This window comes from Cornus florida, unplaced genomic scaffold, assembly GCF_030987335.1.
Source record: "Cornus florida cultivar Cherokee Brave unplaced genomic scaffold, ASM3098733v1 CherokeeBrave_3.0.0_Hap2_Chr10, whole genome shotgun sequence".
NCBI lineage: Eukaryota > Viridiplantae > Streptophyta > Magnoliopsida > Cornales > Cornaceae > Cornus > Cornus florida.
The window spans coordinates 90,102,104-90,172,897 of record NW_026775580.1 but is presented as its reverse complement, the minus strand read 5'-3'; the positions used below and the strand labels follow the sequence as shown (position 1 = coordinate 90,172,897).

The 70,794-nt window shown below is 32.9% G+C and overlaps 5 protein-coding genes across 5 annotated transcripts; all 5 read left to right on the top strand.

The window, feature by feature from the left end:
* The first annotated feature begins 14,691 nt into the window (after nt 1-14,691).
* On the top strand, nt 14,692-17,990 carry LOC132280068 (transcription factor bHLH68-like). The gene is made up of 9 exons (XM_059782185.1): nt 14,692-15,262; nt 15,441-15,771; nt 16,016-16,090; nt 16,327-16,392; nt 16,612-16,677; nt 16,813-16,869; nt 17,005-17,049; nt 17,316-17,363; nt 17,490-17,990. The coding sequence occupies exons 1-9, from the start codon at nt 15,018-15,020 to the stop codon at nt 17,622-17,624; spliced, it is 1,068 nt and encodes a 355-aa protein (XP_059638168.1). The 5' UTR covers nt 14,692-15,017; the 3' UTR covers nt 17,625-17,990.
* Nucleotides 17,991-22,591: 4,601 nt separating this feature from the next.
* On the top strand, nt 22,592-25,651 carry LOC132280069 (bark storage protein A-like). Its single transcript, XM_059782186.1, has 5 exons — nt 22,592-23,115; nt 23,679-23,746; nt 23,856-24,011; nt 24,746-24,997; nt 25,118-25,651. Exons 1-5 carry the CDS (start codon nt 22,887-22,889, stop codon nt 25,448-25,450), a joined length of 1,038 nt encoding a protein of 345 aa, XP_059638169.1. The 5' UTR covers nt 22,592-22,886; the 3' UTR covers nt 25,451-25,651.
* A 4,630-nt stretch (nt 25,652-30,281) lies between these two features.
* Nucleotides 30,282-34,353, top strand: LOC132278110 (protein NRT1/ PTR FAMILY 1.1-like). The gene is made up of 4 exons (XM_059779930.1): nt 30,282-30,369; nt 30,585-30,802; nt 31,297-31,847; nt 33,278-34,353. Exons 1-4 carry the CDS (start codon nt 30,282-30,284, stop codon nt 34,185-34,187), a joined length of 1,767 nt encoding a protein of 588 aa, XP_059635913.1. The 3' UTR covers nt 34,188-34,353.
* Nucleotides 34,354-36,773: 2,420 nt separating this feature from the next.
* Nucleotides 36,774-37,974, top strand: LOC132280066 (peroxiredoxin-2-like). Its single transcript, XM_059782180.1, has 3 exons — nt 36,774-37,081; nt 37,298-37,377; nt 37,554-37,974. The coding sequence occupies exons 1-3, from the start codon at nt 36,927-36,929 to the stop codon at nt 37,805-37,807; spliced, it is 489 nt and encodes a 162-aa protein (XP_059638163.1). The 5' UTR covers nt 36,774-36,926; the 3' UTR covers nt 37,808-37,974.
* A 3,393-nt stretch (nt 37,975-41,367) lies between these two features.
* Nucleotides 41,368-45,024, top strand: LOC132280065 (rac-like GTP-binding protein ARAC7). The gene is made up of 8 exons (XM_059782179.1): nt 41,368-41,766; nt 42,010-42,097; nt 42,328-42,437; nt 42,820-42,883; nt 43,012-43,076; nt 43,208-43,273; nt 43,448-43,557; nt 44,596-45,024. The coding sequence occupies exons 1-8, from the start codon at nt 41,668-41,670 to the stop codon at nt 44,627-44,629; spliced, it is 636 nt and encodes a 211-aa protein (XP_059638162.1). The 5' UTR covers nt 41,368-41,667; the 3' UTR covers nt 44,630-45,024.
* The last annotated feature ends 25,770 nt before the right edge of the window (nt 45,025-70,794 follow it).

The window sequence follows — 70,794 nt, the reverse complement described above, 5'->3', positions numbered from 1 at the left end:
TCAACAATTGGAAGGAGCACCGATACATACTTGTAAGTACTTGGGTAAGTCTTGTTCACAAGACAGGAAAAAAAAAATACTGTAAGAGGGAAGAAGAAGCGGAGCCAGAAAATAATGGTGGATCAAGGCTTGCACTCCAAGCGGCCCATGGGTGAGGCCCAAACACATGTCAATAAGAAACCCAAAAAACACATGACATCATATATGACGCCTAAGTGATGTCGTAACACACTTGATAAAAATTATAGATAAATATATAACAAGTAAACCGACAAAAATTTAAAAAACATTTATAAAAAAAGTACTAAAAAAAAAAGAGAGAGAGAAATAATTACAATGTGGGTCCACAGTTGATTTTTTGGAGGGATAATCAGATCCACAGTTGATTTTAGTACAGAGATACAATTATAAAACAGAGGAGAGAGAGAGGAATTGATAGGGTGGGTGTGCAAAAACAATAGGCCATTGGAGGGGGGTAACGTAGTGAGGGTCCATCCACTACTAGCGGAGTCCAAACCCTAAGTCGCTGTCACGTGTGGAAAAGCTAAAGAGAGAGAGTTCTGTTTGGTGTAGTATTTGCTCATACGGACGATCACGGACAAGTTGGCCCCACAAACCGCCCCCTCTTGACTCCTCCTCACTCTTTTTTCTTTTTTTTTTCCGAAATTAACTTTTTAAATATTTAAAGAAAAATTCTTAATAATTTCTTGGTGTATATAAATTATTCATTTTAATCCCTCTCGATATATTTATTATGTTGTTTTTAATTAGTTAATTGATTTAATAAAGAGACAAAAAAAATAAAGTATTAATTAAAAAGGAAATAATACCAATAATTTTATATCTTGATTTGAAAATTGTAATAATATGATAGAGAAAATTAAAAATTGATTAATCAAAGAATCTATAGTCAAATGGTATAAGTTATAACCTCCTCATTTTTTAAGATGGTGGGAGGGGTTCAAATTCATGAGAATAAGAGTGTGCAAGAATTGCAATATATATATATATATATATATTTCTTGCACACTCTTATTCTCATGATATATATATATATATATATATATATAATTTTACAAAAATATAAAAATAAAATGTAAAACAAAAATTTAGTTTGTTATATAAAAGATTTTTCCATCTCGCCTATTTATTTCAATTTTCTCCTGGTGTTTAGATTGAAATAAATTGGTTTCCTTTTTTTTTTTTTTTGGCACATCCCTTTTGATCCAAACTCTGTATAAGATATTTTCCAAAAAATTTTACTTTTAAGGTTGTACCTTTTTTTTGAGTAATTGACCAAAAAAAATGGGCTATAAAAGTCAATGCAAGTTGTAGAGCTGGACAAACGGCAAAACCAATTGAAAAGATGGGGCAAGCAAGTGTTTAGACCTAAGTTGACTCACAAAACACGTCAACCGACTTAAGTTTTAGCTTTTCAATTACAATTTACAAGTCGTGCTTGTATATACAACATGTATGTTTTTTTGTTTAAAAAATAGAAATACATTTTTTATTTTTTTTTTGTGTGCTAAGTTAAAAAAAAATAGAAATACTTCACAAGAAACGATTATGTTGCTCTGTAGTATATATTGCATCAGAATATACTTTTAGCCAGAAGCTTTACAAAATGTTGCTAAGATTGAATTTTTATGTGTTTAGCGAAATTTTCTTTGGTTAAAACATCACATGATTTTACCAATAGAAAAAAAATGGTCATGTAAATTTTGTTTTCTTCCTAGTTTTCAATCTTCAGATGAAGTTTAAAAATGATTAATGATAATACAAGAAAAGCATACTGGCCACACAATGGATAGATATAAGTAGAAAATTAAGTGCACACTACTTTATATTTATATACACAGACACATATTGCTATATACATACGAACTGAAATTTTAATCTTTCTTCTTTTATTTTTCTTTATTGCATGAGCTCTTTTATTTCCGGGTAAATATTGCATGAACTGCTGCTAACTCGATCGCTGGTATTGGATTTTACGCGCCTTTAATATATAAAGACCATATGTCCGTTGTTTGGTATATGAGTCATGACCATTCATTGTTAATGAAAAATTAAAGAAAATTCCATAATAAAAAAATGGTTACTTTTTTTCCAGCAAAATAAAAACAAAAATAGTTGAAACTCAATCCAAGAGTGCGTAAAATTTATACTTACTAAAAAATATGATAAAAAGTATTACAAAAAGAAAAGAATGAAAAGTTTAACGGTGTTTGAATTATAGGAGTTATATATGTAAAAAACAGTTATCAGATCTTTTTATGTGGGGGAGAAATGGATTGAAGTTTTAGGGCTAGCTAGGGTTTGGAGTTTTGTAACATCTCTAGCATCCTTCTTTCAGTTTCGTGAGTGCAAGTTTATTGTTGTGGGGTCGACCACCCATTGCTAACATGGCGCGTTGAAAAATTAACGCAACCTCTATTAGGATTTCGTGGCAAAGTTGAAAAGTCAAAGAAGTACACTAAGTTCTGGCATCGCACCAGGCTCACCAAGCCTTGAGGGCTTAACATTTGAGCATCCCAAGCCCTGGCATCTGGCATCGCACCAGACCATCAAGCCTCAAGAAATCAACCCTTGAGCAACTCAAACCCTAGCAACGCGCCAGGTCAACAACGCATCGAGAAACCAATCCTCGAGCAATCCAAACCCTGGCAGCACACCAGGTCAATAACACCTCGAGGAACCAACCCTCGAGCAATCCAAACCCTGGCAGCACACCAGGTCAACAACGCCTCGAAGAACCAACCCTCTAGCAGCACACCAGGTCAACAACGCCTTGAGGAACCAACCCTCGAGCAATCCAAATCCTGACAGCGCACCAGGTCAACAAAGCCTTAAGAACTCGAACCTCAAGCAATTCAAACCTTGGCATCGCACTAGGTCAATAAAGCCTTGAGAACGCGAGCCTCAAGCAATTCAAACCCTGGCATTGCACCAAGTCAATAAAGCCTTGAGAACCCAAGCCTCGAGCATTACAAACCCTAACAAAAGGGGCGAATCGATAGCCCTCGAAAGCTCAGCATATAGGTTCTTCTAGGCCTATACAATGCCTTAAAACATTAGAGCCCCAAAGAACTTGCCTACAGAACGCCATATACCCATAGGTCCAAGCATAGTACGAAACGAAGGTAGGGCCTTCGCAGCTATGAGAGATCTCAGCTTAGGAAACTTAGAAGGATCTTGGATTAGTGGATGAGAAGTAAAAAAATGTCTTTATTCGCAGTAAGGCCCGATCAACGAGATGATAGGATTATATACATTATGACAGCAAACCTTAAAATCATATTTAATGCTATAACAAGCTTGACCAACCGACGGCCAAGCAAAAACAAAAGCATTTAATGCTCCAAATGGAGGAAACGCAGCATAGTGCATGGCTCGATAAGAGGATTAGACCTCTTAGACTCCTAGGCTCATCAAGACTACCCATGTGATCATGGTTAGAAGCTAGACACACGAGGGACTGCTAGTTAATAACCAGCATAATCCAGGCCTATAAATAGCACTATCGCATGAAAGAATACGAAGCAAGAAAAAGGAGCTGTCATAAGCACTATATATCTGTCCTACCTCCATCTCAATTTTGAAGATTGGTCTTCTTCTCTTTCATCAAGCATCTTCTATGTTTCTTTCACATTTATATCTTTGATATCACTCTTATATTCACTCACTGTATTAATAAAAACAGAACTCCTACAATTGTATATGTGCGTTTCCAGAGATTATGCTTGTTTATTGTTTATGACTATTTATATTGAATTGTTTCAATCTAAAGCATTATTGTGAAGCTTGTGAGAGGAGATTTAACATAATTAGTTAATTTCGGAATATTCGTTGATCACAGTCCAATGAGTGGCTCAGTTAAATTATGTTTCTTCTAGGATTTCAATTGGTGTTTTGTTCCGGGCCTTGTTGGCATTTTGGTTGAGGTACTGTTGTATGGCAAGCTTGTTTGGTGCTGTGAGTTTCTGTTGCAATTTCGTAGAATTTCCTCTCATTTTGAAATTTTATTGTAAAAAACAAAAATAAAATAAAATAATTTTATTTAATTATTTAAGGTTTTCTGTTTTTTTCTTTCCCAAAAATTGAATTATTCTGGGCTTTTACACTAACTTATCTCAGGAACAACGTGAAAAACGTTTGGCACTTAGGCTATGTTTGGTAGGATGGGTTTGAAGGGGGAGGATAACATTAGTTATAAGGGAAAGGGAAGGAAAGGGAAGGGAAGGATAAGTTTAATCCTCAATCGTGTTTGGTTGATTAATGAAGGAAAAGAAAGGGAAGGATAACAATCATGTTTGGGAAAAGAAAGGAAAGGGAAGGATAATAAAAAATTTACTATTATGCCCTTTATATATTTTAACAGATAAATTTTTAGATTTAAATATGCAACAATATTTTTGCCCCAAGATTCGGTTCTAAGGCTCAGTTTGGTAGCAAATGCCACATTCATCTTCTCTTTCCAAATCAATATTTCAAAACTCAACAGCACTTAACTAATTTATGCAGTGGTACTGAGGCAAAGCAGCCCAACTCTGCCATGAGAAAATCTGCTCGTGTGCAGCTGATTAAGAATGGGAAGAAGATCGCTGCATTTGTACCCAATGATGGTTGCTTAAACTATATTGAGGAGAATGTAAAAGTCTTCGACAAAACTAGTGTAGATCTTCTTTAATTGCTTGCTTTGTGTTGTAGGACACAAAGCAAGCTAAATCTTATAAAAGGAGCCGGCTCAAGTAAAAGTGGAAGAGGCTCCAATATGAATGGAGCAGGCTCTACTTTAAGTAGAGGAGGCTCCAATATGAGTAGAGCAGGCTCCCAAAATGGGAGGCGGCTCCTTTCAAGAAAAATTATTTTGGGAACCAATTTTATGTCATGTTAGGTGGCAGAAGTAAAACAAAGAAAAAGAAATGCAATTTTGGTAAAACAAAGAAAAAGAAATGCAATTTACCCAAAAATAAAAAATAAATAAATAAAATGTAACTCACTTTTATTCCTAAAATGAAGTTGAAATAACATTCATACTCAAGAGCACAAATGAATTTCCTATTAAAAGTTTGATTTCCTTCAACAAAAAAGATGATAAAATCAACAAAACAATAATAAAGTCAATGAAATAATCATATTGGTAAGTACTGAAACAATCAACAGATCGCATAGAAAACCCAATTACTAGATCTTCCTTCAAGCAAGTAACAACAGAGAAAAGTAAAAAAATGATCATTAATTTAATCTTTAAATTTGGCTTCTTACTTTTTTGGGTGAGAGGGGTCTGATCACAAATGTAATCAATGATGATCAACAACATAAAACAGTAAGTTAGGTTCTTTCTGACTTTATTTAAATAAAAAAAAACTTAACAACCCAAGGCATGAAGTGGATCGAACATACAGATCCACCAATTTCTTGCAAATAATGACCCCAAATTAGGAAGTGCCGAGATATAATGGGAATAGGACACTTGAAGGGAGCTGGCTCAACTATGATCATGGAGCCGGCTCTTATGGGTTTTTGAGAGGTGCCGAGTGGAGCCAGCTCTTCCTTTTTGTAGAGCCGGCTCCACATTTTTTTTGGAGCCGCCTCAAGTAATTGCTGGAGTCGGCTCTCTTGGGCATTTGAGAAATCCCGAGAGTTGGTGTATGCAGGCCAATAATACAGGCCCTAATATGAAGAGCAAATTTGAGGGTAAAATTGGCTTAACAAATATTTTGTATGCCATTGCCTGCCATTGCTTTCCCTTTCCTTCCTTATCCTCCCAATTTTGGAAGGTTAAAAAATTACTATACGTTGCTTATAAATAACCCTCCAAACCCCTCCCTCTCCTTCCCTTTTCCTCCACTAACTTTACTCAAACACAATTTTTTTATTACCCTCCATCCCCTTCTCTTCCCTTTCCCTTCAAACCCATCCAACCAAACTGACCCTTAAGGAAATTCAACTTTAGAATTGATGTTTCGTGAAGTACTAAATTTAAGTGTCTAATCAATTAATTTTAAGTTATGTTGACTGTTCAAAATATTCTAAAAAAACAAAAATGACGTGTAAAAACTCTCTCTATTTCTCTTCCCACCCTTGTATCTGACGTGTTAAAAATGTAAATTTCAGGGCTTTACTTGGGTGGCACCATGTGGACCGCTGACCAGTTCATTTGCGGTTTGTCTACTAGTGTTTTGGATTCGACCACCGGTATCAACTTTGTAGTTGTAACCCTGTCAGCCACGTGATATGCCCGTGTTACCCAAAACAACATGCTAGTTATACAGAAACTTTAGTTAATACTATTGTTAGCCCAGAGTTAAATTAAATCAAGTGGGTGGGTTAATAAAAATAATTTATATATATATATATATATTTTAACGCAATGAAAAAAAAAAATTATAACACTAAAATGAAGGATGACAAAATTGTATGGATGCCAAATAAATTTTGACTCCATCACTGATTGTTAGTAAATAGTTAGACAGTAAAGTAAAAAATTAAAGTTACCTTTTGCTGCTCTTTTCGATAATTTTCTTTTTATTTTTTTACTTTTAACCCTACTTTTAAGGGTTAAAAGTAACATTATTGTGAAATACAATCACCAGCTATAATTTAGTGTCATCTCCTTAATTTACTTCCCAAATAGCATATGAGAGCTCAGGTTTGTAGAGATAAAATGAGAGTGCGATTCTTGTTACGAAAAACAAAATATAAATAAGTTAGAGTTAAATTAATGACAAAGAATTTTCTCTCTCTTCTAATTTGTTTTACTAATTAAAGCAATCCCATTTCAAAGTTGTGAAAAGCCAGCATATAATTAATTATGGTATATTGATTGATATAAGTTAGAAAAATATATAATATGGTTGAATGAGTGGAGAAAAAACTGGAAAGTGGGAATTTTTATTTCCCATAACATGTATAACAAGACAAAAGTATAAGAGATTAAAATAGAAAAGCATGATCTCTGGGTATCGGGATCCGTAATTAATTTGGATTTTAAAAAGAAAGGGAAAAGTTTTATTATTATTATTATTATTTTTTGTTTTCAACTGAAAAAGATTGATAGGTTTGTTTATATTCTACTAAGATATTGTCTCTTGCTTGTCTGCCAAGCATTTTCCTTTTCCTTCTTATTATAATTTCAATTACTTTAGTTTTATACTTATTTAGCAACAGAGCTGCACTAATAATCAATCCATCACCACATTTATATTCCTATCCTACATTTTTTATCCATTAAAATAAGAAATTGACATTTCAAATAAAGTTATTAGCTTTTCACATGTTGTCATATTCATTCATGCCGTATAAAACACGTGTTATCAAATAAGCATGAATTTGGGTATATATATATATATATATGTAATAATAAAATCAAAGTAGGATTCCTTTTGAATATTTTTTTCTTTCTCCATTTTTTGGTAACTTAAATTCTGGGCCACATATATAGTTTGGTAGTCAAGTGCATTTTGACCACAACTTGTAATTATTACAAATTTTAGTGAGGTAGAAATAACAGTAGCATATAGGTGTTGGACCAAATTTATAACCTACCATACTTATACAAAGTTGTATGAACTTTTATATCGGTATTATTTAGTGACCTTGTTGTTAGCCTATCCAACTCTCCGAAAGAATATGGAGGATATATGATTGTAAGTATTTTTTTGTCAAAGATAGAAAAAAAAAATTAAAAAATTAAAACAAACAAACACATATATACATGCATATATGGTATGTGTGGGTGTGTATATATATATATTTTCTGGTTTGCAGTGGACTACTGCCATTATGTACATGTTAACAGAATTGATGTTCTAAGAATGAAAGTGAAGGAAGGTAAAGTTTAGTAATGATTGGGCAATACGAATCAACAAAAGAATGTGAAGATAAGATTGACAAAATGCATTGAAATGAGTGTACGCAACGCAATTCTAACCATCTTATAATGCCAAAGAGGTCATTTTCTCCTTTGGTGTGTCTTTTTGTGATGCTCTGTGTATTCTTGTAGGTGTTTGTTCTTGTTCTTGTGAGCCTCTCTCTTCTTATTAGATTGGGGCCATTTGAGTTTTTTTCTCTCCTTTATATATATATATATATGACCAATTCTTGAAAAGTAAGAACAGAGTTAGAAATATTTGTTTAAACTAGTATTATGAAATTTAAATATTATAAATTAAATTGGAGTAAATTTTCTTTACAATACATTTCTTAAAATATATTCTTAAAAACTCATTAGAAAATTTTAAATTGTATATTAGGTTATTGTGATCGTCAAATACACGGATCTTTCAGGTTGATTAAATATGGTGCCCAAAGTGCCCACAAAGTATATATTGCCTTTAATGTGTACCATTACCCTTTGCACACGCCTCATTTTGAGGTGACAAGATTATCCGAAAGGTTTAATCACTTGACTTATAGTTGTCTGTCTACTTTAACTTGTTATAATATAATTATAACTATATATGTTTAATTCTAAACACAAATCTAATGCTTGAATTGAATTGATGCTGCATTTCGTACCACAAAATTCATCTTTTGGAGGAAAATTAATTTAAATTTTGAATTAATATGGTCTTCAATTACACTTCCAAATCACAAATTCACATCACAAGAAAATTCAGATTTGTATATTTCTCTATATTTCTTTTATATAATGTTTTCTAAATCTGATATTTTAAAAAGTTATTGCTAGTATACACACGGAAAAACTCAAAAGAAAATATGGATTGTCACATTTAAATCCGATATTTTCTTAATTGCACTATGTTTGGGAGTACAAAATCAATGACTTAAATTTAAAATTAAAAGAAATTTAGTTAAAATTTTAAATTAATTTTTTTTTCATTCCCAAATTCAAACACCAATTTGTTACTGCAACGCTACTTGAATTTGAATTATTTACATTTTGGGCACTCATAGTGGGAATTTTTTATGGTTTGAATTTGGTACAAAGAATCAATTTGTACTTTGTATTCAAGACGTTGTCAGTTAGTTATATATTATCCTACGGAATTGAATTGTTCATCTGAAAGACAATGGTATTTACAAATAGTTGAAGGACTATTGTCTAGCTAATTTACTAATACTCTTTAAATTTAAAATTATCCTTGTAAGTCAAATTAAAATATTTTTTTGATCACTCTTTATGATATTATCATATTAATATATATATATACACATCTTTGGGATCATGAAGAGGAATAAAGGATAACTACAAGGAAAATTCTAGGCATCTTATGAGGAATCCAATGATCAAGCATGGACAAGATGAAACAAAAGAACACATCCTTTGAGGGTTTATTATTCGATTACAAGGAAACGACATAGCAAGTTTCAATATTGTCGATTTCATTAGACAATTGTTAAATAATTTGAACAAATACTATATTGCTCATGACATTGATAGTCATGCTAATTACTTAAATATTCATGCCAATCCAAACATTTGTCTACATCAATAATACTAGGATTTTCACATCACAAAAAACAAACCAGAATATGCTATTATTATTATCTATGGTCCCAATGGATTTAAGCAACACTAACACTCAAGATTATTATGGTAAACGTAATTATGAAGCAATAGATAAAATTAGTGAAGCAAGGTGTGAGACACGAGTTGTTTACGGGATAATGAAATGAATTTTGTTAATAACAATTTACTACAAAATATTGTAAGAAATTAAAAAGTTGACCAGTCAAGTGTCCCACGAAACTGTGAAACTACATCCATCAAACTAGTAAAGTGACGGGACTTGTATCATTGCTTGAACTTTTATTTTTGGATTAATTTTACTAACACCTTTTTAGGTTTGACCAAATATCACCTTAAAACAAATTTTGAAAATTACTATCACTCATGCTACAAACGTTTGTTTCATTTTTCACTCACATCCCAACTGTTATCCAACTGTTATCTTTAAACATCTGACACCATATAAAATGACTTGAATGCCATTTGACTTTGTCAAAATAAATAAATAAATAAATAAAAAATAAACCTAAAGAAATATACTTAAAACTATCTAAATGTTTTGCAAATTTATAATTATATATATATATATATATATATATATAGATAAGTATTATCCAGATCTGCTTGTAATAGGCTCAACCAAGAGCCCTATGAAGGTCTATAATTAGGGCAGAAAAGCAGCATAAAAAAATGTAACGTCGGCTCATACACAGAACCCATTTATGATGAGCACCGGTAATCAGTAATCGACGCATATAGATTCTACATACAATACAGAGTGTGTATGTGTATGTGATGATAAACCCTAGCCGATACCTGTTGATGTTCACAGAGAGAGAGATGCGACAGATCAAAAATTTACAATTATATATATATATATATATATATATATATATATATATATATATGAGTATTATATAGTGTGTGTGTGTGTATATATATATGTATGGCAAAAGTGCCTTGAATTTGTCGCCGTGAATCACGCTGTTGGCAAACAGCTGCTGCCATGAACACACTGTCACCACTGCCGTCGTGCTCTAACCCTGAGAGAAAATGAAAAAATAAAGGGAAAAAACAAGAAACAACCAAGAAAATTGATGAAAAATATCAAACAATTTGGGATTTGAATTTTGAGTTTTACTGTGGGTGTTCAAGGGTTGTGAAGGAACAAAGGATTATGGAGTTTTGGACTGGGGATTTGAGAGATACAGTATATATATATATATATATGTACAGAGTGTTTGAGGGTGTAGTAGAGGAGAAAGGACGCGGCGGCGTGCGGTGAACTTGGCAGTGGCCAAGGAGAAATATCCTTGTTCAAGTTGATTATTTCTCTATCATTCTTGGAGTTTAATCCTACTACTGTTCTTAACTATAAATCTGTAAATTTTGCTTTCAATCTTCTGTCTCTATCATTCTTTTTTATTATGTAGTCTGGTTTTCATTAATGGCCGGATTTCTCTTCTTTTTCTAAAATGTATTTGATTAATCTGTGTGAATTGTTGATTGTTGTATACTTGTTGTGTTGATTTGATTTTTTCTTAACATATTAGATTAGCTGAAAGGTTGACTCATCTGGCAATGGAATATTGGATGTGTGAGTGAGGGTAAGGATGAAGAAGATGGGGGTAATTTCTGTCTTTATAAGTTTTAAAATAAAGGCATTAAAAAAATGAGAATTAAAATGTCATTTCACACCCATTATTAATAACAAAAAAGTAATTTGGAATGTAGGTAATAATATTTTATGAAAGATATTTTAAGATAATATTTGACCAAACTCAAGAGAAATTACCCCTTTATCGTTAAATCATCACACAGAGTTTTCACACATCATCCATCAAAAGCGACCTTTGTTGTCACATAAACATATACATACATATAAACTAATTACAGCACTGCCCTGCATGTATGTACATACAAAATGGAGGGGAATAGAAGGGAGAGAGTAAAGACAATGAGATGGAGTTTGTTTCTTGGTATAAGATGGGTGAGTCTGGACAAGAAAATTTATAAAATATATTAATTAATATAAAAGAATAAAAGAATAAATGGTTGTGTTAAGAAAAAGACAGGGAGCCCCAGACAAAGATTTGAGCAGTACGGACCAGACATCCCATTCCTACCCTTAAAAACTCACACAACCCCAAAAATAATACCCTTATGTCTCAATTCACACAAGCTTGGCTCACGATTTAAGGGTAGGTTTGTTTGGTTGTTGGTATAGTTAAATACTACTAGAATTAGAGGGAATCTAAGTTGTGGAGATTTCATAAAGAATGCTACCCAGAAGAATAATTCTATTATATAATATGTATTTCACTTATTATATTATATGATTAAATTATTGTTCCTGTAATTCTGTTTTACAAAGACAACAATACCCTTTCAAGAATTATATTATGTGTCATGGAGGAGGACAGTTTCGGTTTTGCACATATAAGAGTCAAGCTTTCATAATAAACTAAAGCGAGTTTTTAATTACAAATATACATGTATATATATATGAGGATAAGTAAAACAGTATTATCTTGGTAATTGTAATCATTCTCTTCGCTAGCTAGGGTTAGGGTTTCCAAACCCTAGATTTTGACCCCTAGAAAATTGTGTCTACTGTCATTCCATTCTCTGTACCTTCACGGATTAATCACACATGTTACAAGAAGCTTACAATATTGTAAGTAGTAACATTTTATTATGTTAGCATATGCCAAAAAACTGATTGTTTATGAGGACAACCAAAAATATTAATAAATAAATAAAATAAAAATAATTTTAGAAAAAAAAGTGGACAACCGTTGTCGGTATTTACTTGGAAAAAAAGGGCCATCGTATGATGGATCATCAATATTTCTAAGCCTATATCAATTACTTTATTTATTTCAACTTCATGTTTGTCATTTTAACATATATTTCTGTATATACACGTGTATAGTATTTACACTTGATTATATATCCGGGGAGATTTTTTATGTGAATTTATTGGTAGGTGGGGTAACCTTTATTTGCTTGATTAAAATATTTATATGACCATTAACTTTCTTAACCAGAGCTAACTGTCAATGCCATTGAAATTAGAAAGGAAACGAAATTAAACAAATGTAAATCTCTAACCAAATCTAGAGAGTCAGCATAATGGGTGGTCAGGATTGAAGCATTGGTATGTCAACACAACTCATAGTTAGTAGATAAATTCAAATATGTTTGAAAAAAAAACGAAACAGAGACTTACCAAAAAAAATAAAAACAACGAAACAGAGTAAAGAGTATCACACAATGACAAGTCGGTAAAATGGATGGTTCTTTGAAAAGTCACCAAGTAAAATGACTGTAACTCAAGACCTGTAAACAGCGTATATAGGAAGGAGTATTATATATACTTTTATATATATATATATATTGGGTAACAGAGGGTATGCCCTTTGCACAGCTTTTGTTTTGCACTCTGTAAATACCAAGAATCTGAATTCACAGGTTTTATTTGCATTGTGATTTACTATATCAATGACAAAATTAATGGCATCTTAATTTCTTATCCAAATGTCTTTTATTTTTCAAACAAAATTGTGGTGACTATCTTAGGAATATTATTTATAAACGTGCTATAATTTAGTGATATTTTTTCATCTTTCAAAATTGAAGATCAATAGTCCAAGTTCCCAATAAATAAATAAATAAATAATGATATTTTTCAAAATTTGAATTTGATTTGTGTTTCTTATTCTTTTTTATTATTCGAATTTCATTATTTTGTAAGATTCTAGGATATAAAAAATGCTAAATAATTATATCATATTCTAATTATTACCATTCAACCAGTATACATATTGTCCACTTTACACTTTCTTCTTTTATAATTGACAATGTGGACGTCCCACTAGTTCACCACAATCAAGTCATCCTCTTATGATTATATTTAACTTGCACTCTCAAATTTTATAAAATATATATTTGATGATGTGCCTAAATCTGTACCGTACGGTACAATTGAGTCTTGCATAATACAACAAAAAAACTCTCAAAATGACGATCTTTTCCCATAAAAATATATGGGTGTTTACAATATCGGATTGGATATGAATTCTAACATTAGAGATATGAATTCGAATTTGGATTAACATGAATCTGCTCCAAATTGTTCCCTACTACTCATACCTAGCTAGGAGCTTTGCTAAACATCTCAGTGCCACAAGTAAAAATCCATATCATTACAAAATACAGAAAAAGCAAAGTGAAATAGTTTATCATCATTATGAAACCACTCACATTCCTCCCAAAAATTATAAGGCTTACTGACCAAGAACTTGGTGAGTCTGTCAGTGGTGCAAAGCAACAATATTTCCCTTAATTATATATATATGTTACAAAGTTGTCAGAATTTTGAGTTTCTACCCTGCAATAACAAATCCGGAATCCGGATCATCAACTACGTAATATCTAGGAAGGAAATGTATGTCACCTGATGTCATCAATACGCAAGAAACTACAGAATTTACAATCTCACACACACACACACACACACACACACACACATATATATATATATATTTGTAAGTCTTGACAGTGCATCCCAAAATTGTTGGTGAGAATGTTATTTTCACACACGTAAAACAATCAAATACTTTGAACTTTTAGATGCTGTATCAATTTTTTTTAAGAAATATGTGACGCTCAAATTGTATCAAGTTTTTGTACCTTAGTTACTAAATCAAAGTCCAAAGCTTTGATCAGTTTAATTTAATTTTGAGTTCTTTCTTCTTATTCAATGGATAATGAAGATTCCTTAATTTCGAATCACTTTTAATTGATAACTTAATTTAAACCCTCTCAGCCATTTTTTTTTCTTTCCCGTATGCATGGTTCATGATATATAAGTATATAGCACAAACATATTACACACATATATATATATATACACACACACACGCAATGTTGTAATGGTTTTTGTAGAATGAAGCTGTCTTGCAAGCATGCCACGTAGCATGATGCAAGGAAATATGGTGCACTCATAGTCACTATAGCGAGATCTTTTTTTTTTTTTTTTTTTTTTTTTTTTTTTTTTTTGCGCTTAGCTTTTCAAATTAAAAATGAGAATTGCAAGCACCTTTTTTTTTCTGCCCCCGCTTTGAGAAAAAGTAAAAGCAGGAGAAAAAGCAATGATAGAAAAAGAAAAACATAAATTAAAGAAAAGAAAAAGGGATGATAATAAAGAAAGAAGAGAAAGAAAGACAAAAGGTTCTCAAGCCCCATGATTCAAATTTCTCTCTCTCTCTCTCTCTCTCTCTCTCTCTCTCTCTCTCTCTCACTCTAAAACAAGCTCTACTTAATCAAGAGCAAGAAGACCTCCCAAAGTTTCTACAAAGACCCGTTTGAGAGCTTTCATTCATTAAAGAGAAAAATAGTACAAGAGAAAAGAGAGAGCTAGAGAGAGTACAAAGTGAGTGAAAGTGAAAGAAAAACAAGCTTAGCTAGCTATAGCTAGAGAAAATATCAGATTGTTTTGTTGTGTTGTTTGTTTGGTGAGAAGGAAAAAGAAATGAATAGATCAGGTGTGTTGCAGAGCTCGCCGGTTCAACAAATGATGGTCGGAAGTCCTAACTGGTGGAACATGATCAATAGCATGAGGCCACCTCTACCACAACAACCCCCCCCTTCCAATCTCTTACCACCTCACCTTTACATACCTCCTCCTTCTTCACTTCCTTTGTCATCACCATCCTCTACTTGGTTTGACAGCAATAATCAAGATCAGCTTCCGGAGTCATGGAGCCAACTCCTCTTGTAAATCTCTCTCTATATCTCAATACATGTGTTCCTATACATATATAGCTATTTGTGTCCCGTACGTTATAAGCTATTTTGTTTGAGTGAGGCTATGGCAATGAAAATATAAGATTCATGTAGTAGTTGGAAAAAAGGTCGATTGTTGTTGTTATGTGATTATGATATTGTTTTGTAGGGGTCGATTGGTGAGTGATCAAGAAGAAAAGGGTGGGTTGAGCCATTTTCAAGCTAAGAGGTTGGAGAATTGGGAAGATCAGATATTGCACGGCCAGACGGCTAATATTGTAGATGTAAAGCAAGAGAGCTCAGCTAGCAGCTATGGGTATGGTCATGAACATAGTCAAGTGGAATATCAGGCACCAAAACCTACTTGGTCTCAGATGATTCCAGCTCCAGCTTCATCTCCAAACAAGTCTTGTGTCACAAGTGCTACTTTAAGCACTAACATACTGGATTTTTCAAACAAGGTAGACAGGAAGCATCCACCGCTAGATCGTACCTCGGAGGTAAGAAAATGCTTCAATTTCTAGCGTTTGGAGAATCAATTTTTAAGATGTTCACCATGTGGGCTTAAGTCTAGTGTAAAATTTATTAAACTAATACTAATTTCTATTGAGATATCATTTAACTCCTTTAGATATATCTTAGAAATACTGTTCTTTTGTCTAGTTAGATTTTTTTTTTTTTTTTTTTTCAAAGCCAATAATTAGGGTTCTTGATGATTATCTTCTCCTATTCTTTCTTCTGTAGTGCAACAGCACCCCCACTGGTGGGGCACTTAAGAAAGCTAGGGTTCAACCTTCTTCGACCCAATCTACTTTCAAGGTATTGAACACGTACAGCTCACTATCTCCCTCTCTCTCTCTCCCATGTTTGGAAGATAACTGTTGTCTTTCTTGATTGTCCATTTCTTCAAGTTTATGATTCTTCTATCTCAACCATACAACAAGGGGAAAATAAATCCATCAATAAGATAGAAAGTGAACCAATTATTGCAATCGATCGAGTCCACATCTATCAATCTAATTATTCTTGATTTTGTATTTATAATTTCTAACCAGGTGAGGAAGGAGAAATTAGGTGATAGAATAACAGCTCTTCACCAGCTAGTTTCCCCTTTTGGGAAGGTAAGTCTCATGGCTTAGATTGAGCATATATATAATTGTGAAATAATGCATATATATTAGTACTTGTTTATGAGGGAACCCCACAAAGACTCTCTTTACAAAGATGATAGTTCTCTTTCTTCATTCTTCAAATTTTTATATCTAGGGTTTTCTAATCTCCAAGACATGAAGCATGACTAATTAATTTGGAGGCCTTCTCTCTCTCTCTCTCTCTTGCAGACTGACACAGCTTCTGTGCTGTCAGAAGCTATTGGGTACATTAGATTCCTTCAGAATCAAGTCGAGGTGATGTTTCTTGCTATTCTTTTATTTTGCAAACTAACATAAACCAGTGATGACATGCACATATAGCTATAAAGTTCCATTTGGATCTCCGTCTTCCCTTAAACTTATTCCTTATCTTCTCCCCCTTGAATGCAGGCCCTTAGCTTACCGTACTTGGGCAGTGGATCACCAAACATGAGGCAGCAACAGCCTGTAAGAAACTCTCTCTCTCTCTCTCTCTCACATACACACACACACATCACACATCCATGCATTATGTGTGTGTGTGTGTGTGTCAATTATGTGGCATTAAGTACTGATTAACTACTGTAATTAATTTACTTTTAGGTTCAAGGGGAGAGGAATTGTTTATTTCCTGAAGACCCTGGTCAGGTAAGCTTTATTGGATCCATTACCTCCTCAAAGCCAAGTAGAGAAGCCTGCATTTAAAAACCCCCCATCAATTTACTTCATGTTTCTCTCTTCTGAAAAGAAAACTGTTAAAAGCTCAAATTTTCAGCTTTACAGACTTTAACTAATAATTAAATTTAATAAAAGAATTGTTGGGGACTATTTAAGTTGCATTTGAATCATAAAGGGGACTACAAAGTATTATAATTGCTAATTCTTTTTTCTTTGTAATTGTATTTATCATATAGCTGTTAAATGACAACTGCATGAAGAGAAAAGGAGCTTCTGAGCAGCAGGTATTTTCTTTTAATCTTTTTTCAAAAATTATTAGCTCTTGTAACATTTGTGTACAACAAATTTCTATATTTATTGAAGAAATCAGACTATATTTTATTTTATTTTTTCTTTCTAAAAATTGTTAGGATTTTCATGAAGAACCAAAGGACTTAAGGAGTAGAGGATTGTGCCTAGTTCCATTATCATGCACACTTCAAGTTGGGAGTGACAATGGAGCAGATTACTGGGCTCCTCCTGCTATCGGTGGTGGTTTACGATAGATCCATTGATGAGATATGTTGGCAGGCATGGTCACGGCACGGTTAGAGATTTCATGAAATGATATAACATCATGAGCAGTCACTCTGCTAAAATTCCAAGGCTGATTGCTCATGATGCTATGCTTTCATGGTTGGAACTAAGTGTGCTGTAACTTGGGTTTCTAGTCCTCAAGACTATCTTTAATTTCATGTTAAGCTTATTAATTATCTTTATTCTTCGTTTTATCGGCTAGTACAATGTTTTCATGTATATGCCGCTCTAGTAAGATTGATCATTTTAAGTGCTGCCTAGGCAGTGCTCTTATCTAATTTCTTGTTGAACCAATCTGATTAATTATGATTAGCATCACTATATTCTCTTCTCAACATCATTACCATTTCTTCAAGTTGTTTAGCACTTGGAATTGAGCTTCATGGATTGACGAAGAATTGCATAACAAGAGGATTAATTAATCTAACTTTTGGAATCAATATATTATTAAGAAAAAAAGGTAGCCTTATCTACATAGCTTCTTCAAATTAAAGGGTTTAAAGTAGTACCATTGCTTTTACCATTGGTCCTCTCTTTTTCGAAAAGGTTGGTCAAAGGTTCAAAACCCACCTGAAACAGTATAGTGTGTGGGTGTGTTCGTATTGTGTGAGTTGGATTGGTTATCAGGAAAATTTCCTGAGGATAATCCTATAGGAATTCGAACTCTTAATTCCCGAGGTAAGAGTTTTTGCCCTTAAATTTGAGCTTATCAATACTAGTATTTGAATAATGATACTATCATAAGAAATAAGTTAAGTTGGGTTCAAGTTGGACTCAAGTGACCTACATTTTTATCCTAGCTCAACCCAGATTAAGGTTATATATGTTGAAAATTTCTAACCAACCCAAGTCAACTATGTAATAGATTTTCCCATTTAAGTTGGATCAATTTAGTTTGAATGGTATATTTTCATTAAGTAGGTGTATATATCAATGACGTGGTATAACTGACACCAAATTTCTACTCCTCTCAAAGATACTCGCACACCTTACGTACGTTCAGAGCAAAGGGTCAAATCCCTAACCTCCCTTTCAAAAGTAGGAATATGATATCGCTAAATCAAGGTCTCATTGGTTGAATTTTCAAATTATATGTTATACTATTACATATAGTGTGTACAAATGGTATGTATATATGTGATGCATTTTCAGAGTTGAAGAAATAATGTAGAAGCTTTGGTTTGCTTTGAAGATTCTTTTTCTTTCCAATTGCTTGACTAGAATTCCACAAAGAACATATTGACAAGACTGGTGTTTGTATTTGATGGTAGATTCCAATAAGAAAAGAGAGGGGAGTGTCATTTGATGTCTACCCCAAAGGGCAATTCAAGAATCATTTCAGGGGCACAAATTAAACCTCAGACGGGCCAATTAATCCAACGTCCACTCCACAATCTATCTTAATCTTAATATTGTATATGTTTGCCATATATATTTGAGGTGTCATCACCTTTGACAATTTTTTGTGTGGACATGATGTCATTTGTTGTCAATCTGTCATGTACATGTGCGCACGGGTTCACAGTTTCCTCTTATCATTACTTTTGTTTTCTAAAGTCACTCTTAATTAACTTGTACTAATATTAATTTAGAGGCCATTTATTTACACTATTCTCACGGATGGTTCAATAAATTAAACCAAATAACTAAATGTTAAGGCAAAAATCTACTATAGATAAACAACGTTGTTTGAGAAATAAATATTATGAAGAATAATAAAATAATCACACACAAGAATATAATATATACATGATTCACTCAAAGATTAGGGTTACGTCTATGAAGGGCACCGAACAAATTCCACTATAAAGAAAGATGAAGAATTACAATGGAGAATTTTTTTTCTCAATCTCTCTCAATTGCTCTCTCTTATGTTGGTATAAATTAATTTAATCATACAACATTTATGATAATCTCACACCTCTCTTCTCTCCAAATCATATCCCCTGAATCGGTTCAACATTGACACTAACAAAGTTAAATTTTGCAACTCCTGATGAACCGGTTCAATAAACCCTCAACCCTTTCAAACGTGTCAATAGCCAAAATAGACACCAATTAATAGATTTCAACCTTCCAAAACCTTCAAGTGATTATAATGAACAAAGTCATAACACTAAAAAAATATATACAATGGAATTAAACTCCACAATACATACACAAACTGTTCTAAATGTGGACCAATGGCAATGGTCCAGTAGTTAGTTGTTAAAGGTCTTGTTATATATGGGATGGAAGAAGGTCGTAAACTTATATGAGGGAGTATATCATATATATATATATATATATATATATATATATATATATATATATATATATTTAACACTTCCTAATAATTTACAAATCAGAGAACAAATCCCCAACCTTTTACAAGTGACATCAGATCTGAGTCCGAGCTGGGTAGGCTCTATGCCCAAAAATAAGAACAAGTTATACAAGTATAAGCAATGCATTTTATGAGGTAAGAAACAAAATCATGTCGTAAAAGATCAAGAATAACCTTCGAAATAAAACCAAAGGACAAAAACTTTTGTAATTAACTCTAATTATGTATTATACATGTCACACAATTATTACCAAAAAACTATTTTTGTAATAAATTTATGAATCTCTCTCTATATGTATATATGTATACATATAAATAACCTAGTGCAATTAGGCTATGTTGTTGTATGTATAGAACTTTTAGCTAGACCGACCAGGTTTGAGGTGACCATGCCGAGTTGAACTAAATAGTTAATTGGGCCGAAAAGCGGGCAGATGGGTTTCTTGGCCCAGAATAAGTCCTTAGAACTGGATTGGGTTTTTTAAAGCCCAATCTGGATTATCCCATTTTTTATCGCTCACTTATTTCTAGTGTGCCGACAAGTCGGAGTCCACTTTTTTTGTTTTTTAGGTAAAAAAGTCAGAGTCCACTTGAAGCAACTATGATAATAAAACAGCTAGAATCAACAGGAGTAGTAGTCTGAACAAGTATAGCAGAGGGGAGCTTGTATTAGCCAAGTTTAAGTTTCTGAGTTGGACTGCGAAATACTCATTTATCATCGTAAGTATTAGAGTCAAACTCAATTATTAATACAGTGTTAGGCTAAGCGTCTGGTCCGAAAGCGTTAGGGTGTGCCATCCAAGTAAACAAGCTGGTTCGACTGCAATAAGGGCGTTACGAATTTGGTGAGAGAGAATATAACAAGGGGAGATTATCCCACACCAAATCCAAAAGAGATAGTGATTAAGTATATACAGACTGAGTGTTACTAATACCTAATAATTTAAATTTTTAAGTGATATGATTATACCAAACTAGTTACTCAATCTTTTAAAATGTGTCACGTGTCTATAAGTTTAAAGCAATTAATGCATAGCGGTCAACTATGCATATTAGTTTTACATATTGCTAACTTATGGTGCAAATGAAGTTTGAATTGAAATGTGCAAGTGCCGGATATAAGTTAGGAAAAGGGTACATGTGCATTCATTTGTAAATATATATACTCCTATAGTCCAATGAACTACTAGTACAAGTTTGAAGTTTTGACTTGTCTACGATCAAAGCCCTTTCATATTCTAGTTTTTGACTTTTCTTAGTTCATGGGTGTGGCCAAGCTTTTCAATAGCAACGCATTTCCGTATCAAATACCATTTGAACAAATTTGATGTTTTTCTCTTTAGTTTTCACATTACATGAATCCAAAAACCTTCACCTCAACTCACTATTGCGGGGTCACCATTGTGATTGTAATTGTAATTAATTTACAATTCGCCACCCAATACATATCTTCCTTTCAATTTTTGCTGTCTCCGGCTCAATCTCAGATTTGTGTCCGTTTTTGTGGGTTTGGGTGGGTGGTTTTATCACATGTCGGAGGCGCCTTGTGAACGTAGTCTTGGAGCAGTTGCCTTACTGATGACCTGACCAGTGTGTCACTCCCGTTACTGCTCGTCTCATCTGATGGTTTCCGTTGTTCTTCTCAGCAAATCTAAAGTTTGGTCTTCATTTTTCTTATTATTGCTTCATGATTTGTATGTCTTTTATGGCTTGTCTTTGTTGCATCTGTACTGTCCTTTATGAATGTGCTGTGTAGATGCCGTATGGCTGTTCTCTTATTGCCAGACTAAAAAAAAAAACATACCATCCTTTCATTTTATATGCCTAGTATAATTACCCCCCCTTTTTTTAATCTAAATTTGGCTGTAATGTTATTTGAAATCCTAACTTTAAAAAATATAAGGTGAAAGTTTTGTTTATTACTGCATAACTATTAAAGAGATTAAGCAAAGTTTATATTAAATAAAGGTGTTAATTTGTGTAGTGGGTCGCGTCCATTTCATGTTAAGACATAAATATCATATAAGTCGACACGAATATAAAATTATTATTATTTTTATAAAAAAATCTTGACACGAACAAGGCACAATTATTATTTGTGTTAAAAAATCTTGATACAAACAAATAGAACATAATTATTACACATATAACACGAAACGATACACGTAATTTGTTCAATATATTAGTCAAGATTACATTACACGAAACAAGACAAGACGCATTGAAGTTATTTTTTATACAAATATTACATGTTTATTCAGCATGTTTAACTAAACGAGTCAATTCTAATAAAAACATGATTTTTTCTTCCATACTCAGTTAAACAGACTAATTAAATTATAAATAAGCTGACCGATAAAAACAAACACCAGAATACGATTAAACTAAACCCAAACCTAATGTGTTACCACCGATCCAACCATACGCAAATACCACATAAAAATAGGTACTGGATGAATGTTGGGCCATCGAGTCCCAGTCCACCCTCTCAAAATGCGCTGGCAATGGAAACAGCTAATATAACGATCATATTGGCTCTTCATGTTAAGCCCAATATTTTTATGCCACGTGTGGATAAGAGTGAAGATTCATAACTGAATCAGATCTTAATTTTTGGCTGCCTCGAAGTTTTGACTTCTCGACAATCAAAGCGCTTCCCAGTATTCTAGCTTCTGACTTTTCTCTGTTCATGGGAGTGCCAAATTATATATATGCTTTTCAATAACAACACATTCACGTATCAAATACCATCATCAATTTGATGTTTTTTCTCTGTTAGGTTTCACGTTTATTGACTTTAATTTCCCTCTCCCTCTCTCTCTCTCTCTAACTTCTCCACAATTATTGAAGTTTTTCCGAACTCATTGAGTTTTGAGAGAGAAAAAGAAAAGAAAAAAAAAAAAAAATGGTTAGCCATATGAGGATAGTGTTATTGACATTTGTTGTTTTGGTGTTGGGCTTTATGAGTTCATCAAATGGTGCAGTTTCTCAAAGTGTAATGGAAAAGATGAGTAGAATAAATAAGCAGGGTCCATACTTGGGCATTGTAGTGCCAAACAGCTTTGAGATGAACCCTCTTCTTCAATCTCCAAGCTTTGTGCCTTCTCACAAGCTTCCTTACTTAGATTTTTCAGGTATGTCAATATATATATATATATATGCTGAAATTGTACTGGGTGAATACCATGGAATATGAAATCACATATAAATTTTGAGCTGTTCATATTCAATTGTAAATATGGGAATTTTGATAAAGAAAAAGTTGGTCCATTTTTAAAAATTTATTAGCTTTTGGTGCTACTCAAATTCCTATTTTCTCATTTAATATTCATGACCGTATTTGTCCATTATTTTATTATTTTAGTACAAAATTATATTTTTTTAAGGTTGTTTAATGTGCTTTATGGCGCCATACTAGGTTTGACATGAATATGATTCTTCAAAGCAATAATGGGCATGATCTCTACTTCTATATGTTTGTGTTTTGACTTCCGAGGGGTTCCATGACAATTTTTCACTTTATCAATCTATGTCACTTTCTTCAAATTATTGGACATTTATTTTCTCATTTTGATGCTTAACCCAAGAACAATATATCTATGAACATTCACAATTTTTTGGATCAAAGGATTCCAGATTTTGGTTCTAAAAGAAATCCCTTTGATTTTTTGTTTGTTTTTTTTTTTTTGTTTCACAGGAAGAAGGTTTAGAATAGGGGAATTGGAAAAGCAAAAGGTTATTATTGTGATGACAGGTTTGAGCATGGTATGTCCCATAACATGCTTTATTTCCTTCCATATATATCATTATGCTTTCTTTATCATGAAACTGGTATATATTGGAGGTATCCTGAAATGAAATACATGTTATATAGCTTAATACAGGTATAGCCACACAATTACTATTAAGCCTGTTCAAGGTCAAAGGTGTTCTGCACTTTGGGATTGCAGGGAATGCAAATCCTCAACTCCAAATCGGAGACGTTACCATCCCTCAATACTGGGCTCATACCGGCCTTTGGAATTGGCAGGTACTAATTTTTTTATTTATTTATTTTTTTTTTTTTTTTTGTGTATATATCTGTGTGCGTGTTTGTGTTCTTTCTTGTTGTTAGAGATGGTGGAAAAGAAAACAAAATGAAGAATCTTGAAGTAGTTTGATGTTCCTTTTGTCCATCTTCTTTGTAACCAAGTGAAGCATTACAAATCAGATGCTTAGTGTTGTTGCTTTCTTCAGATATATAGTTTTGAAAGTGATTGTACAACTTACAAGGTGGTTCAAGCTTGCAAGTAGTTCTGTGAAATCTGATATATCAATCAAATAGGAAAGAGGTTTTTCTAAAATTGTGTTTGAAAGCAAATCCAATTAATAACATTTAATTGACCATTTGGGTTGTCCTTTTACTTCTAAAAGAGATAAATGAAAGGAAGAGGAAATAATAAGAGGTTATAGTTTGGGTAATGATAGATATAAAATTCTACAACACGTGCAATATGACTCTTCCTTTTTCTCTTTTAGAAGCATTTGTAGCACTTAAATTGTTTCTTGTTGTAACTTAGAATGTGTGGTCCAAAAAATTGCGTAAAATGCCTTCAAAAGCACATTAATTACTCCATCTTTTTCTAGATGGTTAAACAGGGCACTTAAACCAATTTAAATCCACCAAATGTTCTTTTTCATAAATATATTTTCTGCCCACAAGAACATCAAATTAATAAGTTATTGACCTTTTTTTCTTTTTCATTTTACTTCAAATATGAGCAGAGGTATGGAGATGGGCCTTCTGATGAACTAGCCTTAGAATCTAATGGTGACTATACTAGGAAAATTGGTAACCTTAAGTTTTCCAAGTACAACAATGGCACAGAAAAAGGGAATTCCTCGGATAACCTTCTGAACCGCGTTTGGTATCAACCAGAAGAGATTTTTCCGGTAAATGGAATTCCTGAAGTCAGGCAGAACGCCTTCTGGGTACCTGTCAGCAACCACTACTATTCACTCGCGAAAAAACTTGAGGTAATCTAGTCTCTCCTCCAATATAATTTGGACTTCATTTCATTTTCATTTCTCGCTAATGCACTTCAGTGGAAACAATTTTTCAGTTATTTTGTGAATTTTGTTTCCTTTTGTGTATAGGATGTGAAGTTGGGAGGATGTGTCAATGCAACTTGTTTGCCAAGAACACCTAAGGTGATTAGGGTTGAAAGGGGGATAAGTGCTAATGTATTTGTTGACAATGGTGCATATAGAGAATTCTTGTATTCCAAGTTCAACGCGACAGCGATTGACATGGAAAGTGCTGCAGTGGCTCTTGTCTGTCACCAACAAAAGACGCCTTTCATTGCAATACGAGCTCTCTCTGATTTAGCTGGTGGGGGTTCTTCGTTGTCCAATGAAGCCGGCATCTTTGCCTCATTGGCAGCTCAGAATTCAGTTGATGTTGTAATTAAATTCATCGCCTTGCTATAATCATACCATCCTATTCTGTCTGGAAAGGTACCTTCTCTGATTTGAACTAACCATTGGTGGTACTTTTTACTAAACTTTCAATTTCTATTTTTCAATGAACCTTGGATTTCCATTAGTCGCATTGGTTTTGATGCTTTAGTACTATGTGAACGATATTATTAAATTTGGATCCGATTTGTAACAAATGTAGTAGTTCATGCACTTTTGGATCAACAATTGAGAACTTGGAAACGACAATTGATGATCTTTGGGGCTTTAGGAATAAGCATCTACATTTGAGAGTTATTCTTGAAAAATTATAGATCAAACTTAAAAATGATAACCTTTTCCTTTCATTCAGATACGATGAAACTAAAAATTCCTAATTATAAATACCTGAAAAAGAAGAGCACATATTAACTCCTAGAATACTAAAAATACGAAATCTGATATTTTACAAAGTACAAAAAAAAAAAAATGATTTTAAATCTAAGGGTTGGCTCTTATTTGAATTGGGTAACCTGAATAGCTGATAAAGTTCAAAATTATAAAATTTATCAGTGTATATTGTTGCAACTTTGCTTCCTTTATGTTAGAGGAAACATGTTGCATATATAACATAAAAGCCAAATGGCAAATTACACAAACCACAAACCACCCTCGGGTTTCCATCTCTTACATTTGGATAGAAGTTGGCGCGATAAATTGGTTAACTACCCTTCTGGTTTTATTGACTTGACATATAAGTTTGAACGTTAAACTAAGTGAAGGGGTAAAAAAATATTTGGACCAAAATATCCAAGAGGACTCAATTATTAAACCGATCGAAATTACTATCTATATTTTGACAAAATAACCTTCTACACCCACAAGCAAGGGATTCCTCCTCCTTTCCCCACTAGTGCAATCCACTTCCCTGCCACATCATCGCCAAGTGCAACCACCACCAAACCCACCCAAAACATCCATCACCAGCACAACACCAAAACCAAATTGCAAAAACCACAAAGCAGCTCTTAGAAGGTGTCCCGACAAAGGAAGAAGCTTACCAAATGTTGATGACTGCGCCACGATAGCTACCTAAGTGGCACCACCTCGACAAAAATAGGCATTGATGACCGCGCCACGACAGTTGTTTAGGTGGTGCCGCCTCAGCAAAAATAGGCACACCTGGCCAGTACTTACCATAATGGGATTGGGTATCCTCGAGCTACTCATCCACTAACTGGACTTGCTGATCGAGGAAGGGGTCGCTACCCTTCCTCTCCCTTGGACGTGCCCCGCTCCAGTTGGATGGGCTCCTTCCCTCTGCTTCTCTGAGTTTGCCTCCTGAAAGAGCAACCTCGACTGACTTGTTTTACGATTCCCCTCTTTCCTTGGGGAGTAGGAACCCTGAAAATATCAAATTGGGACAGAGCCCTACGAGGTCACGAAGGCAGAACCTTGAGGAGGGCTTTCTCCCTTCTGGAACTCGGGAATCTGAGGGCATGTGGACAAGTGGTTGAGATCCAAGGTGTCGCCTTAGTCCGAGGCCAACAAAAGGGGAAAAGGATACTCGGTTCTCAAGCTCGGGCAAGGCGAGATAAAGAGTGCATTGATTGCGAATGATGTCTAATAAGACCTGCATTAATTAAGGAGCACCATTATCTCCTTTGACCGGGAGGTAAAGCGCCGCGGCTTATCCATCAAGGTCCCATCCGTCAGGAGGAGTGACCCATAAACCTTTGAGTAAGAGTGAGCTCACCCGAAAGACCAAAAGATATTGACCGAGGAGGCAAACACTATAAATAAGGGTGTTAATTAGCCTTTAAAACAATAACAACCACCACATTAACTACTGCTTACTGTTAAGCTCGAGTTTACGAGATACCGAGGTCAGCCTTCCCTCTCTTAATCTTTGTACTCAGAGAATCCCTTGTGTTACTTGAATCTCCACTCGGATACTGATCTCAGATTCCTTGGTTTACGTGGAACAGTCTCCTCGTCCTATTAAGAACTACCTTCAACACCAAACACTTGAAATATTTCGATTCTATGTCCAAATATATTCAAAGCTAAATCACGAATTTGAAGAAAACAAAGAAGCAAGACTAGCACTGGAAAAAGAACAACTCACCCCGTCACCATCAATAGCTCCACCTACCTAGTTAGCTTGGCTCCTGCTGATCTAATCACATAATAGAATGACTCCTTGCTTACCGTAGTACCCCTGGTGAACCCCCTTTCTACCTAATCCTTTCCCAATCTGCCTCCACTCTTACTCTAAATCACAGTTTGCTCCTGTCTGTTGTTCCTTTTGCCGATGCCTTTTCACTTCACAATTAATTGAAAATTGATCTGTCATGGAATTGATCATTTTTCTATTTCCATTGTAGCAATGATCTAAATGAATCCAATATGCCTCCCTTCCTTTCACTGTTGTACAGTAGGGTGTTTCAAAGCACTTTTGTGCCACAGATAACGAGGACAACATAGAGCCAGAGATGCCCCAAGGTCATATGGTAGAATCCATATGTGAGTATTGTATCTTCTGCCTGCCAATGGTGTCGGTTGTGTTGCAGAGAGAGGTAAAGAGACTTGAAATAGAGGGGCAAAAATGAAACTTGCCAATACCCAATATCTTTTTATTTTTTTTATTAAAAACAAATATTTTAATCTTAAAGTCAAAAATGTAAATTTCTATTGATACCTCGTGGTCAAACGGTACCTTTGTGTTATATTGCTATAACTTCTATCCAAATGCAAGAGATGGAACCTCAAGGGTGGTTTGTGTAATTTGCCCAAAGCTAAATGACACCAAGATACCTGTATAATCAATTAATGAAAAATATGTTACCAGACATGTATGTCTTTATGATATATATATATATATATATATACTGAAAATTAACTATTAGTTTATATCACTTTCTATAAATAAAATAGTGCCTCGTATATGATTAATAAAGCATTTATATATAGTTAAGAGGATCTATTCACAGACAGGTTGATCACAAGAAAATTTGACTACAGACAGAATCAGTTTCCATCATTCTGAAGAATTCGAGACAAGGACATCCTTTAGCATCGTCACGGAGAATCAATTTCCTTGTCTTCTAATTGTGAATGATGTTTGATTGTCACAAGAATTTGCCTCCTGCCATGTTCCCGATGTCCTTAACAGAAAGAACAATTGAGTAACGACTATCAAATTAGTCGGAAAACTCAAATCAAATTTATAATATAAAAGACAGATGCATGGATGATCAAGCAAATTGAGTAATAGGAATATGACTCCTAATTCAATACTCCTTAAATGGCAGCATCAAGTTTTTTTGATACTGTTCAAATCAAAACTGTTATAGCTAACTATATCATTACATGGTTGTACTTATTTCATAATGTTGATATCAGAATCATGGAACAACCCAAAATGGTTTTTCGCTTGTCTTCAAGCTTGCTTCCTCCATTTGGCAAACACACACTGAAACTACAAACAGCTTAGTTTCATCGCAATCAAACACACAGAATATAGAGAGATACCATTTTTCTAGACATCAATTCCTTGTGCAGTAAAAGACCATATCGCCGGCTTTTTTTGAAAAAAATAAAATAAAATAAAAATTAAGAACAGAAACACTTACCATTCGCAAAGGCAATAAATTACATATTATGATACCATTGATGAATTATTCATCAATTATTCACAAATAAATCTAGAAATGTATTCATGTATATGTTCCTATGGGAGTCTCTCCTTGTACAGGCTGCAGAAAGTGTTAGTAAAATATATGTTTCAAATGACATTTAAATATAACTAATATTATAGTAATATGCCATGAGATAATTAATAATATGCTAAAAAAATAATTAATTAAATATTCAACTAGGTTAATTAAATATTCAAACTCGATATTTAATTAAACAAGTAAATGAAAGCAATAAAATAATAATAATAAATAAATAACCTAAACCGAGGCTAGTATTGGATACTATATTCTTAAGACAATTTACGCCGCGCATGGTGCTGACGGACTCTGTGACAACACTATAAACTCGTGGATACGATAAACCTCCTCTATGTAATACTATCTCTGACTCAAAAATGTATCTATACTATATATATAAATACTGAATTGGGTACAATCTGAACGATTTGCAAATGGCAGCCCAAGGGCGTATTTATAGAAATAGAGTGCCTTTTTGGATTAGGTGCGTCTTTTCATTATTAGACAACTATTTATATGTATTTCTTTATCACTGGACACGTCAACTCCAGTAGGTTGCAATGGTTCACATGGTGTTTGTTTAGCAATAGACACATTCGCTCCAATAGGTTGCAATGATTCACATGGTGTCTACTGATTTATGATGAAATAATTTTCATTCAAAAATTCTAACAGAAAGTATCATAAAACCCAATAAGTATTAATCCAAGTATCATGCAATGTCTTATTACCTAATTTCCTCCATAATAATAAAGTTCGAACTTTAACCAATAAAATTTGGCATCAGAGCATCAAAAAAATATTTCCCAAATTGTGTTTAGGCATAAAGCTCCATTGTTGAAAAAGTAAAGCATTTGCTGAGATGATAAAGTATGTGATAACATGATCTGGTTCATGGCATGAAGCCATGCACATGATCCTTTTGGATGTTAAAAAATAAAAAAGAACACAATACAAAAGTATAGTCGTTGCAACGCATAATCCAAACTGCAGGTAGAGGACAAAAAAAATAGTATATACTCCTCGTTTTCTCCTTTAATCGTTTGAACAAACCTCCCCCTTCCCTCTATCCCTTCTCTATCACTACATTTCTTAGGTCTCTTCAAAAAAATTGTTTGAAGCCATATTTCATCACAAAAGAAAGGATGGAGATATCTTCGGATCCAAAGAAGTCCACTGATGAACAGTTTTCTGGCAAAAAGGGAGGCCTTAGAACCATGCCTTTTGTGATAGGTAATGTCTGATTGTATTACATGCAAAGTTCTAATTTTAGAATTTCAAGTTCTGATTAGTATTTTGAAATTATGAGGATTATGTTCTGTTGTTGATAATTTAAAAAAATAATAATTAAATTGATTTCAAAATACGAGAGCTTCTTGATCAAATTAGTTGTATATTGTTGTGTGGAACTAGCTAAATAAGAAAGTTTTATTATTTCATTTGTGTAGCAAACGAGGCATTTGAAAGGGTTGCAAGTGTGGGACTTCATGTAAATATGATATTGTATCTAAGAGATGAGTATCACTTGAATAATGCCACTGGAGCTAGCATTTTGTTCTTGTGGGGAGCCATAACAAATTTCTTGCCAACCTTTGGGGCTTTTCTTTCTGATTCTTACTTGGGTCGGTTCCGCGTGATTGCACTGGGATCAGTTGTTTCCCTACTTGTAAGAACACTAACTTCCTTTAAATTTTCATTATAAATTTGGCCTTTTTTTACTATTTAACTAGAAAAAGTTTTATACATGTATGTGTATCTTTAGACAAAAGGTGTCAAATTAGGGGAAGAAATCTTGTGCTCTGAAGCAACTTTCAGATAGTACTTGAAATTCTGAATTTTGATATTGAACTTCAGTAGGTCTGTAAAAGTTCCACTTTACCTTTAGGTATAACTTGAGCAATTCTATGGATTAAAAAAAGAAAAGGAAAGGATTTTCTTTACTACAAGCAAGTGTATAAGCAGAAAATCTAATCTCTAACCTTCCATTAAAAATCTTCTAACAATTTTTAAATAGAAGCTTTTTAAAAAAACAGTGTGAGGTATGATTTAAGAGCGTTAGATGTACACAGTCTTACCTCCATATGCAAAGAGATTGTTTCCGTTTTGTCGAGACTTTTTTGAAAAACCATGAGACTAAATTGTATTACATTCTTCAAATAGGGAATGTTTATGCTGTGGTTAACAGCCTTATTGCAACAAGCAAGGCCTCCCCATTGCGACACATATTCAGAGAAATGTGAGCACCCAAAACCAGCACAGCTTGCGCTTCTCTTTACATCATTTGCCCTCATGTCCATTGGAGCTGGTGGCATTAGGCCATGTTCTTTAGCATTTGGTGCAGATCAGTTTTACAAGCCAGACAAGCCAGGAAATCAGAGGGTCGTGCAGAGCTTCTTCAACTGGTACTACGCTTCGGTGGGGATTTCTGTCATGATTTCAGTGACAGTTCTAATCTATGTTCAGACTGTGGCTGGTTGGGTTGTGGGTCTTGGAATCCCTGTAGGCCTCATGTTGATGTCTGCTGTTCTGTTCTTTTTGGGTTCACCTCTTTATGTTAAGGTAAAGGCAAACAAGAGCTTGTTTACTGGCTTTGCTCAAGTTGCAGTGGTGGCTGTGAAGAACAGACACCTTGCTTTCCCACCAAAAAGTTCTGACGGATGGTATCATCACAAGAAAACATCAAAACTTATTGCACCAACAGACAAACTAAGGTATACATATATATATATACAAACTAAGGTATATATATATATATATATATATATATATATATATATATATCATCCTTAACATTAACAATACATCGTGAATTTGCTACCCAGTTTCTCAATCCAATGGCAGAGGAAGTCCCGGATCCCCTCCTATATAGGGGAGCCTGTGCACTTATTGCAATGCAATACACATAATGCAACAGCTATATCACGAAATGCAACACTTTAATACATGGATGTAATGTAGTTGTTGCATAAGTGATGTAAAGTTGTTATGTTAGCGATGTGAAATTGTTGGGTTAATGATGTAAAGTTATAGCAGGGCCGGCTCGAGCCTTAGGGGAGTTAGGCGATTGCCTAAGGCCCCAGCCAATAAGAAGGTCTCATAATTTTTTTTATTTCTGTATATATTATAACTTTCCTAAAACAATTATAGTATTTTCTTTAATTATTAAACTTCAACGTATAGAGAAATTTGACAGTTAACCTAAAACATTTCTATTCTTTATTTTTTTTTGCGGGCCCCCAAATTTTTTTTTTCTTTATGCATTATAACTTACCTAAATATTTTATTTTCTTATATCATTAAATCTCAACAAATACAAAATTTAATAGTGTGCGCAAAATATTTCTATCCTTGTATTATCTTCTTTTGGTTTTTTTTTTTCTCTCTCTTATCCTCATTACATCTGCATATATATACAAACATTAAAATTAAATATTAAATATATATTTAAGTGAAAATTGGTGAAACTTTCTATATTTTTCTAAGAATCCTATTAATTTTTATTTTCTCTTTTTTATTTTTATTTTTTATTCCTCACATATTTTTTCTCCTCTCTCATTATAATTTTTTTTTTTTTTTTCACAATTACAATTTACAATCTTACAATCTCACTCTAGAAAAAGATTTTGAATATACTTATATTCTATTAAAGAATTTATTAGAGGATTAGACCAAATTATTCGAAATCAATTTTTATTATTCTATAACTTAAATTAGTTTATAGCTTTATTAATTTTTGTTATCATAAAATTATATATTTTGTTTATATTTTTTATTTATATTGTTAAATATGATTATTAGAAAGCACATAGCCAATTAATTAACGATAAAACTAGAGTTTGAAAAAATTTTGATGATAAGTTTAAAAATCACTAAACAAATAATTAGCTGGCATAAATATATAAATAGATTTAATTAAAAGGACACTTTATTTTTTTCGCCTAAAGCCTCGTAATGTATTGAGCCGCCCGTGAGTTATAGGACAGATACAGAATGAAAACAGCACAGGGTAGGATCCTTGTTTCTTGATATGACATTATTCTAGCTTTATGGCATAAAACAGAAAATGTGCTCACTAACGGGAATTTTAGTTGTTACAAAATTAACCTGGTTTACCACATTTTCATTTGTTTGGCTCTTTCAGGTTTCTAAACAAAGCTTGCATCATTAGAAATCCAGACAAAGACTTGGCTTCTGATGGGTCAGCATTAGAACCATGGAAACTATGCACAATTCAGCAAGTCGAAGAACTCAAAGCACTGATCAAGGTGATACCCATCTGGTCCACTGGCATCATGGCCGCGGTGACCATCAGCCAGCACGCATTTCCCGTGCTCCAAGCAACCACCATGGACAGACGCTTCATCTCAAACTTCAAAATCCCCGCAGCCTCCTTTACAGCGTTTGCAATCCTCACATTGACAGTGTGGGTGGCCATCTACGATCGAGTCATCGTTCCATTGATATCGAAGTACACGAATAGGCCTAGTGGGCTCAGCCTCAAGCAACGAATGGGGATCGGACTATTCCTGTCGATTGTGGCCACAGCAGTGTCAGCATTGGTGGAGAGAACCAGAAGAGGTAGAGCCATCGAAGAAGGATTGGCAGAGCACCCCGAGAAACTGGTGAATATGTCGGCAATGTGGCTAGTGCCACAGCATTGCTTGACTGGCCTAGCTGAGGCTTTCAACATAATTGGGCAGATTCAGTTCTACTACTCTCAGTGCCCTAAGAGCATGGCTAGCATTGCGGTGGCTCTTTTTGCATTGGGGATGGCATTTGGGAACTTGGTAGCGAGTCTGATAGTGAGTGTTGTGGATGATGTTTCAAAGAGAGGTGGGAATGAGAGTTGGGTGTCCAATAACCTAAACAAGGGTCACTATGACTACTATTACTGGATTCTCAGCATTTTGTGTTTCGTCAATTTCTTCTATTTCCTTTTCTGCAGTTGGGCTTATGGATCTGAGGACCAAAACGTTTCCGATGTGGGAGATGGCAACAAGGATGAAGACTTTGACAAGTCTAAGGGATCTCCTGTACTATTCACTGCTTGATTCCCTTTCTTTTTTTCTTGTTTTTTTTCAATCAATTGTTGGATGAATTCTGCACTCAACATAAACTCAATGGGAACCATACAAAATTAATTTTGTACTCCACCCATATTAAATATTACTAGTATATGGTATTTAATTCAAATGAATGTACTCATATATTATAGGAGTCTTGAATTACATTGTTAATGTTTAGTTCATTGATAATTTTGTAGGCTAGGTAATATAAATGTGTCATTTACTAACAGGCATGTGACCTAGCGGTACCAGGCTCCTACTTCTCAAAGGGAGGTCAGAAATTCGAGCATCAGTGGAGACAGTGTGCGTGAGTCCGAACTAAGAAAAAAAAAAATGCGTCATTTATCCATTACTTCGATTATGCAACCATTGCGAATATAACTTGAGACTAGTATACCAATCGTAACACTTCAAGTCTCCAATCATATGATGATCACATGCATATATATAACTGCCGTCCAAAAATTTTAGTTAGGTAATTGTGTGTTAATAACAAAAGGAGCTAAAGTGGTCTAGCATTGAATAGGGTTGGATTTAAACAATTCTCTTAAACTTGACAAATTCAAACATGCAATAATATCTGAGAAAATACTTCACTTCTCAAATTTAATTAATAAATATAAAAGGGTAGTAACTTTCACAGACATGTCATGCAATGACAATGTTAAATGCTAATTGTTTTTGCAAGTGCAAGTTTCTATTATGGTATCCGGATCTAAATTGAAATAATGGTATTTAACATTAAAAGTAATGATTTAGAGTTTGAAAGTTGAAGAAATCCTAATATTTATGTGAGTAATGGCTAACATCATCATAATATCATTAATACCCATATGATGTACATTAATGTTAATCCTTACTTACATAAAATTAATCGAATGCGTCCAAATGCGACACCCCTGTCATTACTGTTAATTAAATTTGCACTACACTGCAGCAAAAAATAATAATAATAATAATATTGTATAGAAGGAATTCAGATTATCTTTACTAGTTTTGACCATGTATAAGTTTTCGGTTAAGTAGTGACACTACATACTGCCAATGAACAGTTATCAAAACTCTACATTTACCCTTTTCTTATTATTGAAAGGTAACTTTACATTTGCCTTGTTACCGAAATAACGAGTTTTCCGGAGACCTTTCTCAACAAATATTCTGATTGGGTTAAAATGTGTACATTTAAAGCGAGTGCGTTACTATCCGTTGGGTTCCTCCAAGGCCTATTTATTGTCCGTTGGGCCTTTCATTGTGAATTTGACGGCCGGGTTCTTTGGGCCTATTAATGAGCTTAATGCCGTTTCGGACCAACTGTCCCAATCCATTTCATCCAAATTACTTCCCTAACTCTCTCTATGTACAGGATACACTGAGGCCACTCTCCGGTGCAATTTCTGGGCAGAATTTTGGTGTGCTAAAAATCAATTTTCTTATTGTATTCATGTAAAAGAATATCAATATTAAAAGTATTGATATCTTGTATTAATTCAGCAAAATTTCAAAAAACTTAGATTATAATTTTTAAATGATCATATGCAGGGAAGGAACCAATGCATGCCGGGGGCATGTTACCCTTTATATATGCATTATTTTGTTGTTATTTTTATACCATATGTGGAGAAAATTTTTTAGTATGTACCCCTAAAATCTTCATTTACTAAAATTATATTTTATTTCTTCTTTTTTTTTCCCTTCTTTTACTCTTCAAATTCCTATAATTTCCTTTTTAAAAAAAAAAAAAAAAAGTTACATTCCTATTTCCCTTTCATCTATTAAATCCTAATTTTTTTTCTCTTGAATGTTCTATCTTCTTTTTTTTTACTTCTTAAAATTTTTCTTTTTGAACTTGTATATGATGTATGTAACCTTTTTTTTTTTCTCTTTCTTTTTTACATTCATTATTGTAATTTTATGAAGTCAATAATTTCAAAATAAAACTAAATTAATCATGTCATTTGAACTTCTTTGTTTTTTTTAGTCAAGTACATTACGCCTCTTGAAATTAAATCATGGCTCCTCCCCTAAGCATAATCATATGCATGTATATATTCTTATTCAGCTACATGTGAACAAAATTTCATCTACGGTTCTGAAACTGAAAATAAATATCAATTAAACTGTATGATGGATTTAATTATTATTGTACTGTTTAAATGTGTGTGTGTGTATATATTATTTCAATTATTACCAACTTAAATGAATCAACTATTTCCGAAATATAGAAAGAAAAAAAAGATGGAAAATGGATTATAATTATAATAGGAACGATAAAGACATCTCTAATTGGATATAATAATTTGACCAAGACGGAGAGAATACTCTAGAGCGTAGACCTCCAATAATAGCCGGAGGAAGTTGCCGTCCGACGACTAAATAAATACTGTAGACAGCTGACCACAACTCTATAACCATACAATAAGATGGGTCCAAGACCCAGTCAAAGCAAATAAGGGCAATTTGGTACTTTAACCTCCCTCCACAATTTTGACTAATTAAACCTAACGCGACGTTACCATTTATTCCTGATTTAAAAAATTGATGGCAAGTAACGGATCCGACTAATCAGTAGTTTACATTTTCATTTTTTAATTTTTTTTCCATAATTAAGAGTTTTACTTGCTAGACAGTTTGGACTCTAAAGACTCCTCCGAACTCTATATATACCCTCTCCTTCCTCATCATCATCATCATCATCACAACAGATTAATTAATTTATCACAAACAATGGCTCCGATCGCAGTTGGTGCTAAACTTCCCGATGGCACTCTCCACCACTTCGACGCCGAAGATCAGCTCCAAAGCGTGTCCGTACACTCCCTCGCCGCCGGCAAGAAGGTCATCCTCTTTGGTGTTCCCGGTGCCTTTACTCCCACTTGCAGGTATTCTCTCCCGATCTCCATCTTGATCGTCTTTGGTTTGGTTTTTGGTTCTTACAAGGCCATATAAATCTCTGTTTGATTGAAGGATTCAGAAAACTGTTTTATTTATTTACCCATAATATTTTATAGTGAATTATGTGAGAGTTGAAGCTTAATTAATAATTAGTATATGAAATTGAATTTGATTTGTTTGGTGTTGGTGTTGGTGTGGAGCAGCACAAAGCATGTACCGGGCTTCATTGAGAAAGCAGAAGAGCTAAAATCCAAGGGTGTGGCCGACATCTTGTTGGTTAGTGGTACGTTTCTCACACTGATCAATTTGAGTATCTGAAATTATTGTATCAGATTGATTTTTGAATGTACATGGCCTGATAGAAGAATCTAAAAATTAGAATGAGAATGAAAATTATTGTGACCCAATCCGCATACAACGCATATATTAACAATTGGGTTGTTTAACGATTGTTTACAGTGAATGACCCGTTTGTGATGAAGGCATGGTCAAAATCATTCCCAGAGACGAAGCATGTTAAGTTCCTAGCAGATGGGTCAGCAACATACACCCATTTACTAGGGCTAGAGCTGGACCTGTCGGACAAGGGGCTTGGCACTCGATCTAAAAGGTTCGCTCTCTTGGTGGATGACCTCACCGTCAAGGTTGCAAACATTGAAGATGGCGGAGATTTCACTATCTCCAGTGCTGATGATATCCTCAAGGCTCTCTAATTTCGTCGCCGCTTTCGTGTGCTATATCTCCACTCCATCCATCTCATTATGCATTTAAAAAAGCCTTTTCGGCTGTGCTGTCTTTGAACATCATTTTATTTAAAATTTATGTAACCTTATGCTTCTAATAAATCTACTATTTTGTTTCTTGTCTTGAATGGGAAAAAGAGTTATATATCATTTTTACTCCATATATATATATATATATACATGAATTGATGTTGATGAGGAGGATCTACTATATCTGTAAATGAGTAATTTATCTGCAGTTCTTCCTTACATCGATGAAGTGATTGATCACTTAGATTACCATTTTCCAAATTAATACCAAGTTATAAATGACAATGCTAAGTAGCATCAATAATAAGAATTAAACCTTAAACTTGAATAAGTACTCAGCCCAGCACTTCAACCCCATCCATCCCACGTATGCACAAATTTTTTAACATTGTCACGATGCAAAGACTTTCAGATTGCATTTTGGAAGTTCCGGAGATTAAATCCTCCCAAGTTATTTATTTATTTATTTTGTTTAAATCTCTGTGCCTGTGAGACAACAGGGGGCCAAGGAAAGGCTGTCTTGTTCTTGTTCAATTAAATTCTCTTTTTTGGACTTTTGTTATCAAGAATCACATGTGAGAGATTCCTTAGTTTGTCTGGGAGCGCTCAACACAATTTATTCTTTTATCATTTTATCATAATTATAATGTTGTCACCAGTATCCAACAAAGTCTTAGATTCTCACATTTCACAATATAAGTTAGTTCCCTCCAATCTGTTTCATTTCCTTTGAAAATATTGTCATTCATATTATTAAAAAAAGGTCTTGCCTCTAAATTAGATGCCAAGTGAGTTTGTATGGATAAATGCACCCACATTAGTCATCAATAAAGCTTCTGTTCCACCATCTTTAAATTATTATCATAACAAAATCTATCAATTAAAGGATGATAGTATTTTTAATGTTTCTTTTATCATGACTTCCACCTTCTCAAAAATTTCATTATTATTTATATAATCTCTTATTTTCTTTTTCTTTTTTCTTTTTTTCCACAAAGGATGATGTATAGTCATAGAATGTTGTCACATCAAATGATTGCTAAAAAATATGGTTAAATGATTTTTTATATATAAAATAGCATTAAAAAAAATATCTCTAAGGTTTGTGCTAATTACACATTAGTAAATCATTCAACATTTATTATTTTATTCTCCTTTGAAATTTAGAATTTGCGGTGACAAAATTTTATAAATACCAATTTTGTTCTTCCCTTGTATGAAAATCTTGCCCTTTTGAATGAAAATCAATGAGTCACCTTTGGGTAATTTTCCTCAAAATAAATTATAGAGAAAGGAAGGCAAAAAGAAGTACTAACATAATATTTGTCACCATGTGTGGGTGTGATCAATGATCATGCTCAATTGCACTAAATTAATATCTAATACTGATTTTATGGTTGGTTGGTCCATGCAATGCTTAAGTAGTCTACGTTAATCATGAATTATCACTCACTTTATGTGGACATTTGTGCTAATTAATGTTTGGTGATCATCATACTTAACAATAAAAATTGTTGTTTTTATCTGTTTACCATTTTGTTTAGGTTCTATACCTGCAAAAGAATGGTGGACAGTCGGACATGGAATAAGTCAAAACAATTCATGCCACTATTTTTTTAATCTGTAAACAATGAATATGAAATTCCCGGTCTTGATGGAAACATATACATATATATATATATTCTACCTTTGATTGTTTCTTCTATGACCTTTGAAATGGTCAATTATTATTCGGGTTTAAAAGACAAATCTGGGTTTTACTATTTAATTTTGTCCTACCTTCTGAACAAAATAAGAGCATAGTGTTCAATTTCTCCCTAACAACATTCATTATTATATTTATTATTATTATTTTTATTTTTGGCAGTTGCACATACTTTCACAATATTATTTTTATTTTATTTTATTTTTAGTTCAAATAAAATGCCAACGGTAAGATAGAAACTAGTTCAAAAAATTGAATGCAGTTAAAATCAGCTTCAAGAAGTATCCTCCATAAGCATAACATGGACAATCGCGCTGGACGTTTGTGTTTGGCTACAAGAACACGATATTTAATACAGTAATTGTCTTATTCACAATGAGAGCCGGCCATGGTTCTGTACTTCTTGTTTTATTAGTTCACATGTACAAAACTCTTTTAACATTCTCACCAAGGGATACAAATGGTATTATACTTCGTCTTGAAATGAGAGGATGAGAATTCGAGTAAAACATATTAATGGGTGTGTATTTGTTTATTTATTTAACAGTCTCATATAGATGATATATCTTTTTCAAATTTTTATAAAATTATATATTCCAAGATCCAACTTTGCCTTAATATCTTTTTATTTATAATCTTATATATCTTTTAATAAAAGAAGGTATATTTACCCTTCCATAATAGAGTGCGAAAAATATCTCTAATAATACTAAATATGTCCCTAATATTATATTTTTTAATCACTTGGCTTATGCTAAAATCTTATAGAGGAAACTACTTATTCTGTCCAACCATTTTGAAGGTTGGATTAAAAGTTCAAACTATTTTTGTGAGGATGAAATAAGTCTTTTGAAATTAAATTAGAAAAAATTTAGTTGAAACTAATGTAAATTGCAAGACGTTCTTCTGATTTTATAAATGCAATCAATACCTCAGTAACATTTTAAATGCAAGTAAGTTGTCATTGAGTTTCTATTTAAAAATAAATAAATAAAAGTTTTTTTTTTTTTTTTTTTTTTTTTGGAGAATAAAGCAAATTATATAAATGAGATAAAGATTACAAAGGCAGGCCATTTGGCCAGAAACAGCCCAAAAATAGAAACAAGGCCCAAAAACGGCTCATACAAGAACACCTAAACAAAAAGGGAAGCTAATAACCATAATTAACGACTAATTAGCCGTTAAATGTGGTTGTTAGCTCGCGTTCCGGATAATAGATAGTTCTTAATGACTTACATTTGTTGGTCTCCTCGAATTCTTCAATTTTAAAAAGTTAACTCGTAAGAATATATTACAAATAATTTTGAACATTAATTTTAATTAAATTGAATTATTAAATGCTAGATATTTCACAATCGTATAACAATTTATATTTCATAATCGTATAATAATTTCTTGTTACCAATTTCAATAAAAGATGTGTTGTTACTGTATAATTATTGTTATTATAAAATTATATATATATATAATTTTTTTTTTTTTTTGCTGTTGTTGTTTTTAACCGTATTTAGTTGGCTAGATGCAGTTGGACAGTTGTGACCCTCTTGCTGTTGGACAAAACTATGTTATTTTGCTTGACCAAAATGGACAAGTGATACGAGCAAGAGTTATAAACCCCAGGGGATGATGTTTAGCCAGAATATTGAATAATGTGACAGTATATATTCATATGGAATCACATAGATACGTACCAATTCTAATAGATTACCACTCCAGCGATGAAAGTGGGGTTTGGTGCCGTTTTAGAAGAGGGGCCCATCTCACCACGTTTCAAAAACAAATTCTGTTGGATCTGAATTTTTTTGAGAGGGATGAAAAAGTGCTGTGAGTGATCCGTGACCCTTTGTTGACTCTCTCTCTTCAATTTCTCTCTTGAGATTACAAACCCACAAAAGAGCCCTCTTTATCAGTATCATTTCTTTCTGGTTTCTCCAACATTTTCCACTACTGTTCTTCTTTCAAGTCTCTTCTCTACTTTAACTCAAAACTCTTATAAACTTTAACATATATATATATATATATATCACACACAGACAAACTACTTTGTTGTGACTTGTGGCTCACGAGATTACCGTGGAAGCTAAAGTTTGAGAAGATGAGTGCTTCAAGGTTCATCAAATGTGTTACGGTTGGAGATGGAGCTGTTGGGAAGACCTGTATGCTCATTTGTTACACCAGTAACAAGTTCCCCACTGTGAGTCCTGAGAAGAAAACCAACCCATCTCATAAAACCCCCATTCTATTTACTGGATTTTATTATTTTAAATGGATAATAAATTAATTTGAGGTTGTCATTTTGTCCAAATTTTCCTCTTTTAGATGCTGTGTTAGTGATTCTTGTTGTGTGCATTTTAGTTTTAGACTCTTCTTTGTAAAGCATTTTAGAAGCACTAAAAATGGAATTTCTCTCATACACAATCTGGGCTTTTTGTGGCAGGACTACATACCAACAGTTTTTGACAATTTCAGTGCTAATGTGGCTGTGGATGGGAGTATTGTTAACCTGGGACTTTGGGACACTGCTGGTACTATGTCCTTTTCACTATTTTGAGTTCTTTTGAGCCCCTATTTCTGGCTAAATGTGATGCTACTGGTTTCAAGATTTGGAGTTAGGGTAGTTGATGGAATCAAATCCTAAATAAAGCTGACATATTTACTTGCGTGTTGCTTTGATCACTTAGTCCCGGACTATGAAAAAATTTCACATTGTTGATGTTCCATGTCTGAGTAATTTCTTTTTTCCTTTGAATTAAAGGTCAGGAAGACTATAGCAGGTTGAGGCCACTGAGTTATAGGGGTGCAGACATATTTGTATTAGCTTTTTCTTTAATCAGTAGGGCGAGCTACGAAAATGTCCTCAAGAAGGTACTTCTTTTAGTGCCAATATCTTTTCTTTCTTCCATTCTCTTCTACTTTTCCACTTTTCTTTTTGCAATTTTTTAATAATGTTTAGTTAAAAAATGGACTCTTTTCTTTCTCCATGATCTTCACGTTTAATGATCTTTAAAGTTTGAAATAGGTGTCATTGTCATCTAATAGAGAGCTTTTGTTTCTTAATTTGGTTAGTACATGTTTCTGGGGAAAAAAAAATGATTTAAATTTGAAGGCTACATATTGTCTCTCTAATATTCAAGTTCCGTGATCTTTGAAGCTTGAAATATGTTTTATCATTATCACATAAATACCTTTTGTTTCTCGAGTAAATTGGTATGGTCTGCTAATTAAGGTTTGTCTTTTTGAAATGCAGTGGATGCCGGAACTTCGGAGGTTTGCACCCAATGTTCCAATTGTTCTTGTTGGAACAAAGTTAGGTATGCAATAGCATGATACTTGTGCAATTTGATTTTACATACTAGTGTATTGAAGTTAGTGGGTGTGTTGAGGTATGTTGTAGATACGAAGGAATAAATCCCCTTCTTCTTCTTCTTCTTCTTTTCAGATCTTCGTGAAGACAGAGGGTATCTCGCTGATCATATGGAATCTAATGTCATAACATCTGCTCAAGTATGTATTTGCAACTTTTCTTTTCTTTCTTTTTCTTTTTCTTTTTCTTTTTCTTTTTCTATATTGCTTTTATGCTTTAGTTTTTTTATAAAAAAAAAATCACCAGAAAATAACTGATTTTAATCATAAAGGGGGAGGAGCTGAGGAAACAAATAGGTGCAGCGGCTTATATAGAGTGCAGCTCTAAGACTCAGCAGGTGGAGTACTTTGGAAAATCTAAAACTTAGTGCATGCATCCACTTTCCAGTATTTCATCGTTAGGCCAATTTTCATGCCATTTCTTGTTGTATGTGGTCATTACTAAGGAAAACATTTTAATTGACGCTAATTTCTTCCAACTAAATTATATGCGTTTGCTGACTGGTTGGTAGAATGTCAAAGCTGTTTTTGATACTGCAATCAAGGTTGTGCTTCAACCTCCGAGGAGGAAGGAAATGATGGTGAGGAAGAAAAGACATAGACGCTCTGGCTGCTCAATTGTGTGAGTACTGCATTTTAATGGCCATTTTTTGTGCATAAAACAATTGCTGTGTTGAATTTAGAAAGAATTGGAGAGTCAAGAGCTATGCTTCACAAAAATTAACCTCTAATTGAGAGGTTTTGAGGAAATTGACCCATCATATTTAAGGTAACAATGATTTCTCACAAACTCTGCTCCGCAAGTCGGTGATTAAAGAACTAAAATAAAGAGCACCTGGAATAGTTGGATGGTAATTCTTTTTTCCCTGCCATTGACTCCTTGTATTAGAGCCAACTTAATTAGATAACCAGTCTTGAAGTAAATGAAGAGCATATTGATTCCAGGAAAAATAAGCATCGAGTATGAATTGAACTGTCAAGTTCGTTGTCTATCAAAACAAAGAAGAGTCAAATCACCTGTTGTGAGGAATGCACAAGAGCAGAAATTGCCTTGTCTTTACGTAACATACTAACATGTCAATTGTCTTGAAGTAACCCTAACGTGGTACTTTGAAAATTGATATCCCCTAATTCCCGTCTAGATCCTTCCTGGGCATCAATTTTATTTTTCCTTAGGGTCCACTGGGGTTGAACTTTGATGTAACTGGGGTCCACTGGTCCAGCAGTATATAGAGATATTCAAACTCTAAATGTGGAGCTGTGTCACACACCTGCTTCATTTGTTACTTGTAGTAGTCCTTGTGGTAAATGTCTATGATAGCATAGAAGAATCCAATTAGGGTCCTGGTCCCTTCAATATTACAGATGTAGTGTTAACTTTCAGTATTTGCACCTGAGATTGAGATATTGAATAACTTTGTGGAGTTGTGTTATGCAGTGTCTACTTCCATCAGATCAAATGATGGGGGCTTTTATTTTTAGTGTATTGATAAAGTTATAGATCATTTGCTTTTCATGAAAGCATTATGAGCCTAATATATCTATAGAATTCATTTGCTTTTCATGAATCTACCATGTAAAGATGCAAATAATACAAACCTATCACTTCCACATTCTACTATCTTCTGTTAAACATAGATGTATCTTTTTTTTATTTCAGGAGGGGCATGGTATGTGGAGGTTGTGTTGCTTAGGAAGTTCCTAACACCATAGTTGATCAGAATCGCCCACTTCTGATCATTTTTGCAAGTGCTTTTGGGGTTCAACAAGTGCTGGATTGTTGACAGTTTGAATTCACCTATCTATATGGCTATGCGTGTATTATAGCTGCAGCGACATGGTTTGATGATCTATGGAATTTTGTTCTACAGACTGACCAGAAGAAGAGCATAGAATCGCATTCATTTCGTTTTGTGATTTATGTTCTTCTTTGTGGTTTGTGAATGTAAGACTTGCTTACTATATATATGTTAACTATCATCAGATTCTCTTGTTCTTTTGTAAGCTTAGAGGAATTATTCTGATTCCTCTTGATTAAGCAATTCATGGGTGTAGGCATTTCGTGTATAAGAAACTCCAACTTTTTTAAGTCTCGCAATGCACTTGATCTGCGCACTTTGGGGTTCTTTGTTCAGAGTGAGAAGACATCTTTTAGAAAAGGCAATTTGCAACTTGTACTTCTCTCTTAGCTGACCAAAGGGAACCTACTTTGAAGCCTCTTGCAGTGGCAGGTTACAATGAAAGCAAAGAACTACTACTTTAAATTTACTTTAATTTGAGACTTAATCCAACCCAAACAATTTCTAAATTACAATCATAAATAAGTAATCAATATTTCCCACACAGCCTGTTGTTGGGTGGTCTAATTTTGGCCAACAAAGTACACAGTAAACAGAAGATCTGGTTTTAAAGATTTTTTATGGTTTGAATTGTCTTTAAACATATTAGTATTATTATTTTTTTTTTAAGTCCATTCCATACTTTTCTTTTTAATATTAAAATCAATCATTTATCCGTTATCATCTATAATTATCTATCACTCATCAAATCATCTTATATCTAAAGTGTGATTATCTCATTATCACTCTACTTCTCTGTTTTTTTTTTTCTTCACTAAATCATTCACTTCTATAATTTACGAATAACAAAAACTCAATTATACAATTTTACTTCAACTAAAATTCAATAAGTGTGATTCCCATCACCACTATATTTCTCTTCCCCCTTATCTCTACTAAACCATTTACTTTTATTTTTTACAAATAAACTAAACTCAATTATACAGTTTTACCTCAAAGAAAATTTAATTCTATAATTTAATTCAATTAAAATTTAACCTTATCACTTTGACTTTTGATCTAAATCCTAACAGGGGAGTGATTTACTTCTGCGGGGGTGGTGAATCATGCTGACATCACCCACATAAATTAAATTTTATAATTATCAAATTGTATCCTTAAATTATTATTTTTTTAACAAAATATGTGGGATTACTCTCTCCTCTCTTCAAAATTCTGACTTTTTGAAATTTAATACGAATATTTGTAAAATTGAATAAAAAATGAAAGAGTGCCCATAGTTTCATTTATACCAATGTCACGTATATCACACTAACAAATATACACTATTCAATCCAATAAACCAAACATTATTCAACCAAATTGTTCCCATCCCTAAAATATTCACGGGGGTACTTGAAGTTGTTTTCATACAACAGAATAGATCGAAGAATTAGGGCTCAAAATTTTGTCCTGTTCTCGCGACTGAACAAGTGCCAAGTCAATTTAACCCCAAAAGGGCTTCGCTCAATTTCAAACATCTTCTTCCGTATGTAGCTTTAACAGGAGTGAGTCATAAGCATGCACTTTTTTTCTCTGTTTTTTTTTACGCTAACTTACCATCTAAATCTGGAGATTGTATTTATGTGTAGAACATTTAGTATGACTTGAATTCCAGAAATCTTGGCCCAAGTTTATGAATTTCCTGATCTTGTTAGAACATCAAAATCCAATATTTAACATCATTTTCATCATGCATGTGCACAGGGCACCATGCAGTTGTATGCACGATAGTCTGTCCACAAGTGTATTGCGTGTGCATGCGTCTATTGCATACATGTAAGAATGTAAGTACAATATCTAAACACATTTTTGTTAATATGTGAGCTTTTGTCATTTTAAACACAGACGCACAGACCCTTTTGTGTATGCGATGAATGTTGGGATTCTATTCTCGATCAAGTAGTTATATATTTTGCACTGTAAACTAAATTGAAATATATAATGTGAATGATATGCCCTCTCTTTTGCGATTTAGTTGTTTCTTTGAAAAACTTTCAAAACATGTTTTTAACTTCGAATGTTTTCATTCTTATCTTACTGCTATGCATTTGGTAAATCTTGACTCTATCCCACCTCCTCAGCCCAACAAAGTGGTTTACATGGAACTCCACAGGTACATGGATTCAGATTCGGATAAAGTTTACCACCACTGATACTGGTTTATCAATTCGGTTTCCTTTCCTTGAGCTCAATGAGCGAGCATGGAGGTTTTTAAAAGAAAAGTCTGATCTTGGTAAATGGAAATTGGCCCACGAAATCTTGTGGGGTCTGCTTAACATACATTGTTTTGTAAAATAAAAAAAATTTCTTGAGATATCTTTCACACGTGATCGTATGGTGCTTTTAACGAAAATGTTAAATGACTATTTTACCTATATTTAAAACCGTGTCTTTCTCTATCATTGTCATTAGGGGTGATGTGGGATCAAAATATCTCAAAGACCATTAACAAATTGACAACCCACCCAACCTTATCACTCTGATTTTTTTTTTGTACAAACCCTAAACAATAAATATAGGAACACCCTCCCTTCTCTCTCTCCAAAATTTTTACTTTTGATCCAAACCTGAACTAATTTTTGAAATTTTCTACAAACCCATGAAATACTGAAATTGATATTGAGACTCCGTATTTTCATTATGGCGAGAGACATTTTCATCATCGCAAGCCTTTCATGGCTTATAGCTCTATTTTTCCTGGTAGATATTTGCGAGACTGGTATGTCCATCAAATGAATATGCACCATTTTTGCATATTAAGAGTAGTTTTAATATATAAGTTAGACCAATTTTATGAAATGATGCATTTTATTTGATGGGTGATAACAATTACATGGTTTGTTAGAGTCCATATTTTTTTCATTTTTTATGAAGGTTTTAAACCGGAGAAATTATTACATGCTAACAAACCATTATTCTCAGGTCAATCATTATTGGACACTTAGGCCCTGTTTGGTTAGTGTGTTGTAGTGTTCCCTACAGTGCTACAGTACCCATTTTCAGAACACATGTTTGGGCCCAACTTGTTGTGTTCTCGACAGTAGTGGAACACCAAGGAACAAATCTAATATTTGGCCCAAAAACTGGAATAATAATTTGGTATTCTATGTTGTTCCGAGCCCATTTATTTTTACTGTAGCAAGATAATAATAAATTTTTCAGCCTCCCAATCACCTCCATCTCCATTCTCGTTCTTAACTCTGAACTTGCCCTAATCGCCTCCATCTCTATTCTCGTTCTCAACTCTGAACTTGCCCTAATTTCAGATATATAAAAAACTCCCTAATCGCCTCCCAGTGGCGATTTCACGGCAAATCATTTCAGCCTCCTAATCGCCTCCATCTCTATTCTCGTTCTCAACTCTGAACTTGCCCTAATTTCAGATTAAAAAAAACTGTGAACTTGTTCTCTCTCTCTCTCTCTCTCTCTGCAAATGCAAATTACAAAATATACAAGAATCAGTTGCCCTCTTTCTCCCTCTCTGAAGCTGCAAACTACAAAATCTACAAGAATGGGTTTCATTTCAGATTGTTCAAAACGCATATCTTTCGGTCAAGTGTCAGGTCCACCTTTCTTTGAGACATTTTTTTGAACATATATATACTGATTTACAATATTGTTTGACCAGAGATGCAAGAGGAGGGGTGGGTCTCTTATTTGATGTGAGCTTTGCTCTCACTCTGTGTAATACCCCTAATTTAAAAAGGATAGGTTTGGAATTTATTTTATTGTTTAAATTATATTTTTATTTATTTAATTATGAATTGGTTTGTTTTAATTGAAAATTTATTTAAATTTCATTATGAGTTTATTGGGTTTTATGTTTATACCTTGTTTTAGTTTAATTGTTTTCATGGTTGTATTTTGATTGCATTTAGTTATTTTTTTTAATTAGGATTAAATGCTTTATTTGATTTAATTTAACTGTTTCATTGATTTAATCTAATTTAATAAAATGGTTTGATTAATTTAATTTAAGTGGTAATTATTTTAATTTAATTGTATTTTTAAATAGGGTTTTGTTTTAAAAGTCAGTTGTTGCCGACGTAGGTTTTATTAGGTTTCTTTGGGTTGGTGAGGATTTTTAGGAGGGTTGGAATTAATCTAGGGTTTAGTAAAACCCTATAAATATATGTGAGATGTCTGTATAGGGTTTTTAGAAAAACAAACAAAACCCTATTCACGTCTCTAGAGATAGAGAAGCAACAGAGTAGTTTTGCAGTGGGAATCGTCGGAAAGCTTTAGAGACGGCGTAGAGATTTTGAACAAAGATCTCAAAGGCAAGTTCTAACCTTACTCTCTCCCTTATACTCGTGTTCTTTGCATATTAAATTGGTTCCAGGTTTATTATATGATTTTAAAACAAAAATAGATAGGCTATCTGTTACTGGGACGCAAACTGTTAGTCCTAGGTTTGGTTTGATAAACTGTTAAAGCTTGGAACTGATCTTGCATTGTGCTTGGTTAAATCCATATTAGTAAGTATTATCAAGGCTTAAACCAACATTAGAATTTACTGGGAATTACTTAGAAATTTCTGGAAATCAAAACGGTGATCTGTAGAAGGGTTAAACGTAGCCGGAAAAGAGAACACGAGGCAGAGGAGGGGGAGAGCCGGCTCTCCCTTGATTGGAGCCGGCTCTCCTTGAGGTGGAGGCGGCTCCTAAGCAATTGGAGCCGGCTCCAAGGCTGTTAGAGGCGGCTCCAATATTTGGGGAGCCGGCTCTACTTTTATTTTTCAGTTTTTACTAGGTTCTGTTTGTGGTGTCTTCAGTTTTCAGTGAAGTGGCTTCTTGGGGGTTGATTTTCTAAGTTTTTCTAAGTAGAATTATGACTGTAACGGATGGTTTAGCAATGGTTTAGAGTAGGATTAAAGTCTCCAAGAACAGAATAATACAGAATTGAACTCAGAGCATTAAATGTTAAAAGTCTGTGGAAGTATTTCTGTGTGTCTTACAGAGATGTATGAATTTGGTGAATTCTCTGTGTACTTCCTATTTAAGGGATAGTGTTGATTGAATAGGGAATTAAAATATTTCTTGAAGCACATTGGAATCTAATTTAGACACTTAAGAACTCTAAGTATGAAGAACAGAGAAGAAACGCTTTAAGTTTGCAAAGAGACGGCTCATAGAAGCAAAGAGCAGGCTCTTGGCAACCAAAGAGCAGGCTCTAAGCAAAGAAAGAGCAGGCTCTTTCGGTTAAAAGAGCAGGCTCTTTCATGGGCTTCCAGTTTTGCGTATTCTGCGACCAATTTGGCTACGGAACTCGGATTTTGGATTTTTCAGAAGCTGTAGGAAGCTATACTTGGGTGTTTTGAGATGTTCTAAGTCTAATTAACACTTGTGAGAGTGGATTAAAGTTTAATAAACCAATATGTGTTTATAGCTTAAACATTAGTAAGCATCGACGGAAGTTGTTCATTATAGTGCAGAGAAATTATAATTTTACTGAACTTAATTTATATTCTCTGTGGATGGAAAATGGATTATTATGATGCTATTAATAGTGACAAGCATGATAATTAATATAGTTAAGTTTATTGTACTTGTCATGGACTCGTGGACGAGAATGATGAATTATCTGCATACTCAGAAATATGATAATTTATAATGGAGATATGGGATGAATATGATAACCTATATATTTATTTTATATTCATCATGGTATTAATTGATATGTCTTATAGTTTTGGGTTATCAAATACTGGAGTAAACATGTTCGTCTATATCTCTATTTATGCTTATTACGGCTCAGTTGCTATGTGCATTGTTTATGTTTGGTATCAACTGTTGGATGGAATGGATTGTATGTACCGGTATGGGACGGTGACATACTAGGTTTGGACAGCACCAGTTACTAAGTCCTACCTATTTGGAATGAGAGTACGGGTTATTAAATAAATCCTCCTTATATGTATATAAGTCGGTGCGGTGGACTACGCCGAACGACTTAATGGATTTCTTGTGGATGGATGGAATTGAAGTTTAAATATATTTTTATGGTACCGTGACATGAGCTTGAGTCTCAGAGTCAACGGTTAGGATGCGTATATGCAGTTGGATGTGTAGCTGACTGTGGGGATTGAGGTATACCCTGTTTAGGCTTAAGTACTCATACCCACTCAGGTGCGATTTGTGTGATGCCTTCTATTCAGGTTGAGACCCTCTTCATAGTCTAGCGAGAGTCCAGTAGTGTGGATATATATTTATGTATGGACTATTAGCTATTGTTGAACTATTTAGTATGTACATGCGTATCGGGTCTCTGCTTGGATTGCAGTAGGATAGAACTTGTTCGTAGGCCTGACCCACTCCTATTTTACAGGTGTACGTCAGTTCCAGGCTTGAGCTTGTTCGTGTGGAGCAGAGACGGTCACTCATTCTTCCGACAATGTAGGATCTCTTTCCAGATGTTCGACTTGGATTTATCTTCAGTTTTACTTTGATACAGTTTGGGATTTTTATACTAGGGGTCCACTAGAGATGGATTCCCGAGTTGTTAAAAGATTGGAGATTTTGAATTGTAGGATTTTAAGTTATTAATATTTTAAGGTTTATATATTGAGGATTTCTTTTATAGTTCTATTTCCGCTTATTCTTTTATTTCTTAAATCATTTTTGTAATCTATGTTCGTTTAAAATACTTTAATTGTTTGGTACTCCTTGGTTCTGTGCTCGGACTTGATCTCCCGTGGCTCTAGAATCGAGGGGTATCACACTCTGTTCCAGACCTATTACGGTAGAGTCAATAGTTAGTTTGAAGTACAGTTATGCAATAAGAGAGAGAGCTACCGTGTGTGTATGGGTTTTCGTTGTTCCACTGTGTTTGGGTTTGCTTGTGTGTATGGGTCTCAACTCTCAAGCTTGCCCCCTCTCCCTGCAACTGCTAACTTGTGTGTATGGGTTTTGTTTTAATTTTTTTTTTTTTTTCTAAATCAACTAATGAAACTCTGTAATTCTTGTTTTGCAAACTAATGAAGCTCTGTAATTAATTTAATTTAATCATCCAAAAAAAAATATTAATTTCTATTCCAAAATTCTCAATCCAAATTTTTGTTCCAAACATGTTTTGTTCCCATTTCAGAACATCATACTACAAAACACTTGTTTTGTTCTAGACAAGAGCAGTACACAACATCACACTACACTTCCCAAACGGGCCCTTAGTGTGCTGTAGTGTTCCCTACAGTGCTACAGTACCCATTTTCAGAACACATGTTGTTTGGGCCCAACTTCTTGTGTTCTCAACAGTAGTGGAACACCAAGGAACAAATCCAATATTTGGCCCAAAAACTGGAACAATAATTTGGTGTTCTATGTTGTTCCAGGCCTATTTATTTTTACTGTAGCGAGATAATAATAAATTTTTCAGCCTCCCAATCGCCTCCATCTCCATTCTCGTTCTCAACTTTGAACTTGCCCTAATCACCTCCATCTCTATTCTCGTTCTCAACTCTGAACTTGCCCTAATTTCAAATAAATAAAAAACTCCCTAATCGCCTCCCAGTGGCGATTTCACGACAAATCATTTCAGCCTCCTAATCGCCTCCATCTCTATTCTCATTCTCAACTCTGAACTTGCCCTAATTTCAGATTAAAAAAAACTGTGAACTTGCTCTCTCTCTCTCTCTGCAAATGCAAATTACAAAATATACAAGAATCAGTTGCCCTCTTTCTCCCTCTCTGCAACTGCAAACTACAAAATCTACAAGAATGGGTTTCATTTCAGATGTTCAAAACCCATATCTTTCGGTCAAGTGTCAGGTCCACCTTTCTTTGAGACATTTTTTTGAACATATATATACCGATTTACAATATTGTTTGACCAGAGATGCAAGAGGAGGGGCGGGCTCTTATTTGATATGAGCTTTGCTCTCACTCTGTTCCAGACCTGTTACGGTAGAGTCAATATTTAGTTTGAAGTACAGTTATGCAATAAGAGAGAGAGCTACCTTGTGTGTATGGTTTTCCCTGTTCCACTGTGTTTAGGTTTGCCTGTGTGTATGGGTCTCAACTCTCAAGCATGCCCCCTCTCTCTGCAACTACTAACTTGTGTGTATGGGTTTTGTTTTAATTTTTTTTTTTCTAAATCAACTAATCAAGCTCTGTAATTCTTGTTTTGCAAACTAATGAAGCTCTGTAATTAATTTAATTTAATCATCCAAAAAAAAATATTAATTTCTATTCCAAAATTCTCACTCCAAATTTTTGTTTCAAACATGTTTTGTTCCCATTTCAGAACATCACACTACAAAACACTTGTTCTGTTCTAGACTAGAGCAGTACACTACATCACACTACACTTCCCAAACGGGCCCTTAGTGTGCTGTAGTGTTCCCTACAATGCTTCAGTACCCATTTTCAGAACACATGTTGTTTGGGCCCAACTTGTTGTGTTCTCAACAGTAGTGGAACACCAAAGAACAAATCCAATATTTGGCCCAAAAACTAGAACAATAATTTGGTGTTCTATGTTGTTCCAGGCCCATTTATTTTTACTGTAGCGAGATAATAATAAATTTTTCAGCCTCCCAATCGCCTCCATTTCCATTCTCGTTCTCAACTCTGAACTTGCCCTAATCACCTCCATCTCTATTCTCGTTCTCAACTCTGAACTTGCCCTAATTTCAGATTAAAAAAAAACTCCCTAATCGCCTCCCAATGGCGATTTCACAGCAAATCATTTCAGCCTCCTAATCGCCTTTATCTCTATTCTTGTTCTCAACTCTGAACTTGCCCTAATTTCAGATTAAAAAAAACTGTGAACTTGCTCTCTCTCTCTCTCTCTGCAAATGCAAATTACAAAATATACAAGAATCAGTTGCCCTCTCTCTCCCTCTCTGCAACTGCAAACTACAAAATCTACAAGAATAGGTTTCATTTCAGATTGTTCAAAACCCATATCTTTCGGTCAAATGTCAGGTCCACCTTTCTTTGAGACATTTTTTTAAACATATATATACTGATTTACAATATTGTTTGACCAGAGATGCAAGAGGAGGGGTGGGTCTCTTATTTGATGTGAGCTTTGCTCTCACTCTGTTCCAGACCTGTTACGGTAGAGTCAATATTTAGTTTGAAGTACAGTTATGCAATAAGAGAGAGAGCTACCTTGTGTGTATGGGTTTTCGTTGTTCCACTGTGTTTGGGTTTGTTTGTGTGTATGGGTCTCAACTCTCAAGCTTGCCCCCTCTCTCTCTGCAATTGCTAACTTGTGTGTATGGGTTTTGTTTTAAAACTTTTTTTTCTAAATCAACTAATCAAGCTCTGTAATTCTTGTTTTGTAAACTAATGAAGCTCTGTAATTAATTTAATTTAATCATCCAAAAAAAATATATTAATTTCTATTCCAAAATTCTCACTCCAAATTTTTGTTCCAAACATGTTTTTTTCCCATTTCAGAACATCACACTACAAAACACTTGTTCTATTCTAGACTAGAGCAGTACACTACATCACACTACACTTCCCAAACGGGCCTTTATGAGATTATGTCCTAAATGAATATGTTTTAGGAGAAATTCCAAATAAGCCCTACTTTAAAGGTTTTAAAGACAAAAATAAGTCTGATAAAATCTTTCACATACAAAGAAACCCTAATTTTAAAAAACATTTTCAAATAAGTCCAGATTCTATCAATTATGAATATTTTTACAAGATTGCCCTTTATTACTAAGTTACTATTACTGTCTTTTTATTTTATTCTTTTACCAAATTATAAATTTTCTCTCTACTTTCGAAAAGAGAGTGTGAGGACACTTTGCAATTTCAAAATTGGTGTTTTTCAAGTCTGGCCAACTTGAATTGGTTCACATGTTAACGTTGTTTTCCTCAAAAACTCACTGCCAACTTGAACCGGTTCAAATGTCAAAAATATTTTCTTTGAAAACTCACTGGCCAACTTGAACCGGTTCAACCACTCTGAACCAGCTCAACTTCTTCAGACAGTTTTGGTAACTTAGTTTCCTGATCTGTTTTGACTTCCTATTTTGCATAGACTTTTACCTTAATGATTATGCACGAAATTGAATTATTTTCCAAATACAATTAGGTTTTCAAAAGCTGAGTTTTTGCATGGTTTGCTTAACTAAAATTTTCATATGCATTTCAAAAGGTAATTTACACAAACCTTCCCTATGATTTGTCATAATTATACGGACCTCCCTTTTGGTTTGGGAATTTACCCGGACCTCCCCTAAGAATGAAAATATCCTACACGAACCTCCCTTCTGTTAGAGTTAATGTCAGTCAACGACGAAATTTGCTGACGTTATGTACAAATTTTACTAAAATTCCCATAATACCTTTGTCTCTTCCAATATAATATATATATCTGCAATTGGTTGACTCTTAGATTTGGTTTAGTATGGAAGAATTATACCTTCCAAAGAAAAAAGATTAATTATGCCCATATCCATTGCTCCTTTATCGCTGCTGCAAGTGCAAATTAACAATCCCAGAGACAATCTTGGCTAACATGTATACTAGTACATATACAATATCACTCCTCAAATCAAATCAAATTATGCCAATCAATCAATTTGACCATTTCAAAACCCTAGATTTATATATATATATATATATATATATATATATATATATACATACAAAGATAGATTAATAATCAGAGATATGAATGAATAGAGGAAATAAAGACCTTTGAGATCGAAAGAACCATGTGAGATTATGGTTGGTGATTGGGTAATGTCTGAGCCAAAAGTGGTTGATTGGTTTGGAGATGTTTTTGATGATCCCTTTGAAGAAGAAGCTTTTCCTTTGGGCTTGGTTAGACAAGACTATCTCTGTGTTGGTGGTTACAGCGAAGGTGGTGGAAGGAGGTGGCGGAAGTGGGAGGTGATGGGAATACCTTGAGAGAGAGAAGAGGGGTTGTGGCGGTGGCGCATGGATTAAGGTAGTGGTAGTGGAAGAAGTCGTCGGTGGTAGAGGAGGCGGCGATGGAAGAAATCACCGACGGTAGGAGGAGATGGTGATGGAAGAAGTCGCCAGCGGTGGGAGGAGATGGTAGTGGAAAAAGATTAAGCAAAATATTTATTTATTTAATTAAAGCTAATGGGTATTTTAGTAATTTATTATGGCAATGGGTGGGTATTTTAGTAAATTAGCCAGGTCCGTTCGTGTATTTAACGATCCGTCACACATAAGGGACGTCTGTGTAGGATATTTTCATTCTTAGGGGAGATCCGAGTAAATTTTCAAATCATAAAAGAAATCCCTGTAATTATAGCAAATCATAGGAGAGATCTATGTAAATTACCCCATTTCAAACATCATTTATGCCACTGCTATAATTATTTCTATTAAGCTATATAAGCTCACCCCCTATGTATTTTACTCCCTAAGTTTGTTTCAGAGAGATGGTTGAGGATGAAGGGGCAGTACTTGATATTTGGTGTTTTCTATGTACCTAATATACATAACAGAGTTTTATTCGAAAACACTTGTATTATATGTATAATGGTATGTAATACAAATAAAGGTGTAAATGTCATTCACTCAAAACCTTTTATTACGGTTTGTTAATGTAATATCTTTTAAATTTTGAGTGTAGTCTTTGGATACGTTAACTACGGAATTTCAGGATTTGATACATGTTTCTATTTCTTCCAAAAGTTCAAAAGTTTAATAGGCATATTGCCAAAAATTGCAACTAATGAATCTTTGTAATGAAAAAGTTTTTCATGAATTTTAAACAACCTATATGTTTCTCTCAAAGCTATTTGTTTTTTTGTTATAAAGTAAAAAAACCTTAATTTTCCTCAAATTCCTAAAATCACTCTAATCATATATCGGGTTTTGGTCTCAAAATTAGAGGCATGACAGTTTGGTATTAAAATCAGAGCCCATCCGAAAATGTGGCTAACGAGGACGTTGGTCCCATGGGGGATTATTGTGACGACCTCTGTAGTCGATTGTGATGTGGGTGAGTGCGAGACACTAGACGAGCTACCACATTGGCAGTTTATAGGGTGTCATGATCTCACATCGTCTGGGAAAGGTAAAATGCTATACGTAAAGTTCAACGACCTTCCATGACATAATGCATTTTTAAAACGTGTACCCATCAGAACTCTAAAGTTCACTGTGCTTACTCTGGAGTAATACCAGGATGGGTAACCTCCTCAAAAGTCTCTAGTCTGGGAGAGCCAAAAGCAGACAATATTATGTCTTTGTAGGGTAAGGGTTGTTTTACTTTTTCTCTTTAATTTTTTTTCGTTCTTTCCTTTTTTGTAACTTTAATTACCAAAGAGAGATAGAAACCAGAATGCTTGAGAGTCCAAATCTCCAAAGAATCCAACCACAACAACTATGGTTGTTCTGCCAATATGTTGGTCTTCTCATCACACCTCATTAGTGGATTGCTTGAATTGACTCTCAACCATTATTAACAAAATTGAAATTTTATGTGAATATGTAAATAAAAACCTACATAATTTTGAGTTTTATGTGAATATATAATAAAAACTTACATACATATGCCGATTTGGATAACTCCATGGAATTCACCAATATGAAATAGATGGGGAAGGTAGAAGTTGTAAAACCAAATAGTAAGTTTCCTAATAATTTTTTTTTTTTTTTTTAATCTTAAAGAATGGAATTGAAAAAGTAAAAAATAAAAAATAAAAGACGTGGCTAACAAATTCTTGCCATGTATTTTTTTATGATATTTATCATTTTCATTTTTTATATATAAAATAATCATTTATTTATGAACTTAGGGTCAAAAAAGTCATTTCATTTTATACAAGAATGCAAATGCAGAAAGAGGAGTGCTCTTCTCCAGGGACATCTCTCTCCAAAAGCTAATTCTGAAAGTTAATATTAAGACACATCATAAAGAGTTTACTTACCTACATTACACCGTTTTGGCACCAAACAAACCAAACAGAGTTAACTTTTCTTGTGTTTCTTTTCTCCCTCTCATCCTCCTCTTATTCTCTCTCTTTACACCCACCAATGACATTGTTACCCTCTTTCTCCCCCAAACCGATGTCCACAACATCCCCCTCTCCAAATGGATATTTTCAGTAAACTTTCATAACCGAATTTCCCTTTGCCTAAATCCGTCACTGATTTATTCTTGTGCTTCTTCACCGCTGGTCTAGTGAGTTGTACAAGACATCAATTTCATGAGCTAGGTTCGCTTTCTTCTTCGGAACCTAAGTGGAAGAAAGATGTGGAAGCAACAAACCCATCTCAATTATGGGCATTCAGAGGAGTCCGAGCCCTTCAACGACGACATCGACGTTTTCTTCATCTTTGGGCGACGGAAGAGTCAGCGATGGTTGTGGGTTTGGTTCTACCGAGTACGTAGCCTTTCTTCTTCATCTTTTTGTTCTTAGTTTGAGTGCGGCGGTGGTTTCTGTTGAAAAATATATGCTTCAAATGATATTTAAGATATAACTAACCTTATACTAATACGCCATGAGATATTTAATAATATGCTAAAAATAATTAATTAAATATTCAACTCGATATTTAATTAAACATGCAAATTAAAGTAATAAAATAATAATAAATAAATAAAGAACCTGGACCGAGACTAGTATTGAAAATTTGGATACTATGTTCTTAAAAACAATTTATGCCCCGCGTGGTGCTGACGGACTTTGTGACGCTTGTCTCTCAAGATACAATGGTTACATCCACCAGTAGCAGCACTACAAACTCGTGGATATGACGAACTTCCTTCGTGTAATACTCTCTCTGACTCAAAAATGCATCTATACTATATAAATGCTGAATTGGGTGTAATCCGAACCAAATGGTTCGGACCAATCTTAATATGGCTCGATGAAATTAAATTAGAGTCTAAGTAGCTCAGACCACTTGACCTATAGTTTGAACCCACTTGGGTTAGGTTCAAGTCTAGAGAAGGAGGAAAAAGAAAATGATTTGAACGAATTGCAAATGGCAGCTCAAGGGGGTATTTATAGAAATAGAAGTACTTTTTCGAATTGGATATGTCTCTTCATCACTAGACACAACCATTTTTACGCGTCTCTTCATGGACACAACCATTTATACGTGTCTCTTCATTTTTTATCACAACTATTTATGTGTATCTCTTCATCACTGGACACAATTGTTTCAATTGGTTGCAATGGTTCACATGGTATCTATTCACCTTGGACACGTCCACTCTAATAGGTAGCAATGGTTCACATGGTGTCTGTTCACCACTAGACACATTCATTCAAATAGGTTATGTCTGTTCAATTGTACCTTTTTCAACCAACACACCCATGCACACATGCATTGTAATCCAATGCATCCTTACAGTTTATTAACTGTTTCTAACCAATACTTAACCACATTAAATGATGTAGAAATTTTAAATGTTAATTTTACTCGCAAGCACACGAATCTATTGGAATATAGACTGGCAAGGACAAGGTCGAACCCAAAAGAATGCTTGAAAGAGAAACTAATATGAATCGAAATTAATTTAAGTCTATCCTAGTTAACCAATTTGATTAATAGATAGTGGTTGTGTTATATTAAAAATATACAAAATAAAATGTCAATTTAACAAGTAGGAAAAATATTTAAGGTATCGGATTCCACTACCATTAAATTCACAACCTCAAAGTATTCATTCATTAATTCCCAATTTTAGAGTAGCAATTTAGAAATCTATCCATTGTTTTCTCAAGATTTAACAATAATATTCAAATAAAAATATTTCATCAAAGGTAAATTCTTCTTCGCTTCAAAGAGTAAATCTTAATAATAAGATGTATCAAAAACATGGAAGACATATGATGAAAGAATTAATTCTAAGCATCATATGTGTCCAATTTCAATGAAAAACATAATATCAAATGATCTTACTTTCAAAATTTATAAAACCAAGCATTGATCAATTGAACATAGAGATTATCTAACTACCAAAAATACATGATATTAATGGTGAAAGCAATAAAATTCAATGATCATTTGAAGCAAGAATTATAGACATTAATATCATTAGAGTGGGAATTGAATGCATGAAAACTAAAGAGATTATTGCATTAATAGAGTTTCCTCCTCAACCTTAGATAAAAATTAATTAGACATACTAAAAGAATATAAATAATAAAAAAAATCAAACTATGTCTAAAACTCCCTCAGGAGCCCCCCCTTCTTCTTGTTATAGAATTCCCCTTCTATAGCCAAAATATCAAATGCCAACTTACACATCTCCCACCACTTTCTCATTAATATTGTGGGAATTCTAATGTATGTAATGACAATGGTTCGGTGTGATAGCCAAAAAAAAATATAAAGAAAATATGGACTTGAACAAAGGGTCCTTCGGAAAGTAGAAGCTCATTCTACTAAGACTCCTGGAGTGCTCTTGTGTTCACTTTTGGCTGCCTCAAAATATATATTCACTGAATTGTTGAAGCCACTTTCCGCCACTTTATTCCAGATTTCATATTTTATTCCAAATAACTTAAAATATAAAAATACTAATTAATTACTTTAATTATATTAAATAAGGTACTAACAAATATGTATGTAAGAAATATGAACTCATCATTAAACATTATGAATATCGTAAAGAATTAATTAAGGTACTAACAAATATGTCTTTTTAGGATAAAATATGTGAGAAATATGAACTCATCATTAAACATTAAGAATACTGTAAAGAATCGGTAAAGGAACTTGAATTTTGGACTTTGAATGCAAACTTTACATTAACATTAATTACAGGCAAGTTTCATTCACACTAGAAATACTAGTTTTCATAATTAGTTTCAACAGTTTCCGATTACCACCCCCAACATATATGGTCGGTTTTGATGTTGCCGAAAACTGATCCGGGAGCTGTGACCGGGAGTTGTGACGGATTCCGTCTCCGGTCAGAAGGACGAATTGGGGGTCCATCTCCAACAAATTTCTTATGGGTTGGCGGTGTCTGGATTGAAAGATTGAGAGAGTTTGTTGTCTGATACAGGTCAATACCAGTCTCTTCTTCAATAAATTTCTGATGGGAGCAGAAGAATTGTTTCAACACCAACTCTACCAACTTGTAAATTAAGGTTCCAATTTTGGGTTGATTATTTCTAAACCACATAACCCCAATTTTGGGTTTTGAGAGAGAGAAAAAAATATGTGGAGGGGAGAGAGAAAAGAAGCAATAATCGTGTGTTTGGTTTCAAAACAGTAAGTGAACTTTTTGTAGAGGTGATAATATTTGACACGACACGCTGACACGACACGAACACGACACGAAATAAGCGGGTTAAGGTTTGGGCTAATCTTGTTAGTGTCATAATCGTGTCGATACGGATTGACCCGCTAACTAAACGTGTCGTGTTCGTGTTTGACCCTGTAAATACGATTATAACCCGATTAACTCTTCGTATCAAATAAACGTGTCGTGCTTGTGTCAAAAATGACCCATTTAGTAAAATATGTCGTATTCGTGTCAAAAATGACTTAAATGTGTTTTTTCGTATCGTGTCAAGTCTTGACCCATTTATTAAACAGGTTATGCGTGTCGTGACGTGTTACACGTATAATAATCGTGTCGTATTCGTGTCAAAGGTCTTAAACACGATTAATAATCGTGTCGTATTCGTGTCAAAGGTCTTAGACACGATTAATAATCGTGTCGTGTTCGTGTCAACCCTAATCGTATCCGTGTCGTAATCGTGTCGACACGAACACGACACGCCAACACGAATTGTCACCCCTGCTATTAACCATCATATTTAGCTTTAGAGATATCACAAGAGAAAATGCCTCTAGGAGAGGATACAAAACCATGCAGAAATCATAGAAACTAGTATAGTATATAAACGAGTTACAAGTATGGTGTAGAAAATAAAAAGTAGTCAAAAATGAAATAATAGAAGAAATTATTTCTCTCTTTCTTAATAATTTTTTTTCTTAAAAAAAATTATAAATAATTGGATGTCTATCTACTGCATTAAATAATGCATGCGAAGATATTATGAAGTTCATAAAAATAAAAAATAAAAATAAAAAAATCACATTTTACATGCTTAAACCACACATGTACTAAATTCATAGTAACTTAATAAAAAAGATGCATTTGATAAAATTTAGATAGCAAGGAGTCAAGCAAATGACAACCCTGGCAAACTTCTTGTTAGCGACCATGTTTGATCACACATATCTTGCCATATTCCATGACCTAAGTAAAGCTGACATATATTTTTCCAAATTCTATGACCTAAATCCCATTATTAGATGTAAGAATGAAATACATGTACATTTATATCATATCATGTGTATGTATATATACAGTTTCTAGTGAACATGAAAAAATATATTCATTTTCAATTATGGTCTTAGGATCTAATCTTACAGTTAATATAATCATTGCACTATTTTAAGAAACTGATATTATTTGAATTAGTAATTAATTACAATTGAGGTAAAATGACAATAGTAATTTTCATAAGAGGAAATAAATCAATTTTGTTTGATACAACTTTTTAAGATTTAGTTGATTAACCATAAATGGAAGAATATCATTTTATAAAAACTATTTTTTTGAAAGATAAAAAGTTAAGGAAGAGTATAACAAAAAAAATTTTATTTATTTTTTCTCTATCAATTAAATATGTCTTCATATTCTGCCCAAAAATAATAATAATAAATAAATAAATTCTTGTTATATACTCTTCCTTAACGTAGTTGTTATCTTTAAAAAAATAATAATAATTCATGTGGTGCTAATTAGGTAGTAAATTCATTTAGGATGTGAAGACATGTTTAATTGATAGAGAAAAATAAGATTAACAAAAGTAAAAAAAAAAAAGAAGAATAATAAATAAATTTCTTATAGTCTTCCTTTCTTTCTTTTTTTCAAAATTTTTTTTTTTCATGTGATGCTAATTAGGTAATTACTCTTTTAGGATGTGAAGACATGTTTAATTGACAGAAAAAAATAAGATTACAAAACACAAAAAGAAAAAAAATTAAAAAATCTTGTTATACTCTCCTTAACTTTTGTTCTTTCAAAAAAAAGTTTTCATGTGGTGCTAATTAGGTAGTAAATTATTGAAGACGTGTTTAATTGATAGAGAAAAATAAGATTAACAAAAAGAAAAAAAATTCTTGTTATACTCTTCCTAAAAAAAGTTTTTGTATATGATTTCAATGGAAGAGATATATTCACGGTTAATCAACCAAATCTTTAAAAAAAAAAAAAAATCTTTTTATGAAACTATCTATTATAGTCATTTTACTTCAATGGTAATTAATTAATAATTCAAATAATATCACCTCTCTATAAAAGTGCAAGATTATATTAGCCATATGAACTATAATTGAAAGTAAGTAAACTTTTTCTTGCTCACAGGGAAGCAGTTGAACACTACTGATATATATACAGTGTATATATATCTACATATATAAGCATGTTAGAAGAGAAATAAAGAAAAAATATATAATGCAAGTCAAAGCAAATATTGTGAAAAAGTTGTAGAATAACACTTCCCATGATTTTCCGGAAAAAAAAAAAAAAAAAAAAAAAAAAAAAAAAAAAAACAACCTTTCTCACGTTTTTTGAACATTCTAAAACAAATTTAAAATATTATGCTTTATATTTTTCACATTCTAAAACAAATAAATATCTTGTAGGTAGTCTATATTGGCTAAAGACTAAATACAATTAAGGAAAGGTAACGGAGGTTTCCAAAAGAATGTCAAAAAAATGTCTATTGGTCTGTTATCAACTTATCAACACACGGCCGAGGTTGAACTTTCTTGGCAACAATTTTTCTTTTTCTTTTTTTTTTGTTTATTTTTGAAAAAGGTCAAGTGCGAAAAATATTGTGTAATATACAAAATGTGCAATTACTCTCCAATTGTTTAAAAAATAAAGACAAATTATAATTTTGAGGGTAAAATTACTAAACTAACCCTACTTTATAATTAACAATATATATATATATATATATATATATATATATATAATAAAGACATATTATAATTTTGAGAGTAAAATTACTAAACTAACCCTACTTTATAATTAACAATATATATATATATATATATAAGGACTAGGATCCTCTGGTATAAATGGGTCCTGAATTCTCTGTTGTAAATAGATCCTGCTGTACCCAAAAAAGGAATGAAGTTAGTGTAAAAATATTACCAAAAAAAAAAAAAAGGAAAATAAAATATTATGCTCCAGCGCCTCACTCATTACCATCCCGTAAAATAATGACAAATATTTAAAGCCAAAGTGATCAGATAATATAATATGTGAGAGATAAAGTCCATGTTTTGTGATAGACTCTTTCTTTTTTCTTTTTCTTTTTTCAAATTACTCAGTTTGATTTTGAGAAAAAAATAAAATAAAAGGCATTAAGGTAAATATTATGAGTATTGAGGTAAAGATTAAAGTTATTAATAATAAGTTTAAAAAGTGTTGAGAACAAGATTAAATCTGTTGAAAACAAAATTAAAATGTGTTGAACTAAAATTAAATGTATCGAGAACAAGATTAAAGGGTGTTGAGAAAAATGTTAAATGTGTTGATAAAAGGATTAAACATGTTGAGAACAAGATTAAAAGTGTTGAGAAAAAAAAAATTAAAAAGGTGTTAAGAAAAATATTAAAGGTGTTAAGAACAAAATTTAAAAGTGTTGAGAAAAAGATTAAAAAGTGTTGAGAACAAGATTAAAGGGGTTGAAAAAACTATTAAATCGTGTTAAGGTAAAGATTAAAAGTGTTGAGGTGATTAAAGAGTATTTAGGTAATGATTAAAAATTATTTAGAATATGATTAAAAATATTGAGAATAAGATTAAATGCATTGAGAATAAAATTAAAATGTGTTGAGAATGATTTAATTATGTATCTTTTCAAGCATAGGGATTTAAAATGCTTAAATTTCAATTATATTAATCTTTACTTGTTTCGCGTGTTAAAATTTCAAAATTAAATTTTTCATGAATTTTTTATCGACCGTTGCACAAATTGTTTTTCTTCTAGTAAAGGACTGTTGTTCCACATTCCGATTTTACCTAACTAATAGCGCCCAATTGTCTTGGAGCGTGACAATGTCCCACAATTTTTTTGAAAAATATAGATGTTAATCAATTATGAATCATATATATAACATATATAATGCAATTTTTGTTCAAAAAGCAGTTGCATAATTAGTATTTACTTCCAAAACATTGGACATTATCTTTTCAAAACAATGACAAATATTTGAATTCAATGTGACCTGATAATATAATATGTGAGAGACAAAGCCTATGTTTTTGTGGTAGACTTTTTTTTTTTTTTTTTTTTTTCTAGATTACTTAGATTTGAGTTTGAGAAAAAATTAAAAAGCATTGAGGTAAAAATTATAGGGTTTTCAAGTAAAGATTAAAGCTGTTGATAATAAGTTTAAAAAGTGTTGATACCATGATTAAAGTTATTGATAACAAGATTAAAAGGTGTTGAGGTAATATTAAAGGTGCTAAGAGCATGATTAAATAATGTTGAAAAAAAATTAAATGTGTTAAAAAAAAAAAGAATAAAGGTGTTAAAAACAAGATTAAAAGTGTTGAGAAAAAGATTAAAAGATGTTGAAACAATATTAAAAGTGTTGAGAAAAAAGATTAATAGTGTTAAGAATAAGATTAAATGTATTAAGAACAAGAAAAAAAGGTATTGAGAAAAAGAAAGTGTTGAGAACAAGATTAAAGGTGTTGAAGCAAGATTAAAATGTGTTAAGAAGATTAAAATGTGTTGAAAAAAAGATTAAAGATGTTGAGAATCATTAATTTTTTTTTCAACACATTTAATCTTATTCACAACACTTTTTAATTTTTTCCTCAACACCTTTAAATCTTGTTATCAATACATTTAATCTTATTTTTAGCACCTTTAATATTGTTTTCAACACATTTTTATCTTTTTCAAAACACTTTTAGTTTTATTTTCAACGCCTTTATTCTTTTTCTCAACACCTTTAATCTTATTCTCGACATCTTTAATATTACTTTAACACTTTTTAATTTTGTTCTCAACAACTTTAATCTTGTTCTCAACACCTTTTAAATTTATTATCAACACCTGTAATCTTTACCTCAAGACCCTATAATCTTTACCTCAATGCCTTTTAATTTTTTTCTCAAACTCAAATCTGAGTAATTTGGGGAAGAAAAAAAAAAGTCTACCACAAAAACATGGACTTTATTTTTCACATATTATATTATCAGGTCACTTTGGCTTCAAATATTTGTCATTGTTTCACACCTTTTAATCTTTTTCTCGATACTTTTTATATTGTTTTCAACACCTTTATTCTTTTTCTCAACAATTTTAATTTTTTTCTCAACACCATTTAATCTTATTCTCAACATCTTTAATATTAATTCAACATTTTTTAATTTTGTTCTCAACAACTTTAATCTTGTTTTCAACACCTTTTAAACTTATTATCAACAACTTTAATCTTTACCTCAACATTCAATAATTTTTACCTTAATGCCTTTTAATTTTTTTCTCAAACTCAAATCTGAGTTATTTGGGGAAAAAATAGTCTACCACAAAAATATGGACTTTAATCTCTCACATATTATATTATAAGGTTACTTTGGTTTCAAATATTTGTCATTATTTTACGGGATGGTGATGAGAGAGGTGCTGAAGTGTAATATTTTGTATATATACATATATTTTTGTTCTATTTGGTAGTTTTTTTTTTTTTTTTCCTCTCTCTTTCTTTTTGTAATATTTTTACCGTAACGTCATTCCTTTTTTTCATCTCACTCAAAAATTATCACAACATGGTACAACAAGACCCATTTATAGCCGATGATCCTAGTCCCTATATATATATATATCTGCGTGTGTGTGTGTGTAAATTTATGTGTCATAATAGATTTACACAAAAATTTTGAATCATTTATTTTTAGTTCCAATAGTTGTTTTATATATTTTGTGTAAAAATATATTCTTCAATAACAACCAACCAGTGTCATGCCTAAATTTCGCATAATTTTTACAAACTTACTTAATATATGGTTGATTCGTTAATGGAATGAGAAAGAAGGATGATAAATGAAATATGCTTATGTGACTGTATTATATAAAAAAAAATTGGGTAAAATACACAACAATTTTACACATCGTTGAGACTGCTTACTGTTGGAGAAGCTCTTAAATTCATATATGATTTTCCTTCTCCCGTCATTCATGCACCCATCAACCTTATCTTTTATTTCATAGAATAAATCCAACAATTTATAAACAAGTCCACACAAATGAAAATACTCATTGATCCATACTTCTTAATATTGCTTTGATGCCACCTTCTCTGAATACAAAACTTTTTTTTTTTTTTTAATTTATTTTTCATATATTACTTTTGTATGATTTCTATCTATTTATACTGAAAATTTGTAACTAGTTCTTAAGTTTTTCTCTTAATCTTTTTGAAGAGATTGGAATTGGATTGATGATTTTTTTGAAGCGGGTCAAGTAACTTCTTCCTGGATTGTGCTATTGTGGATGCTCTATTTTAGAAAGAGATACAATCAAAGACATATAAATTTTAGAGAGAGATATATTTTACTTTCTTATAGAAGGAGAATTATAGGAATGTAAGGAAAATATATAGAATTTATAGAATTAGAACAGAACATTTGTAAGAAAGATTATGTTTATATATATATATATTGAAATAAATAATATTTTAAAAAATAAAAAATTTTAAAATGATGTACTATTCATGAATCTCACTTGCACTTGACAAATTAAATGAAATATAATATCATAAAAAAATAAATTAAAAATAAAAATGATGTCTACTTGGTAATTGGTGGTAAACAACAATATAGAGATATTTTAGAGAGAAAAAAAAAAAATTAGACATATTTTCATGTATAATTTTTCAAGTACATTCAAACAAACCCATTCATTGTTCAAATATATATAAAATTGGTAGGGGTATTTTTGTTACATAAAAAATGTACTTTTAAATTATTTTATTTAATAGGGAACAAATTTTGCTCAAAAGATAGAAAATACAAGAAATTATATGCAATTTTTTTTAATAAGGGTAATTTTTGCACATTTTTTATATAGTGAGAGATTTTTTACAATTTTTTTTCTTAAGTTATTTTGCACTTAATCTTCTTTGAAAAAACATAAAATAAAAATAGACCCCCATACGACGCCGTGCAGCACCTCCTATACGTAAGCTTGACTTTGACCCAGACAACAATCCCACACAATTCCACACCCACCTAAATATTTCTGAATGCACTCTGAGTCCCCCAAACCGACTGAACCTCCGAACGTGCAGATGTACTCTCCTTCACTCTCTTTCTTTACCTCTCTCTATTTTACTATTTTTTTTTAATTAATATTTTTCAGATTTACTCATTTTAAACTATCTTGAAATTCTGATTTCTCATCTTTGATTCGTTACCAGAAAAATTCATTGATTTTTTTTGGCATCGTAAATAAAAATTTGTTTGATCTGTGTTTTTGTATGTCCACAGTTCACCGACTCTGTAATAAGGAACTGCGTTACTTTTCAAATAAAAAATAAAAAATAAAAAATTAAGGGCCGTTTATTAACGCTTTCACTTTCTTATTTTTACTTTCTCTAAAAGTAAAATTATACTTTTCAATCCTTGAGTCGAAATAGAAAGTAAAATGATGTTTAATAAGAAAATTTTATTTTTAATGTTTTAAAAGTAAAAAATAGAAAGTAAGTTGAATAATTTTGTTTTCTCTGCTACCCTTTTTTTTTTTTTTTTTTTATCTAGGTTTGATTACGAACATTAGAAAAATTGGTGTGAATCAACCAATTGACAGATTCATTACTCTGGTTAATTCCTCCGCTTCTATTGTGTCTCTTTTGTTTGCAATCAAAGACACAAAGGTTTCGAACCCTGTAACTCTTTCCCGTAAAGCTCTACCCTTGTTCAGGGCTTTGGGATTCTCTCGCACACCCTTTTTCATATTTTGCTAACCAGACAAAAATCCCCACAAATCCACTTCAGATAGGTGGTTTTAGGAGTTTTCTTCAACTAATTAAGACTAAATCCAAGGAAATATGTGAACAAATGGAAGATAAAGATAATACAATTAGTATATATAGAAATGAGAATTATTTATTAACCCACAAATCTTAATTTGAGATTATATTTTGAATTTGAAGCAATGCTATACATTTTGAATCTTAATTTGAGATTGTATCTTGAATTTTATATGAATGTCCCTTATTTTAATACATATTATACTTTATTCATTTATACATTTGTGTTTCCCATTTTAACAAACTAAACAAATTGACGAGTAAAGGAAAAAGTAAGAATTAATAATAATTACATTGGTTTCTTTCTCTATTTATAATTTGCTTTTATCAACTAATATTTATTATTATTATTATTATTATTATATATAATTTTTATTCACTCTCTTGACTTTTGTATATCTTTATTTATCCGAACTTATGTAGAAGTATATCTTTGTTGAGTATTTTTAAAATTTAACCATAATCAGAAAATATCAAATCAAAATATAATTTTAAAAAACTTAAAGTGAACAATGTAAATTAGTGTCCTTATCTACGAGTAATAGATTACTCATACATAGTAAAAAAAATTGTAACTTTTAGTTTTAATTATTCAAAGATTTAATAAAAAATGGTCTCCCAAATTAATTGAATTTAAATTATTGAGTTATTTTAGAGTTTAGATTCTATAATGATAAATTTTTCTATTTTTTCTCTATTTTCTATATTAAAAACTTATCTGCAGCACAAAGAAGAAAATACTGGCACAGAAAATAAGGAAAAAATCTTTCTATCCACACCTTCATCTCCATCTCCACCCTGGACGGCAACTGAACTCCTTTCTTCTACATCTCGGGTCTTAAGTGGCCTTGCATCTTAAAATAAGCAAAACAATTAAATAAACAGCCACATAATTCGATATAAAATCACAAATATTAATACGTGAAGTATAGTAGTTTTTTTTAATCAAGTTTATTTATTAATAACCCACGTTTGTGCTTTGATGTGATATAATATAGATATGTACTTTAATTATTCATTCTATATTTAAAAAATATAAAAAAATGTTAATAAATTAACCACAAAAAGAAAAAGGGATAATTTCACTTACCTTCCCTGAGGTTAAGAGTAATTACAGGCAGTACCCCAACGTTTCAAAAATATCACTTGCCTCCTTCAAAGTTAGCTCCGCTATAATACTTTGTCCCTTCCGCTGCCTGACAATAACGATTTTTGACGAAATCAGCAAATTTTGAGCATGAAGTATCATGTTTATCCATATTATAATTGCAAAGACATTTCCACCATTATACACTCTCAAATGTCACATTTGATTATTCTGTGTATATATTTTCTCCCTCTAAAACTTATTATTAAAGAGCCTGAAGGGTTCAAAGAACATATATCTGCTGCGTGTGAATCCTAACCCAAAAAAACACATTTAAAAAAAAAAAAAAAAAATCCTCACAATCTAATTCAACATCAGTCCAACCTCAATCGTTAAAAGAACATTTATCTGTGTGTGCAGAAAGAGACCTGTTCTTCGCTCATCAATTCCTGAAGCCTTCCTTTGAGCTCAGGACCATATTGTCCGCAACTAGTTGGATTAATGAAGATGACCATGGAGACTAAGGGAGCTTAGGAAGGCACAGTGGCGGCGGCGATAGGGGGTAGTGGCGATCACTGGCATTGATGTCTTTGATTGAATGGCGTTAGTGATGGCTTGACGGAGGTACTGAGGCATACATAATAATCCTTCGCTGGAGTTCCTCCTTGAAATTAGAATTCCAGCGCGAGCGCAACCCCTGATTGAGTCGATCATCGGCGACCTCACCGCCATATGGGTCGAAACAGTACCCATGGACTCCGGAGGAGCATAAAACATCCTCTCTCCCTCTCTGCGACCTCCCGATGAATGATTTAAAAAAAAAATCCTTCTGATCACCACCACAATCCAAAAACCTCCTTAGATCAAGACCTATTCAAGTTCTTCACCGA

Excerpts from the sequence above, each read along its gene's own strand:
- LOC132280068 (XM_059782185.1), top strand. The coding sequence starts at position 15,018 with ATGAATAGATCAGGTGTGTTGCAGAGCTCGCCGGTTCAACAAATGATG. Across the intron at positions 16,091-16,326 it reads CGACCCAATCTACTTTCAAG|GTGAGGAAGGAGAAATTAGG; the intron begins GTATTGAACACG and ends ATTTCTAACCAG. Across the intron at positions 17,050-17,315 it reads TTCCTGAAGACCCTGGTCAG|CTGTTAAATGACAACTGCAT; the intron begins GTAAGCTTTATT and ends TTTATCATATAG.
- LOC132280069 (XM_059782186.1), top strand. The coding sequence starts at position 22,887 with ATGGTTAGCCATATGAGGATAGTGTTATTGACATTTGTTGTTTTGGTG. Across the intron at positions 23,116-23,678 it reads TCCTTACTTAGATTTTTCAG|GAAGAAGGTTTAGAATAGGG; the intron begins GTATGTCAATAT and ends TTTGTTTCACAG. Across the intron at positions 24,012-24,745 it reads CCGGCCTTTGGAATTGGCAG|AGGTATGGAGATGGGCCTTC; the intron begins GTACTAATTTTT and ends AAATATGAGCAG.
- LOC132278110 (XM_059779930.1), top strand. The coding sequence starts at position 30,282 with ATGGAGATATCTTCGGATCCAAAGAAGTCCACTGATGAACAGTTTTCT. Across the intron at positions 30,370-30,584 it reads AACCATGCCTTTTGTGATAG|CAAACGAGGCATTTGAAAGG; the intron begins GTAATGTCTGAT and ends TCATTTGTGTAG. Across the intron at positions 30,803-31,296 it reads GATCAGTTGTTTCCCTACTT|GGAATGTTTATGCTGTGGTT; the intron begins GTAAGAACACTA and ends TTCTTCAAATAG.
- LOC132280066 (XM_059782180.1), top strand. The coding sequence starts at position 36,927 with ATGGCTCCGATCGCAGTTGGTGCTAAACTTCCCGATGGCACTCTCCAC. Across the intron at positions 37,082-37,297 it reads GCCTTTACTCCCACTTGCAG|CACAAAGCATGTACCGGGCT; the intron begins GTATTCTCTCCC and ends GGTGTGGAGCAG. Across the intron at positions 37,378-37,553 it reads CGACATCTTGTTGGTTAGTG|TGAATGACCCGTTTGTGATG; the intron begins GTACGTTTCTCA and ends GATTGTTTACAG.
- LOC132280065 (XM_059782179.1), top strand. The coding sequence starts at position 41,668 with ATGAGTGCTTCAAGGTTCATCAAATGTGTTACGGTTGGAGATGGAGCT. Across the intron at positions 42,098-42,327 it reads GGGACTTTGGGACACTGCTG|GTCAGGAAGACTATAGCAGG; the intron begins GTACTATGTCCT and ends TTTGAATTAAAG. Across the intron at positions 42,438-42,819 it reads ACGAAAATGTCCTCAAGAAG|TGGATGCCGGAACTTCGGAG; the intron begins GTACTTCTTTTA and ends TTTGAAATGCAG.